We start from the raw sequence: 72,089 nt of genomic DNA on the forward strand, positions 1-72,089 counted from the left end.
ATGAGCCCTAGGGGCCACCTAAACCATATACTAAGAAAGTGGTATAAGAGATACCAATCGAAAAGGAAATAGGCCTAGGGCCTTGGGAATCGCTGGAGCTGATCGGGACTAGCAGTGACTAAGTCGGGAAAGGCCAGCGGGACTCGGGTGCAGTGTTTAAAGTGCACGCACTCACCAATGCAATGTCTATGGTGCGTAAAAGTTATAAAGTTAGTTAGAAAGGAACCTTCCGAGTGACCTAGAGGAGTGAAACTTATGACACAGACACTAGAGGTGTGTACCAGTGTGGGAACACCGGCGTTGCTGAGTTACCTCACCCACAGGACGCGTGTGCATAAGGTCGAAGTAGTGTCGGGTTTCGTCACGCTGGTCGATGGTGCTTGGAGCTGAAGAGGCTGCAGGCGGCTCGATGTGAAGAGTTCCGGTGGATCCAAAGGTGGATCTGAAGTTGTGAAGACCTGAAAGCAGAGGGGACAATGTTCAAAGTGACTAGCCAGTGACTACCGTGGAACCAGGATGGAACCAGGTAATGTTGTGTGCAAACAGGCATTGAGGTGTAGCTTCTCTCTGCAGCCACGTGGACACGAAGAGGTCGAGGACGTCCAGGAGTCAATCACGCGCTGTCTCACGCAGGCTTCTCGCTGTTGGCGGTGTCGGCAACTTGATTGCAGCAAACAGGCCTTGGCTAATGCAAGGCACGCAGGAATAGAAAAAGGCTTATCACTCGGACCAGCAAGGTCAGAGCGGGTGCTCCTTTTTACAGGAGCGAGGGCAAGTCTGGAGCAACTAGACCCGCAGTGTAGTTCATAGATTTCGTCGCCAAGATGGCCGCTGACCACGTGGCTAGTGGCCGGGATGGCACGTCGAGTGGCACAATGCAAAAGGGCCCCACGCAGATCGTGGAGATGCTGGGGTGCTGATCTTCGATGCAAGGGCTGCTCGGTGGTAGGGGTTCTCAGTCCCCAAAGCACAACGTCAAGGATGCCTCGGATGCTGCGCAGTCAGCTTTTCGGGGGTCTTCCAAGAGGTCTGGTTCCACGTCTCTCGGTGCCTCCACGGGTTCCTTCTTTGCAGGGACTGTGGATCGGGCTGTGAGAAGTCTGGAAGTCTGAGTCTTGTCAGGCTCTGGGCTCAGGCTCCAGCGGGAGGCGGCGGCAAAGCAGATGTCGAGTTGCTGGTTGGTACCTGTGTTCACAGGGTGGCCACTCCTAGGCCACAAGGGAGATACTCTTCAGTCTTCTGAGCAGCAGAATGTCGAAGTCCAGTCGTCTTCTTAGTTGCAAGTTGATTTCAGGATGATCCGAGGTGCTATGGCACTGCTCCCACTCTTTTTCCCAATCTGAGGGGTGGATCGCCTGCTAGGTCCCTCCTCTGGGTGGGACCAGGAAGGGGGGCGGTTACACCCCCTTTCCTTTGTCCAGCTCCTCGCCAGGCCTGGGTCTGGAAAGTCCCACGACCAGTTTGGACTGGCTTATGCACGAGGACACCTTGTGTGCCCCGGGCATGTCCCAATCTATTCAGCCCTGTCCTACCCAATACACAAAATCCTGTCTGGGGTGGTGCTCGCACCTCCCAAGGCAGGAAACCCTTTGTCCAAGCCCTCCTCGCTAGAAGGACTCCCAGCAGCAGGAGGTCAGACATGTGTCTGTGGTGGCAGCATCCATTTTGTGATGCTGAGGCTCTGGTTAACTTTAACCAGGGTTAAGGCTAGGTACATGTCGTGTCCCTCTAGAAGGGTGGAATGCTATCCCCGTCAACAGAACTGTCGAGGGGATAGTATTCCAAATCGTATGACACATTACTCGACATGTTTTGATAAAGCCAAACCAAAGTTAGCAAATAACCACGAGGATTATAATGCACTTAAGAGTATATGGTATGGCAATATCCCGGAACAGCTAAGGGAGTTGTTCCCGACAGCTGCAGACAGGCTCAGCTCATGCTAGAGCACCATCTCACATGAAACCATGCACTCTGCCCCCAGGATTGCAGGGGCCTTCCATAGGAATGGCTTATAGGTTAACATGTGTCCAGTTAAGGTTAGATATAGGGATACTATATCTAAGCAAGAGGTGATTACACCAACTAACCCCAGCTGAGTGATCAGCCAGTTGTGTCAAAATATGGAGGCCAGGCCAGAGGTGGCACAATACATGCTGCAGCCCCTGGTAGGCCTTGGCTACACCTATGCCCTGGGTACCTATGGTACACTGTTACAGGGGCCTATAAGGTGAATCAGTTCCAATTGTGTATGCACCTAAGGTACATGGAGTCCATTTTAAGGAGAGAGCAATTAGCCTGGGGCCCTGAATAGCAGGATCCCAGGCCAACTATGTCAAAAACCAGCTAAACACCAGGCAAAACGTTTGGGGGTAACCATAGTCAGATATCCACCTTCCTACAATAATGAGGAAAGTGTCTGACCCTCCAGCCTCCAAATATTCGAGGCACATTCAGAAGGGGGCCAACAGGACCCAGTCTCAGCTAACCCCGGGGGAGGGGCGACCTCGGGCCTCACTCGGCCTACCGCCCTCCTCCCCAGGGGGTTACCTTGGGTTCTTCGGCCCTCCGGCGAAGTGTCCACATGGGGGGAAAGGAGCTTCGGACCTGTGAGCCACGGGGGCAGTTCTGGAGCCCCGGTGCTGGGGCGAAGCTGGACCAGCGTTTGGGGCGGCAAGTGGAGGGGGCTCTCAGGCTCAGCGGCCCCCTCCGTAGTGAAGTGCAGCTCTCTTCGGCCGCCGGGCCGTGTCAGCGGGGCCCGCGGTGACGGCCAATGAGGGAGCAGTGTGGGCCGGGCCGCAGGACCAATCGCGGCACAGGGAGAAGGGGGCGCGGCCAATGACGAGGCCGAACGCCCTCGTCACGTGATGGAGGCAGCGACTTGGCTTCAGGCCTAACGAGGCCTGACTGGACTACGCGGCGGCTTTCCTCAGGCTCCGGGGGCCACCGCGGGACCTCCTCTTAGTCGGGTGGGGCCCGGCCACACTGCGGCGGCCCTCTTCTGGTACCGGGGGCCACCGAGGGGTATCACAGCGCTTCCGTGGGCTGCGGCGGTGATTTGGTGCGCTGAGCGACAGCGCCTGAGGGGCAGTCTCGGCTGGGCAGAAGGAGGGGGCCACTGGCGCCTTCAGGCCCGGCGCGACAGCGGCAGACAGCGACAGGCTATCACAGCGCTCGGGGACAGCAGGTGAGCGCTTGGGGGCAAATGCAGCGCCTCGCTGACAAGATGATTCCTGAGGGGGAGAAGCGCTTTAGAATACCAGTGCCTCACAGGGGGCTTCAGCGCTAGAGTCTCGAGGGCACAGTTAGCTCAAGGCAGGCAGGATGGGAGCAAATTGTAGCGCTTGGCCCACAGTTCAGTCAGGGGGAGACAGGTAGGCCCAGTTGTAGGCAGGGGATGCGCAGGGCAGCACAGTCCAGTACCTGGTCCCAGGAAGCAGGTTTCTTGGCGCTTGGATGGTTCTGCGCCCTTAGTTGCTTGTTTCTGGAAGTGGAAGGGGGGGGGTGATGAGTTGAAGGCTAGAAGAATTTCTCCTCAGTCACTGCAGATGGGCCCTGGGGTTCCCTACCACTGGGCCAGATCAGGGGGCTAGCTTTGGACGCCTCACCCAGCTTAAGAGGCAGCACCTTAATCCTGTCACTACCAGTAGCATAGGTTCCTCACTAGGCCCTCCCGCCTAAAACTCCTGCGTGGGTTCCCCAGGTCAGTGATGCCCTCCCTTGCTTATATATGCCCAGGTCAGGTGACCACTCTCTAAGGCGGGAAAAGTCAGGTCCGCCTTTCTTCTGGAAGGTTCCAGGAGCTTCCCCACTCTAACTATGGACAGGGGCTGGGTGGCTGGTGTTGCAACATTGTATAGGGTGCTACACTAAAAAGACCATGCTGCAGTAGCAGGGGCCAGTGGCAGCCATGTTGGAAGTAGAGAGCACCTGCACCCTAACACAGATTAGCTATGAAAAGGTGCCCGAAGACCTAAGGGCCAACAAAAAGAAGGTGGGAAAAATGAGGCAAGGGCAAAAAAATCACGGGGAAAGACTACCCTAAGGCTGACAGGTCTAACATGCGTCCCCCCCAGCTGAAAGTGGGGAGAGCTACCCAACCTCTAGGGAGTTCTCGTCACTAAGGCGGAAAAACCGGAAGAGACCGTCAGCATTGGTGTGGTCAGCTCCGGGCCGATGTTCCACCCTAAAGTCCATCCCCTGTAGGGAAATCGACCACCTTAGCAACTTTGGGTTTTCGCCTCTCATCTGCATGAGCCAGCGAAGGGGACGGTGGTCGGTTTGAACCAGGAAGTGAGAGCCAAAAAGGTATGGCCTCAACTTCTTCAAAGCCCAGACCACAGCGAAGGCTTCTCGCTCGATGGTACTCCATCGCCGTTCCCGAGGGAGGAGTCTCCTGGAGATGAAGGCCACAGGTTGGTCTTGGCCATCATCATTGAGTTGCGATAGCACGGCACCTACGCCATGCTCTGAGGCATCTGTCTGCACGATGAATTCTTTTTGGAAGTCCGGAGTGGCCAGCACCGGAGCGGTACACATCGCGCACTTCAGTGTTTCAAATTCCTCCTGGCAAGCAGCCGTCCAGATGACCTGTCGTGGCTGCTTTTTGGACGTCAACTCGGTCAAGGGGGCCACGATGGTGTCATATCCCTTGATGAATCTGCGGTAATAGCCAGTGAGGCCGAGGAAAGCTTGGACCTCAGTCTGAGTTTTGGGCGGCTCCCAGGCCATGATGGTCTCAATTTTGGCCTGGAGGGGTTGCACCTTACCTCCGCCCACCAAGTGTCCCAGGTACACGACAGAGCCCTGTCCAATCTGGCACTTGCTAGCTTTGATAGTCAAGCCGGCACGTTGTAACGCCCGCAGCACCTCCTGGAGATGTTGCAGATGGTCCTCCCAGGTGCTACTGAAGACAGCTATGTCATCCAGGTAAGCTGCTGAGAACGACTCCAGGCCAGATAATACCTGGTTCACCAACCGCTGGAAAGTGGCCGGAGCATTCTTGAGCCCGAAGGGCATCACTCGAAATTGGAAGTGACCCTCGGGGGTGGAGAACGCTGTCTTCTCCTTCGCTCCATCGGCCATGGCAATCTGCCAGTACCCCGATGTCAAGTCGATGGTGCTGAGGTACTTGGCTGCTCCCAGCCAGTCAATCAGCTCGTCTGCCCGTGGTATCGGGTGAGCATCTGTCTTGGTGACAGAATTCAACCCCCGATAATCCACACAGAACTGAAGTTCTGGTGTGGTGCCCGGTGGAGCTGCTTTCGGCACCAACACAACCGGACTAGCCCACGGGCTGCTGGAGGGTTCGATCACACCCAGCTCCAGCATCTTGATCACCTCACCCTGGATGCTGTTCCTCACTTTCTCGGACAGCCGGTAAGACTTGTTTTTCACTGGCGGACTGTCCCCTGTGTCCACATCATGGGTACACAGATGTGTGACTCCAGGCGTGAGGGAGAACAATGAGGCTTGCTGCGCCAATACCTGGCGGCAGTCCCTCTTTTGTTCTGGGGTCAAGGATAGGGAGAGGACAACTCCCTCCACTGAACCATCCTTCTCCTGAGCCGCTAGAAGGTCAGGAAGAGGCTCACTTTTCTCCTCCTCGCTCCCATCCGTCACCATGAGGAGAGCAAGCTCTGATCGCTCATGATGAGGCTTCAGGCGGTTGACGTGGAGCACCCGGTGTGGTTGTCGGGGGGGTCTTCAAGTCCACGACGTAGGTGGTCTGGCCTCGACGCTCCACAATCTCATACGGACCAGTCCACCGGTCCTGGAGGGCACTAAGCGCCCCAGGCTCCATGACCCACACCTTCTGTCCAGTGTCCAACTCCACCGTCCGAGCGTATTGGTCATACCACTCCTTCATGACGGCTTGGCTAGTCTCCAGATTGTCTGAGGCTTCCTTCCACAGCTTGGCCATCTGGCTGCGGAATGCCAGCATGTAGCTGACAACATCACAGGGAAGTTTCTTCGAAGTCTTCTCCCAACCCTCCTTGACCAGGCTGAGGGGTCCCCTAACGGGATGGCCATAGAGCAATTCAAAGGGGCTGAACCCGACTCCCTTCTGGGGTACCTCGTGGTACGAGAACAGCAAGCAAGGGAGGAGGATGTCCCATTTCCACCTCAGGTCTTCTGGCAGACTCCGGATCATCCCCTTCAAGGTCTTGTTGAAGCGCTCTACGAGCCCGTTAGTCTGGGGGTGGTAAGGAGTGGAGAACCGATAGGTCACTCCGCATTCCTTCCACATGGCCTGCATGTAGGTCGACATGAAATTTGTGCCCCTGTCCGACACCACGACCTTGGGGAATCCCACTTGGGTAAATATCCCCATCAGGGCCCGCGCCACCACAGGTGCAGTAACGGTCCTCAGAGGGATGGCCTCCGGGTACCGAGTGGCGTGGTCCATTAACACCAGATTGAACCGATGTCCCGCAGAGGTCGGAGGGTCCAACGGCCCAACGATGTCAATACCGACCCGCTTAAAAGGGGTCCCGACCACTGGGAGTGGTTCAAATGGGGCCTTCAATTTGGTCCCAGTCTTGCCACTGGCCTGGCAAGTCTTGCAGGTCTTGCAATAGGTGTCAGAGGCAACTCTCATCCTAGGCCAATAAAAATGTGGGACTAGCCTCGCAAAGGTCTTGACCTGGCCCAGGTGTCCGGCTAGAGGTATCTCATGCGCCAGTTCCATCAAAAAGGCCCGGTAACACTGGGGGACCACTAAGGCCCTCGAGGACCCATGCACCGGAACCCTTGGTTCACTGTACAGGAGGCCATCCTTCCAATACACGTGATAGTTGCCGGTCTCCTTGTTCATCGCTTGGGCTTCGGCCTGTCGCCGCATGCCTTCAAGCGTGGGGCACTCCTTCTGCGCCCAACAGAATTCCTCCAGGGTAGGACCTCCTTCCACATGCCACTCGGCAAGGGTCGGCAAGTCCCCCACGGGAACGACATCCACCTCCACGGACTCCGGGGTTACCTCCGCGGGCTCCTCATCCATCACACGGGGTGTGTCCTCCACAACACTCTCCTCTGGACCGACAGTGGGTTGGGCCGTTGTTTCAGGCTCCAACCCGGGTTGAGCTTCTTGCCGAGCAGCTGTGGTGACTACGCAAGTCCACCCTGGTAATCCCAGCATCTCAGTGTCGGCCTTAAACTTCACTTCCTTCCAGGCGGTATGTTCGAGGTCATTACCGAGCAGACAGTCCACAGGTAAGGCAGGGCTGATCGCAACTCTCAACGGGCCTGACACTCCTCCCCATTCAAAGGGAACTTGAGCCACGGGATAGTAGCTCATTCTGCCGTCAGCCAACACGGCCGGATGATACACATCAGGAACAACCTGCTCAGGGGACACCAGCCGCCTCACTACAGTGGTCATACTGGCTCCTGTGTCCCTCAGAGCGTCCACCTCCTCCCCATTGACCTTCACCCTCTGCTGGTACTTAGCAGTATTCGATGGTAAGGGCGTCACTGGGACCATCTCTCTATCCCCAAGTGAAACCAGGGTCAGGCCTGTCCACTCCCCTTCCCTATCTAGGGGCAGCTCCAACCCAAGCGCTACGCTAGCCACCCCGGGACTCTTGCCACCAGTGGGGGCTGGGGGTCGTTTGCGACACTGGGGATCTCCCTTGTAGTGTCCGACCTCTCCGCACTCATAGCACCGGACCACTTTTGGCTGCTGACTCTTGTCAGGGTAAGTGGGTTTTGGGGAACAGTTCTGAGGTGGGGTACCTACTCCTTTCACAAACTGTCTAGTTTGTGGGCCTCGTGAGAACTCCGTTCTTTTATCTCCACCCTCTTTCTTCTGAGGGGCGCCCTGACCGCCTTTCGGGCCATCTCCCCCGGGGCCCTTGTGTGACACCCGGGTGCTGACCCAAATATCCGCCTCCTCCGCGAGCTCACGGGAATCAGTAAGCTTGGGGTCCACCAAATGCTGGCGCAACTCCGGAAAACACTTATCCAAGAGGTGCTCTCTCAAAAAAGGTTATACAGACCCTCAAAATCACGCACCTCGCTGCCACGCACCCAACTATCCAGAGCCTTTCGGGCATATTCAAAAACATCCACCCAATTCTGCGTGGACAGCTTATGGCTGCCACGAAACCTCTGGCGATACCTTTCAGGGGTGAGGCCAAAATGTTTGCTAAGTGCCTCCTTCATGGGGAATACCTAAACTGGTCTGCCTTCTCCAATTACAGGAGTGAGTCCCTGACATCAGGAGGTATATAGCGGTACAAATCACCTCCCCAGTGTTTCTCAGGCACCCCATGGGCAGTCAAGGCCACTTCATACGCCTCCAACCACCTGGCAATGTCATCCCCCTTGGTGTAGCTCGCTATCACCTCCTTGGGTAACCAGAATCTGGGCTCCTGATGAGCTCCTGGTACGCTGCCACCATTAGGACTTCCTGGCGCACTCAACTGCAATGCTTGCAGCTCCATTTCCTTGAGCTGCAGCTTGTGCGCCAGCTTCCTTTCCTCCAATGCTAATTTCTCTCTCTCCAAAGCAAACTGCTTATCTTCCCTTTCTCTCTCTAAAGCCAGATTCTTATCTTCCCTTTCTCTCTCCCTCTCGTGCTCTAACTTGGCAAGCTCCCACTTCAATCGTCTCTCCTCCCTCCTGACCTCGTACTCCTGCGGTGACACACTCTCCCTAGATACACTGCTTCCTGACCCGGAACGTCTTCCTGGCAATATATTGTCTGACATGTCAATATTGAGCAGGCCTGGGTCTTCCTGAGTGTCTGCCTCCCCGTGTGTGACCTGTTCCCCATCCTCTTCTTCCTCTGGGTGGGCCCTTACCCATGCCCTCAAGGCGGTACGGAGCTCTTCTTTTACAGCTCTCGTCCCCACAGGCACTCCCATCCCCTGACAAAACTCCCTTAACTGCACTACAGTGTACCTATCAAGGTCAGCCAGCTGGAACTCCATTCTGTCAGGTGAGGACCTAGATAACCTGGAAGAAAAATTCTAAGATGTGGGCAACAATGCTGGTTCAACACATTTTGCTGCAGGCTAGACAGTGGTGGGCATTTGGGTTTGCTTGAAGCACGACAGGTGTCCAATTAATTGCAGTACACTCTGTCCCACTGGAGGGTGTTAGGTAGCTACAGGTCCTCCTGGATCCCACCGCTCGCCAACAATGTAAGAACTGGGACCACCAGTTCTCCGGGGGGTAGCATGGCTCGAGCAGGAAGGCAGCCAGGGGCTTGCGTGTAAAGCAGCCAGTTAACACTCACATCCAATGAAACACACAGTTGCGCAATAATGGAGACCACACCAGTAGTTGTATTTGAAAGAAATCAAGATCTTTTACATAGGCTTTCAAATAGAGGGATGCATTAGTAATTCATTAGTATTTCAGATAAGCATTTCATTAAGACATTTCATGAATCACGTTCAGATTGCATTTCCTGTAAATGGGTGAACATTTCATTAAGCATTTCAGTAAGACTTTTCATTAAAATAATAACCAGCTCATCTAAGCAATGAAACATTAACTAACCCCGCCTGTCGCATCAGACTCTTTGGCAGGCAAAGGGGTATTTGTATAAACCTGGAGGATCCTACAAGAAGCGACTATAGTGTTGCGTTTAAGTAACACATCAAACCTCTCATGGACACTTTTCCTAGAAAGTAATAAAACATTCCAGCAAGTACTTATCAGTCTAACAAGGAACTTCAAAGAACACAGCCTTTAGTCATCAACCACAAGCCTTTCTTCTTGTGAATACAGATCGGTTTGCGACCCAGATCAGATCATCAGAATATTATGGAAGTCCACCTCTGCAAGAAAATTCAGTACAGTGAAGTGACTCTCCCTCTCATTAACAGGCTGGTAAATATGGTACACTTTAAACATATCAGGCTTGTAAATACGGCTCACTTTGAACATATCAGGCTTGTAAATATGGTGCACTACGATATAATGAGGAAAGTGTCTGACCCTCCAGCCTCCAAATATTCGAGGCACATTCAGAAGGGGGCCAACAGGACCCAGTCTCAGCTAACCCCGGGGGAGGGGCGACCTCGGGCCTACCGCCCTCCTCCCCAGGGGGTTACCTTGTGTTCTTCGGCCCTCCGGGGCCCTTGCAAAGTGTCCGCTTGGGGGGAAAGGAGCTCCGGCCCTGTGCGCCGCGGGGGCAGTTGTGGAGCCCCGGTGCCGGGGCGAAGCTGGACCAGCGTTTGGGCGGCAAGTGGAGGGGGCTCTCAGGCTCAGCGGCCCCCTCCGTAGTGAAGTGCAGCTCTCTTCGGCCGCCGGGCCGTGTCAGCGGGGCCCGCGGTGACGGCCAATGAGGGAGCAGTGTGGGCCGGGCCGCGGGACCAATCGCGGCACAGGGAGACGGGGGCGCGGCCAATGACGAGGCCGAACGCCCTCGTCACGTGATGGAGGCAGCGACTTGGCTTCAGGCCTAACGAGGCCTGACTGGACTACGCGGCGGCCTTCCTCAGGCTCCGGGGGCTGCCGCGGGACCTCCTCTCAGTCGGGTGGGGCCCGGCCACACTGCGGCGGCCCTCTTCTGGTACCGAGGGCCACCGAGGGGTATCACAGCGCTTCCGTGGGCTGCGGCGGTGATTTGGTGCGCTGAGCGACAGCGCCTGAGGGGCAGTCTCGGCTGGGCAGAAGGAGGGGGCCACTGGCGCCTCCAGGCCCGGCGGGACAGCGGCAGACAGCGACAGGCTATCGCAGCGCTCGGGGACAGCAGGTGAGCGCTTGGGGGCAAATGCAGCGCCTCGCTGACAAGATGATTCCTGAGGGGGAGAAGCGCTTTAGAATACCAGTGCCTCACAGGGGGCTTCAGCGCTAGAGTCTCAAGGGCACAGTTAGCTCAAGGCAGGCAGGATGGGAGCAAATTGTAGCGCTTGGCCAAAAGTTCAGTCAGGGGGAGACAGGTAGGCCCAGTTGTAGGCAGGGGATGCGCAGGGCAGCACAGTCCAGTACCTGGTCCCAGGAAGCAGGTTTCTTGGCGCTTGGATGGTTCTGCGCCCTTAGTTGCTTGTTTCTTGAAGTGGAAGGGGGGGGGGGTGATGAGTTGAAGGCTTGAAGAATTTCTCCTCAGTCACTGCAGATGGGCCCTGGGGTTCCCTACCACTGGGCCAGATCAGGGGGCTAGCTTTGGACACCTCACCCAGCTTAAGAGGCAGCACCTTAATCCTGTCACTGCCAGTAGCATAGGTTCCTCACTAGGCCCTCCTGCCTAAAACTCCTGTGTGGGTTTCCCAGGTCAGTGATGCCCCAACTGACTAGAAAAAGTTCCCTCCCTTGCTTATATATGCCCAGGTCAGGTGACCACTCTCTAAGGCGGGAACAGTCAGGTCCGCCTTTCTTCTGGAAGGTTCCAGGAGCTTCCCCACTCTAACTATGGACAGGGGCTGGGTGGCTGGTGTTGCAACATTGTATGGGGACCCAGCCTGCTCCTGGCAACTAGGGTGCTACACTAAAAAGACCTCGCTGCAGTAGCAGGGGCCAGTGGCAGCCATGCTGGAAGTAGAGAGCACCTGCACCCTAACACAGATTAGCTATGAAAAGGTCCCCGAAGACCTAAGGGCCAACAAAAAGAAGGTGGGAAAAATGAGGCAAGGGCAAAAAAATCACGGGGAAAGACCACCCTAAGGCTGACAGGTCTAACAGATCTGATGTCATCAGCGCAGTCTCCGTACCATGGAATGGGTGGAACCCAAATTGAGTATCATCGAGTAGATGGTGTTCCTCTATGAAAGCAGATAGTTGTAAATTCATTGCTTTTTCGGCCACTTTGGCCAGGAATGGAAGGCTTGCAATTTGCCGGTAGTTTTTCAATTCATCCTTATCAAGGTGAGGCTTCTTTAGTAATGGTTTGAGGAGATTTTTTTTTAGGGCGTCTGGATAAATACCTGATCTGAACATGGTGTTGCAGATTAGAGTAATGGCAGATATAAGCACATCGATAATAGGTGGAAGAATTTTAAAAGGACAAGGATCAAGTGCAGATCCTGTTTTGATCGTGGTGATGATTTCCGCAGTTTGAGCGTTGGTGATATCTGTAAAATGAGTAAACTTGGGTGCAGAGTAAGTCGAGGTATGGGTAATAGAGGGGGTATTAGTATTATTTGAGAAAGCCGAGAAGATGTCATTGACCTTCGTGAAAAAGAAGGTAGCCAGGGCATCGCAAAGAGATTGAGAGGGAGGTGGGTTCAGATCAGGGGAGTAACCAGCTAGCTGCTTGGTGGTATCGTAAAGTTCCTTAGAGGAGTTTTTTGCTAGCTCTATCCGTTCACTAAAGTACTTTTTCTTAGCCTCACTGATCATGGTTTTATATTTGACCAACGTCTCCATGTAGCGAATTCTGTTGTCTTCGCTATAGGCCTTCCGCCAATGCCTCTCCTTGTTCCTGCAGAGTTGTTTCTGGGTTCTTAGTTCTTCAGTGAACCAAGGTGCCGAGGGGGCGAGTCTGTTTCTGGTCGCCTGTTTAGTGGGAACCAGTGAATTAGCGGCAGTACCCAGCCAGTCGTGGAATTGCTTGGTGGCAATGTTGGGGTCTGCGGAAAAAATGGGGTTGGAATTACCAAGTAGCGTTTTCAGGCTAGGACTATCTATGTCATTCCAGGCTTTAAACGGTTGACGGGAATTGGCGAATACTTTAGCGGTGAGTGTTTCCTGGATGATGATGGAGCCCAAGATGGAGTAATGATCTGACCAAGTGAAAGGGAGGATTTGATTTATGTGGATATCCTCCAGATTGGAGAAGATGCCATCCAGTGTATGGCCACCGTCATGCGTAGGACAGTTAACCAGAAGGGGAAGACCAAATGTCTTCATATCCGAGATAAGAGATAAAGTATCCCTATCCTCTAGTTTGTCTAGGTGAAAATTAAAATCACCCAAAACTGTAAAAGAGTCTTCCAGAGCCAGGGATTCCAGGATAGAACTCAAATCCGTGATAAAGTCTGATCGTGGTCGTGATCCAAGTGGTCTGTATACAAGGATCCCTTTGAAGTTGTTGGAAGGGGATAGCATGATTGCGAGGGTGGCAGTAATTCTCACATTAAGTGAGTCACGGGCGATAATCGCTAGTCCGCCCCCTTTTTTATGCTGTCTATCGTGTCTATAGATTGTGAAACCTCTTGGGACTGCAATCACTAGGTCTGGGTCGGATGAATTGTCCATCCAAGTTTCGGTCATGAATAATATATCTAAATTCCTATCCTCTATCAAGTCTGCTATATCCTGTCGGTGTTTACCGAGCGAGCGTACATTAGAAAGTGCTATTGATATGCTGGTATGTGTATTTTTGTTAGCACTGGAGGGTGATTTAATGGCGAGGGGGATAGAAACCATACAATGAGCACAGAACTGTGTGAAAAGACCGGGAAGGGATATTGGGTCAAGCTTTCGACAATCGCAGTGATTGTGAGGACGCATCTCGAGCAGCTTAATATTAGAGTAGTGTAGACAAGTCGCTGGGTTAAGGGGACATGGGGTGGTGGCCCTGGGCCCGGTCCAGGTGGGGACGGGCGCAGACGGGCTTGCCTTTGGCGCGCCGCCGGCGCGCCCGCTGCGCCCGCCCGCATGGGGAGGGTTAATGTTTTTGTACATGTAAGGGGCGGGTTTAGAGGAGGGTGGGAGGCGTCCAACAACTGGACCGCAACCCTTCCTCCCAGCAAGATGGTGTCTGAAATGGGTGCAGTTACGGTGGCAGCACCTTAAATCGGCTGCGCCGTGCACAACAAAGGAATTGGCGGCTTCGGAGCGACGCTAGTCTCGCGCCGAAGTGCAAAGAGGTAGCGTTTAAAATAGAGCTGTTAAAATATATACAGATTTTAAAATACACGTACTTCGTATTTCAAGAGCGTGCAGTAAGGCAGTGAACAGAAAAGAGCTGAGAGCCCCCGGCTTCCGCCTCAGGGGAGAATATGGCAAATATCACAGCTATAGTATGTGATGCCCCTTAAATATATTGGGAGGGCGGGAGGCGTCCAACAACTGGACCGCAACCCTTCCTCCCAGCAAGATGGTGTCTGAAATGGGTGCAGTTACGGTGGCAGCGCCTTAAATCGGCTGCGCCGTGCACAACAAAGGAATTGGCGGCTTCGGAGCGACGCTGGTATCGCGACGCCGGAGGCGACCCCTGTTTCTTTTGCTGCTTCCCCTGATTTTTATTCTTCCAATTCTGTTTTGGAAAATTTGGATGGTTGTCTTTAGTAGACTTTGCTATCTGAGTCTGCGGTTGAGTTGCCGTTTTAGCAAAAAGCTTAACACCCAAACTATTGCGGCCAATGGTCTTATAAGCCTCCGCAATAATTCATGGTAACGCTCGGGGTTTGTCGAGGTCTTGGACAAGGCGCAAAGCATTCGACACCTGAAAGATAACCGCATCTCCCTTTACATTACAAAAGATGAGATCAGCAACTACGTCAAAAACTCCAACGAGCCTCATTCTCAACTCGACAGCCGCCTCCGCACTGTGCTCATCCGGAACATGCTTGATCACAGAGGGCAAGATATTCATAGACAGCGCGCAGAAATACTTCGCATATTCTGCTGCAAATACTTTACCCCAAATCTCACAATCTGTTAACTCTGGCAATAAGTCTTTCTGCAAACTAATTGTGAGAATCCTGTGTTTTTCCACAGGAGTGGTATTAGGAAACACTGCTTCCAGTTGGTCAAATTTCTCAGCATGACAATAAGGCATATCGTACTTAGTTTGAGGGTGCTTGCCCATTACCGAATTAACCGAATTAACCATGAATGGACTAATCTACATCCCGGCCGGTCCAACTTGTTCCGCTGCAAGAAACATATTGAACCAAAGCCCTATGTACCCCAACAAAAGAGGTATAAAGTTGACACAAGTCGTCAATCAGGGCATTGAGATAACGTGGATATGGTGTGAACCCGGCTAAGACTGGCCAAGTTGCCCCAGGAATTGACAAGCGACCTAACCGAACCGGAGTTACGGTGTGGGGGAGGGTGCCATACAACCAAACACGATGCTGCCATGGTGAAATTGGAATCTCTTGTGTCCTATATGGAGTATAGTTCACAGGAATCGCAGTGTGAGTGTATGTATGAAATGTATCCTCATCTGCATTTATTGCAGGAAACGTGACCCAAGAGTAGAAAAGCTCAAAGGAGAACGCCGAATATGCACTCACCACAAAGATAACAGACATACCATCGTCTGGTACTCCAAGCTGCGTCAGATGACGCCGGAGCGCTGTCCAACTATGCTGAGCTATGTCAATATCACCCATGAGGACATAGAGAAGAAAAACTATTTATATAAATTGCAGTACAACAAAGGGTAGTATTCAAAATGTGAACCTTTTCATAAATCTCATGCTTGAATTAACCTATAACACATTCATATAGGTAGGTTAATCCGTCACGCATGTTAACAGGAAAAGGTGTTGAGGGTATTGTGGACAGATACGAGCACTAATCATGACTTTGGGCGCCATGTTGCGGGAATTCTGCTCATGCACAGAACTATGCGCAGGAAACCAGGACCTCAGTGTATTGGGGTGTACCAAAAATCCACCTCAGTGCCCAGAACCCCTATCCGACTAGCAACAGTGTCTCATTCATTCTCCGTACTACAGCGAAGCTACCAATGAACAAGCGACTTTGGGACCTCTCAGGAATAGTGGGAATCAAGAACACTCTTTTGTTTTTATTCTCATAAATGTCCACAACGTGAGCAATCAGAGACACGGTATAGTTTAAAATGTTTATTTCAACTACGTGCTCTAAGATGCAGTATATTTGCTAAAATAAGTAAAAAGATGCATAAAATCAATACAATCAACATTGTTACAATTCCATAAAATACAGAGGGAGAAATCGTATTATAATGATAGTGGAACCAGGTCTATAGCGCCTTGTGTACCACCCTCCCCTTGCTAGGAGCTAGGTATTATAATAATAGAAGATCTCTAGGTTAAAACCGGGAACCCCATACCTCCAAAGTCAGGTGAAGTGAATCGCATCCCAGATCAGCAGAGCTCTTTGTTGATTGAAAGGTTTTTCCCAAGTGCTAGACTCATGCATGCAGTGCAATATTAAAAGCACCTGAGTTTCAGAAATGAGCAGCTGTGTTCGTGTTGTGTTTAGAGCGTGGGCCGATCAACCTGCATCAACAGCATACATTGTTATTTTAACCTTGAACACTTTGTGCAGACTTGAGGTGGCAGTGTGAGTCTGGAGATGTGAAAAACAGATCGTTCTCATGTGAAGGAAAAGCAAGCAGTTTGTCTTTATAAAAACAGAGATGTAGTGTCGTGTGCAAAAGCAGCAAAATGGCGTTTTCGCAAATAACTCACTTATGCTAATATAGTAATGTGTGCAGGCAGAATCATATTCATCCCTACACTTTTACAGGTAGCATGAACAGGAACACTTGGATGTTTTTCTTTGCAACTCTTCATCGCCAAATAAAAACCACCAGTGCTTCTTTTCTTTTATTTCACATTGTGCTAGTCTCCCAGTGGATTTCCTGTTATATCACGTTTTTTTTTCTATGTGTACCAAAGTGAACAATCACTGGGAACAGACACTTTCAATATACTACTAATCTTTGGTTTTCTTCATTTCTTCTAGTCGAGTCTTCATTCATCTGGTATTTGAATAACCCACATAATTATATACTTGTTCCTGTAATTTCTTCATCTCACAATAACTGGACTGTTCTGCTCCTGTCTATGTCCTCAGATGAGTCAATATTATTTTTATTGTTCCTAAGTTCTTTTTGAATTCAATGCATCACTAGGATTATTTCTAAGTGAGTTAAATGAAGGTGTGTGTTCGCTGAGGCTATGTAGGATCAGAAATTGACAAAAGCTCGTCACACTTTTAGTGCAATTCTAAGGTTTACCCCAGGTGTGTTTGCAATTGACAAAATCACTTCTGACATTCATTGCAATGCCCATTTTTACTCTGTGTGTGTTAGTTGATTTATCCGTAGGTTCAATAACTGACAGAAGCTATTCACACATTCACTGCACCTGAAAGGATTTTTCTCTGTGAGCATTAACTGATGAATCCTTAATGCGAAAGATTTCCTAAAGGTACTTCTACACTCACTACAGTTGTACGGTATTTACAGAGTGTGTGCAAGCTGATGTCTACATAGGCTTGACAATTGACTACATTTCTTCACACATTCATTGCACTTGAAGGCTTTTCTTCTGCGTGTGTTCGCTGATGCCTGCTTAGGATTGATAATGGACTACAGCTTTTCAAGCATTCATGGCATTTAAAAGATTTGTTTCCCCTTTGTGAGCTCGCTGATGATTTCTTAATGTTGAAGAGTAAGTAAAACTACTGCCACATTCATTGCAATGGTATGGATTTTCCCCTGTGTGTATTCGCTGATGTCTATGGAGGTTTGATTGTACCCTAAAACTACTGCCACATTCATTGCAATGGTATGGATTTTCCCCTGTGTGTATTCGCTGATGTCTATGGAGGTTTGATTGTGACCTAAAACTACTTCCACATTCACTGCAATTGTATGGTTTTTCCCCAGTGTGTATTCGCTGATGTCTCTGGAGGCCTGTTAACTGACTGAAGCTCTTTACACATTCACTGCACTGGTATGGTTTTTCCCCTGTGTGTATTCTCTGATGTGTGCGGAGACATGTAATTTGACTGAAGCTCTTCACACATTCACTGCAATGGTATGGTTTTTTCCCTGTGTGTGTTCGCTGATGTGTTTGGAGTTCTGCTAACGTACTGAAACTCTTCACATATTCACTGCAATGGTATGGTTTTCCCCATGTGTGTATTCTCTGATGTGTGTGGAGCTGTGAAATGTGATTGAAGCTCTTTACACATTCCTTACAATGGTATGATTTTTCCCCTGTATGGGTTCGCTGATGTAGTTGGAGTTCTTGTAACCGACAGAAGCTCTTCACACATTCACTGCAATGGTATGGTTTTTCCCCTGTGTGTATTCTATGATGTCTATGGAGGCTTGATAATTGACTGAAGCTCTTCACACATTCCTTGCAATGGTATGGTTTTTCCCCTGTGTGTGTTCGCTGATGTGTTTGGAGTTTTGCTATCGTACTGAAACTCTTCACACATTCACTGCAATGGTATGGTTTTTCCCCTGTGTGTGTTCGCTGATGTGTTTGGAGTTTTGCTAACGTACTGAAACTCTTCACACATTCGCTGCAATGGTATGGTTTTCCCCCTGTGTGTATTCTCTGATGTGTGCGGAGCTGTGAAATTTGATTGAAGCTCTTTACACATTCCTTGCAATGGTATGGTTTTTCCCCTGTGTGTATTCTCTGATGTCTATGGAGGCTTGATAATTGAGTTAAGCTCTTTACACATTCCTTGCAATGGTATGGCTTTTCCCCTGTGTGGGTTTGCTGATGTTTTTGGAGTTCTTGTAACCGAAAGAAGCTCTTCACACATTCACTGCAATGGTATGGTTTTTCCCCTGTGTGTATTCTCTGATGTGTGTGGAGGTTTGCAATTTGACTGAAGCTCTTCCCACATTCATTGCAATGGTATGGTTTTTCCCCTTTGTGTGTTCGCTGATGTGTTTGGAGATGTTTTAACCGACTGAAGCTCTGCACACATTCAGTGCAATTGTATGGTTTTTCCCCTGTTTGTATTCGCTGATGCTGTTTTAGGGTTTCTAATTGGCTAAAGTTGTTGACATATTCAGTGCAATTGCACGATTTTTCTCCTGACCGTGTTTCCTGAAGGGTCAGCATAGTTAATAAACCACTTGTGTTATTTTCACATTCCCTGTATGTGTGTGATATTTCCGATTTAACAATAAAATACAAGACTCACTAAATACCTGCCACATTCAAAATATCAGTAAAGCTTCCTTGTGGGTGATTGCATCTTTAGATTGGATAATGGCTTTGCATGTTTGCGGGTAAAGCTTAATCTTCCTTCCGGTAGGTGCAAATTGGGACAATACTCTGTACTTCAGAGAGCAGATCTCCGCTTTCCTTTAGCCTTCAGTTGTTAGGCTCCACTTTGTTGTGCTTTTCCCTGGTGCCTGTGGTTTGGCTAGAAAGAGTTCACAATACACCTAGAGCACTGAATGCTGGTCTGGTGCCAGTTTAGATAGCGAAGCACTGCTCTACCCATATCATGATGGTGAAGCGACTCGTAATGTGTACAGCTACTCCAAAGAGTGTCCCGGGGCAAAGCACAGGTCAGAAAAGAAAGTAAATCCAGATGTTTCAAACATGGACAAAAAGCCAAGTTTTCAACCTTTTTTAAAACATTATCATGTTACTAACAGCTCAAAGCTGAAGAGGGAGTTTGTTCCAAGCTGTGGATCCCAAATAGACACGAGACCTTCCTCCAACTCTCATACCGGCCTCATGATCAAAGCTGGTGTTGGACGCTTGTTTATACAGCAGGTGGTTTGTCAGTTTTGTTGCCTTAATTTTGTAGAGGTCATTTCTTTGTCTTGGGGTGTCGAGGTGCAGAGCTCAGACTCGGACACTCACTGAATTGCCTTTGACTGCTTCTTCCTGGATCTGTCCTCTGTCTCTGATTGCACTGATGTTTTTGGAGCTCCTTATTTTTGACAATTTTTGCAGGTTTGATGTGTTATCTTCATTATTCAAAATCAATCCGTGCATTTAAGGCTTATTTTCTGTTGGATGTAAAGAAATGTAATATTACTAAATGCAAATGTAATACAATGTGAATACACAATATTTAACCAGCTGGATAAGACATCTCTTCTCTACCATATTTGAAATTTAGTAAGGAACATTTTACCATACATGGATATTTCATTAAAACTGTGGTTGAACATGTCACATTGTATTTACTTCTGAAAAGGCGGTGATTTACCATTGTTCAGAGTAAATTACTAAGCAAAGGGCAGCTACAGAGCACTCATGTGCTACAGGTACAGTTTTGGGTAGATATACATGGACAAGATTTCATTTAAACAGAACAGATTGTGGAAAAAGAGAGGAATCCGTAAGCGCTGCCGTTAATTCAGTTTCAGGAAGTATCTACCTTAGGTAACTCTTCAGGAAGTGTATAACAAAGGTAACTCTTCAGGAAGTGTATAACAAAGGTAACTCTTTATGAACTGTATAACAAAGGTAACTCTTCAGGAAGTATATATGACAAAGGTAACTCCGGACATCTTTTTCCACAATGCTTTCCTGTTCACACTGGATCAGCTCAAATGCCAACTGCCGCCTTTACCTTGCTTGTTACTAAAGACAGGGGTCCCTGTTTACACAGGGTGGTCACTCCTTGACCACAAGGGAGATGTCTTCAGTCTTCTAGTCGGTATAGAATGTCGAAGGTCCAAGAGTTTCATTTCAGAGTTTCGTTCCAGGATAATCTAAAGTCCTGGGGACACAGCACCTATCTTTATACTAACAAAATGGGCTGGATTACCCACTAGGTCCCTCCTATGGGTGCACCTGAGAAGGGGGTGGTTACACCCCTTACCCTTTGTCCAGTATCGTGACAGAGCAGGGCTGGAGTGCCCCAGCAACTGGTTTGAACCGGGCTATGCATGGAGCATCTTGTGTGCCCCAGGCAGTGTCTGGAAAAGCATTGTTCCATTCAACCCACACTGCCCCAATACACTACAGGCTGTCTGGAGAGGTCCTAGCACCTCCCTCGACAGGAAACCCATTGTCCAGGCCTCCCTTGCTGAAGTTTCGTCCAGCAGCAGGAGGTCAGACTCGTGTCTGTGGCAGCAGCATCCATTTTGTGATGCTGAAGCTCTGTTTAACTCTAACCGGGTAAAGCAGTAACATACATGTCTTTTCCCTCTAGAAGGGTGGAATGCTACCCCGCCGCCGGAATTGGTGGGAGAGGGTAGTATTCCAAAGTGTTTGACACCTTACACCACATGTTTTGATAAAGCCACACGAAAGTTAGCATTTAACTGCGAGGATTATAATGCACTTAAGAGTATATGGTATGGCTATATCATAGAACAGCTATAAGGACATGGTTCTGAAAGCTGCAGAGGGGCTCAGCTCATGCTAGGGCACCCTCTCACATAAAACCAAGCACTCTGCCTTGAGGATTGTCGAGGCCTACCATGGGAGTGACTTATAGGTGCATATATGTCTATATATAAAGGTAGATATAGGTATACTATATCTAAGTAAGGGGTGATTACACCACCTTACTCAAGCTGAGTGATCAACCTGTGGTGTCAGTTTGGATGGCCAGCTAGGGGTGGCATAATACATGCTTCAGCCCATGGTAGGCCTTGGATGCACCTATGCCCTGGGTACCTATGGTACACTACACAGGGGCTCACAGAGGTGACCCAATACCCAATCTGGTATGTACCTAAAGTACACGGAGTCCATTTTATAGGCAGAGCAGATAGCCTGGGGCCCTGAATAGCAGGATCCCAGGCCAACTAAGTAGAAAACCAGAAAAACACAAGGCAAAAAGTTGGGGTAACCATATAGTTAGATATCCACCTTCCTACACCCAGTGTCTTCTCAGTGTTGGAAATTATCAATTTTATTAACAGCACAATATTAACCCACCACTGCTGTGGCTTGCAGTCATAAGGCCATTATGAACGGACTATGTTGTGTGCCAGAATGCCTGTGAATAGTTTAGCAAGAATGTTTGGGAGGGAGATTGGTCTCATGATGAGCAGGCCTAGGGGTTTTGCCAGGGCCTGTGAATAACTGTTATTACTGTTTCTCTCTTGGTGTAAGTGGGCTTGTCTGTGTCCTCAGCTCTTTCAACAATGTTTGAAAACAAAACTAATCAGATGATAGCTGCCAGGTGTACATGTTTTGCATGTGTAGAATCACACACTAGTAACTGTACTGCATGCATGATTCACCTTGTCAGTTTGTGAGCAAGTGAGCATTCACAGACCCCAATCTGACTATTTCTGACACTGGAAACAGTTAGAGTTTCACTTCAACAAAATGCTGGAGTAACTCTCTTTCCAGGGTAGAAAGAGAAATAGATCACCCTCTAAACGTGGTGGCGAGTAGTGCTATACGGTTCATAGCACCATTTATCTGGGGAAAACTGGGGAAATGGTACAATGCACTGGGAAAATGGCATGTGATGACAATGTGACCTATCACAACAGAAAGTAGCAGTGGGCCTATCAATCAGTTGGCTCAAATATGTGTCTGGAATCTGGAGGTAGACTTAAACTACTTCAAAAATGAGCATCTTTCCTATGTGGAAAAATACCCATCAGTTGTCGATCCTGGGCGCCCTGTTCATCATTTGGGTTTCCTTCACACCGGGAAGGTAGGTTTCAAGCCAATATTAATGATGGAAATGGAAACCTTTTGTTGTTCTCATATGTCAGGGTGTGGATTGAGGAATGGCAAGAAAATCCCCCAGGAGCAACCGGGAACGTCAACGACACCAGCCTCGTAATTAACCTAAGCTCCCATGTATTGACTCAACTTGAAGAACAGGTGCTTAACAGAGGCCTGGGCTTGGTAGCAACAAATAGAGGAGATCCTTTTCTCACACAAATAGAGATGGGAAGATTCTTTAGAAAGGTTCGACTACACTTTCTCTTTTCGAAGACTAATGGAGATACTCAGGATCTGTGTGAAGAGGTGAATACATGCCTAAAAAGACCGTCAAAATTTAATCCTACCACGATAGGGCTGCCTGCAAAAGTCCTCAGTAGTTTAAGTCTACCTCCAGATTCCAGACACATATTTGAGCTAACTGATTGATAGACCCACTGCTACTTTCTGTTGTGATAGTTTGTAATAAGGGGTTGTAGTATTGTGGGGTCTTTAAACATCCCCTTGGGCCCTCCCCTCTCTTTTGTGTTATGACAATGTGACCTGACATTTCCACTAAACCTGCTTTTACACTTTTTTTGAGCTGGCTGTGTTCAGTTTATCAAGGCCCAGGGTTTAGTTTCAAGTCAAGAGATAGTGCAGGATTAGACTAATTATAATGTCATAGATACCAACAAATGCCTTTAACACGTATGCCTTTACCCTGCAATGCCTAAACACGTATGCCTTTACCACGTAACACCTTTACCATGCATATGCCTTGACCATGCATAATGAAGGATTTACAAAAATGGCCCTGCCAGTAAAGGGTGGGTGCCCTTGAGCCCATCCAGGAAGCCCATCCAGGAAGCCCACATTATCAATGTTGAGGGCCCCCAAAGTCCCCATGACGCCAGCGGGAGCCAGTATTGTTCCTACCTGTAGGGAGCAGCTTAAAATCCTGTGCTCTATGGGCAGGAACAATTTTTTCATGTGTTTCTCTGCCCGCTTTATAAGCTGTGCATTGTGGGGAGTGTAAGTTATAGTTAGCCCAGGTAGCTATAACTGCTCAGTTTCTACGGTTTTGAGTATGTAAAATGTGAACCTAAGTAAACGTCTCTGTAACCTTTGTTTTTTTCGGTGTATTTCTAAGGTTTTTGATGCTATTTCCTACCTATAACGTCTCTGTAAACTATGTTTTTTTTCAGTGAAAATATCTCTCTCTTTCTCTCTCTCTCTCTCTCTGTCTCTCTCTCTCTCTATATATATGTATAGATATATATATATATATATATATATACATATATATATATATATATATATATATATATATTCACTGAAAAAACCAAAGGTTTTACACACGTTATAGTTAGGAAGTAGCATTTACAAAACCTATGAAATTCACTGAAAAAACCATAGGTTTGACACATGTTATAGTTAACTGGATATTTTACTCATATAAAACCAATGAAATTCCCCCGTTATAGTTACTTCAGCTAACTATAACACACGCGCCCGCAATGCACTGCTGATGACGTCACATATTACATCACTCATGCTTTGAACATTGTAGTTTCTATTTTTAAATGTGTGTATCAAAGGTTATATTACGCTGAGAGGAGGTCTACCACTATTTTACAAGGATGATGTCATCAGTGATTTCATCAGTGATGTTATTTCAGATATCATCAGTGATGTCATGAGTGATGTCACTGACCATGTCATGAGTGATATAATATGTGACGTCATCAGCAGTGCATTGCGGGCGCGCGAGTTATAGTTAGCTAAAGTAACTATAACGGGGGAATTTCATTGGTTTTATATGAGTAAAATGTCCAGTTAACTATAACATGTGTCAAACCTATGGTTTTTTCAGTGGATTTCATAGGTTTTGTAAATGCTACTTCCTAACTATAACGTGTGTAAAACCTTTGGTTTTTTCAGTGAATTTCATAGGTTTTTTGAATGCTACTTCCTAACTATAACGTGTTTAAAACCTATGGATTTTTCAGTGAATATATATATATATATATATATAAAATTTCTATGGCAAAAAGAAACCCCTCATGTTGTTCCTTTTCAAATTAAATGTATTAAGTGTTACCACTTTATTCCAATCAAGATGACTTCAGGTGTGCCATACTTTTGTCATAAGTAAGACTGTTAGCGTTCTAGTTGTTCTTTAGAACACTCTGGGACATTCTGTCATTGGGCTATAGTTGGGCTACATCTGGCTGATATTTGGGCTACATTTGGGCTCTTTTGTCTCTGGTGGCTATCTTGGGAGACTGTATATCAGAATAATTTTAATGAAATATAAGAGGATTTGAGAAGTCACTCAAAATGTGACCTAATTTTTCTTTCTTCAGCACTAATCATAATTTCTATGGCAAAATGAACCCCCTCATTTTGTTCCTTTGCAAATTAAATGTTTTAAGTGTTAACACTTTATTCCAATCAAGATGACTTCAGGTGTGCCATACTTTTGTCATAAGTAAGACTGTTAGCACTCTAGTTGTTCTTTAGAACACTCTGGGACATTCTGTCATTGGGCTATTGTTGGGCTACATCTGGCTGATATTTGGGCTACATTTGTTTTTTTTTGTCTCTGGGGGCCATCTTCGGGCTACATTTGGGCTCTAACATATATATAGCCCAATGTAGCCCAATATATATTTTTTCAAAGTTAATTTTCTCAGCAACTACTGAACAGATTTACACCATTCAAAGAAAAGCGTAATCTGCGAGCCGGACTCTACCTTTCTACCAAATTTCTTATAAATCCATTCAGCCGTTCGAGCTGTAGCCGTGTCTAAACGTCCTATGGAAAATAACATGGGGAAAACACGTTTTGGGACCCCCCTTTTATCTCAGCCCCCACTTGACGAATCCCCCCCAAACTTTCAGGGAAGGAGCGGAGCGGAGCAGGCCATCTTCTTTGAGAAATTCGTCCACCGGCGCCAAAGTTATTCTCATTAGAATGTTGCAGATTTCCTATGGAAACTAGGTCCTAACTACTGTCATTGGGCTATAGTTGGGCTACATCTGGCTGATATTTGGGCTACATTTGGGCTCTTTTGTCTCTGGTGGCCATCTTGGGAGACTTCATATCAGAATTTTTTTTTATGAAATATAAGAGGATTTGAGAAGTCACTCAAAATGTGCCCTAATTTTTCTTTCTTCAGCACTAATCATAATTTCTATGGCAAAATGAACCCCCTCATTTTGTTCCTTTGCAAATTAAATGTTTTAAGTGTTAACACTTTATTCCAATCAAGATGACTTCAGGTGTGCCATACTTTTGTCAAAAGTAAGACTGTTAGCGCTCTAGTTGTTCTTTAGAACACTCTGGGACATTCTGTCATTGGGCTATAGTTGGGCTACATCTGGCTGATATTTGGGCTACATTTGTTTTTTTTTGTCTCTGGTGGCCATCTTTGGGCTACATTGGGCTACATTGGGCTACATTTGGGCTCTAACATATATATAGCCCAATGTAGCCCAATATATATTTTTTCAAAGTTAATTTTCTCAGCAACTACTGAACAGAGTTACACCATTCAAAGAAAAGCGTAATCTGCGAGCCGGACTCTACCTTTCTACCAAATTTCTTATAAATCCATTCAGCCGTTCGAGCTGTAGCCGTGTCTAAACGTCCTATGGACAATAACATGGGGAAAACACGTTTTGGGACCCCCCTTTTATCTCAGCCCCCACTTGACGAATCCCCCCCAAACTTTCAGGGAAGGAGCGGAGCGGAGCAGGCCATCTTCTTTGAGAAATTCGCAAAGATTCGTCCACCGGCGCCAAAGTTATTCTCAATAGAATGTTGCGGATTTCCTATGGAAACTAGGTCCTAACTATAACTACCTACTGGCGACCGCCAGTAGGTAATATATATATATATATATAGAGAGAAACAGATATATATATATATATTCACTAAAAAAACATAGATTTGACACATGTTATAGTTAACTGGACATTTTACTCATATAAAACCAATGAAATTCCCCGTTATAGTTACTTCAGCTAACTATAGCTCGCGCGCCCGCAATGCACTGCTGATGATGTCACATAGTACTTCACTCATGCTTTGAACATTTTAGTTTCTCTTTTTGAATGTGTGTATCAAAGGTTATATTACGCTGAGAGGAAGTCTACCACTCTTTCAGAAAGATGATATCATCAGTGATATCATCAGTGATGTCATTCCAGATATCATCAGTGATGTCATAAGTGATGTCACTGACCATGTCATGAGTGATGTAATATGTAACATCATCAGCAGTGCATTGCGGGCGCGCGAGTTATAGTTAGCTGAAGTAACTATAACAGGGGAATTTCATTGGTTTTATATGAGTAAAATGTCCAGTTAACTATAACATGTGTCAAACCTATGTTTTTTTTGTGAATTTCATAGGTTTTGTAAATGCTACTTCCTAACTATAACATGTGTAAAACCTTTGGTTTTTTCAGTGAATTTCATAGGTTTTTTGAATACTACTTCCTAACTATAACAGGTTTAAAACCTATGGTTTTTTCAGTGAATTTCATAGGTTTTTTGAATGCTACTTCCTAACTATAACAGGTTTAAAACCTGTGGTTTTTTCAGTGAATTTCATAGGTTTTTTAAATGCTAATTTTGAACTATATCGTGAATGCAACCTATAGTTTTGTCAATGAATATGTGCAAATATTTTTTTTCAGAAAGAAACAGTTTTCTTGACTGTCAGAGTTGTATAGGGACTCCTTGTATAGCGCTAGTGGATTAAAAAGTCTCTACTTTGCCTTATTTTGAACATATTGAAATTTGTCAGCAAATGGAGATTGCCTTTGTAAAATTTTGTGCGCGACCGGGTGCGCGCACCCTCCTATATATTTCGGGAAAACATTGCAATTCCAACTCATCGAGTTTCTTCATAGACCCCTCAAAGAAGTTATAGTAGGTCAAAGAGACTGTACCTAGCCTTCTTTTTTATTATTGTGAAACTTTTCAGTAAATGGAGCCGAACGTCTTTTTAAACTTCGTGCGTGACCGGATGCACACACCCCGGTATTTTTCAAAGACATAAAACGTTTTATACTTTAACAATTTTGTGCTTGGATCCCCCTCAGAAGATATACAAAATCAGGATGTGTTTAGGTTTACTCCTTTTCACGTTTTGAAACTTCAGTAAATTAGACAGCTACTTCCAAATGACGTACGTGACCAGATACTGTCACCGCGTACACGTCCTGATGCGCGCATGTGAAGTCATGTGACTTGAAAACAACATTTGCAATAGCTTCTTAGTAGTTTCTGTTCTGGAATTTTCACAGATCCCACCCACTTCCCTCCCTCAGCACGTACACTTCCTAATGCGTGTATGTGAAGTCATGTGACTCGAAAACAACACTTCCAATTGGTTCTGAGTAGTTTCTATTCTGGAATTTTTACGGACCACTCCAACCAGTTCCCTCACTATCTTTTGTACTCTGAAGAGAGAACAACGTTTTACATCTTTCCGAAGACTTCGGTGAAATGGCTGCCGCACAGAATTCATCTTCCGAATCTGAGGAAAATTATCGACTACCTTTTAAAAAAAGGAAGGAATCTGTCATCTGGCAATTTTTCACTTATCCTAAGGATCAAAAAAAAGTGAATGCGCCCAAAGTTACTTGCACACTATGTGAAGCAGTTCTTTCAAGAGGAAATCCGTCGAAAAAGTATTCCTTTTCCATACATACCATGATGAGGCATGTGAGACAAGTGCACCCTGTGCAATTTGCACAGGCATCGACAAGAGCTCTGGCCACGCAACTACCATCAGTGGTGGCCAGCACATCTTCTGGTGGACGACCTCTTTCTCCATCCAGTGCAGAGATGGACTTGAGACCATATTTGTCAAAGGTGCATATGAAATGCAACGAGTGTGGAGAACTTCTTCTGTACGGAGAACAGAGCCTCATTCTTATTAAAATGAAAATTGATAATCATCAATGCTCCGACAGAAGATAATTTTTTTCATTTCAATTTGATCCTGTGTCACAGTTTTACACTTAAAAATTTCGGTGCAAATTTTAAAAATCAAAAACAATATAACACTTGATAAAAAAAAAAAAGTTCTTTTCAGAACTAACTCATTGTACCAAAAATAGCTCTATTCACAAGCTGAAGTATCGACGCTTTTTTTCGGGACAATTATGCAAAAAAGCGACGATACTTTGGGCATATTATGAAGGAGACGTAATACATTATCGTCGGTTTCATCGACAGGACACTGCCGATAAAACGACGATAATAGCCTTCATAATATGATCTATGAATTGCAACCGAAACCTACGTTAGTTGTCTTTACATCTAACATTAGATTCGATTGCAATTCATAGAGCATATTATCAACGCCGTTATTGCCGCTATATCTGCACTTTTCTGCCGATAAAAGCGGCTTTAATGTTTTACCTATCCTTGAAAATATTCTGCTGCACCTTTTTGAAAACGGCATTACATCGCCTGCCGTAAGACCACTTTGCATATCTTGCGCACAGTAACTTAATGACATGCAAAGTGGGCGTAGGTCAAAGCACATGCAAAATGTGGTTGGAGGGGAAAGCACCCTATCACGTAAAGAGGCGTTGCGAGAGAAAGAGGTGGAATAAACTTGTTTATCGCAGGACTGTTAAATCCTGCTCTAATCAAACATTCGGCATCGCTAACATAAGAGTGTAGAAAATAAAACTAAATCCACCCCGTCCCCTATTTACAAGGCACACATTACTGTGTGAAAACAACGTTTGTTTTCACGCGATAATGTTAAGTACCGCGGCTGTTACAGCATTTACTATCACACATGTGTTCCCATTGATATTAAAGCACTAACACCGTGGAAAATTCCGCCCATAGCGTCGAAATTTATAACGCCGAGCAGCGGCGATTTTTATCGCTTAGGAGCCTTGCTATTATGAAAGTTTATGTCCTAAGTCTATGATTCTGAAACTATGCACCGCGGCTCCCCTGTGCGCCGTAATGAGGTGCCAGGGGCGCCGCGCACACTCTAGAGTGACTAACCGTCCATAAATTCCACAGACATCCATACCCTGTTATCTGCAATTGTGGCCATCTGAAGGAGCTGCGCTGCTCCCCTCTGAGAAGCCTCACTCCCACTGCTGCAGCGGCCTCGCACTCTTCCAGGAACACAGGAGCAGCCCCTCCCGCCCATTGAAGTTCTGTGTCGGTCTCATTGCCACTTACTGAATGAAAATAAGCACTGAAGGATATTCAAGTATGTAGCACTCCTCCTGCTACAGCATACAGAATGAATTGTGTTAGGTATAAAAAAGTGAAACACCCACGCTACAATGATATAGAACACTTCCTTTAAAGAAGCCTGTGAATAAGTTTAAAAGATCAGGTTAACCCTCTTTTACTCTCTCATCATTCTTGAACATAAGTATTTACAATACTATATTGAACAATGCCATGGTTGCTGCTTTTTTATTTTAAGAATCTAGCAATCATTCACAAAGCCAATAGTCATGGCTTCTTTTTCCTGACAAAAAACTTGCAATATTACATATCTACATAGAATGACAGAAAAAACATAACACTAGCACCATGGTGCAAAAACGGCACAGATGCGTGACGCATCTGTGCCGGAAAGGTGGTGCATTGCTGGAGTTGCATCGCAAGTGTGACACAGCTCCAGCAAGGCTCGACGGTACCCCATCTTGACAATGCTGTGTCAAGACCTACGCCTGCTTGAAGCACATGCAGGGTTTTGAAGCAGCATTGGCCTGAAAGTGACTGAGTGAAATCTCATAGATTTCACTCAGCCACTTTCATGAGGCGTTCCTGCACAGGAACGTCCCCTCCTGCACAGGAACGCTTCCTTATGGTGCAGGGCTTTACAACGTGACGCATCTCCTAGATGCATCACGTTGTAAATATGGCGCATTGTTTGCACCGCCATTGCGTCATATAAAGTGACAGAATTGTGGCGCAAAGACACGCAAGGGCATCATAAATCTGCCCCTATGTGTTTTAAACTGCCCTCTAAATTACAACCAACACTCTCTTTGAAGAGACCCCCTAGTTTTTTTAACACCTCTTATCTCCTCCCATGCTCATGACAGAGCCGCTCCGTCATGAGCATCGGCTGAGCTGTCCTCATGACGGAGCGGTTCCGTCATGGCCCTGCCGCTGTGCTTGCATGGCACTAATTTTGCGCCTGCACAGCGTGTTCTATTGAGTGAGAGGGGCCATGATCGAACCGCTCTGTCATGAGAACAGCTCAACCGCGGCTCGTGAAGGAGTGGCTCCATCATGAGCATACGAGCGCCACTCAGCCCCCCGCCCCCCTAGCGCTGCGGTGGAATTGCCACAAAGGAGTTAAAGTCCTGGAAACAACACCATTTAACATTTATTATCATTTACCACCAATGTTTTCATATATCAGTGTTGCTGAACTCACTCAGTGAAATGTCGCTGATTTCATTAAATCACTTTTAAGGCACTCCTTATGAGAATGCACCCAATCCTGTGTGGAAGTGCTTATATAAAACATGACACTGGTATAACCAGGATACACAAAGAAATGACACAGTGATAGAAAAGTTTCTTTATTTTTTATACTTACCTAAGAAATAGTAACAAAGTTAAAGTAAATTTCTTTTAAAAACATAGTATCTGTGGAAGAAAAGTAAAAATAAGATTATAATGTACAATTCATAAAACAAAAAAAAGTAGGAGTGAATGAAACAGAAAGTAAAAAAAAAAAGACTAAGGGACAGAGAGAGAGAGACAGAGACAGAATGTCTAGTATATAAATCAATAAGTAACATAATTAATTGAAAGAGATAATAGCACTGAAGGAATGAGTGTCTAAACGAAAGTAAAGTGAGAGAGAAAATAAAAGTATGATCAGTGTTAGTACACGAAGTAAACAGTCTCTTAAAGAAACACAGTAAGAGTGCAGAAATATCTTAAGGAGATGAATAAAATAAAGGAAAAACAGTAAGAGAAACAGAGTGAAAAAGGGTGAGTAACAGAAGGTAAACGGAGTACAAATAGACAAGCACTCCAAGACACATATAAATAGAAATAAAGTAGGGTAAGAGAAGTAAAGTATGGGCCTTATTTATGAAGGCCTTGCACCGCCCATGCGTCACTTTTAACATGGTAAAAATTGGTGCATCGGTGGCGCAAGGCTTTCATAAATGAGGCCCTTTACATTTAAGTGTAAGAATTGAGCATAATTAATGAAAGCAGAGTAAGGGAACAAATATTAGATACACTAAGACAAACAAATTAAGATTCTAGAAACAAAGGTGATGCAAGGTCAATAAAGGTGAGTCACCATGAGACAACAGTAGAAACAAACTGAAGAGCTAGATCGACTGAATAAGATAGTGACAGAAAAGATGTTACAGAAACAGGAGAAAAAATTAAACAACACAAAATGTGAATGAGTTAAACGGAATAAGTGTGACTAAACAGTACTGAGAAAGGAAGGAGATCAAAACAATAAGGATAAGAGAGAGGCAGACAAAACTCTCGGATGTTATTAGTTGTACTTACCTTATAAATGTAATATCTGTGGAAGACAGTAAAAAAATATGTTATAATACATATTTCTAAATCCAATGTAACAAAATAACTTAAACAACATATTACATGGTTTATTTTTGCTGTCCTCAGAATACACTGATTTTCACTATAAACAGTGATTTCAATATTAATCATCATGTAACAGAGGGGGAAAAACACAATCAAAATGATTGTGTTTAAAAAACCCATAAAAGATCTCCATACATAATATAAATACCTGAAAAAAACATGTCTTAAATGTTTTTCACTAATTCGCAATTTCTTGAGTAAGCACAGTACATCTTCCACAGTTACAAACTAATTAAACTATACCACCTATTTTTAAATACATCTCAACAAAGCCCCGTGCAAGTATCTTCTTTAAAAATCTATCTTAAGTACACATTTTCTTCTCTCATACCTTTCCACGTGGCCAAATAGTATAAGTTAACTCGTTATCTTTTAAATACCTCTCAAAAAACTTGTGTCCATATATGTTCTAAAATAATTATCTGAAGTACTCATTTTCTTGTCTCATATTTTTCCGCGTGGCCAAATAGTATGAGTTAAGTAGTTATTTTCTGAAATTTCTTAATCTTGGTCTTATCTATTCTTTTCTGAATCTTTCCAGTTAAAAATTGTAACGTGTTCTGTACCATCAAACATTAAGTGAACTTGTACCTGATGCTATCACTATGCCAAATACAAATTTCATTTCTAGATTTGCACACCCTCAGTCACATGATATTTCTAAACAACAGAGTTTCATATCTTTACAGTATTAATCTTCCTACACCAAGTCATTTTACTGAAATTTGGGTTGCTAAAATAGCAGATAAGAATTAGTTAAGTCAAAAGGCAAACGTTTCTTAAAAGGCAATTGACTATCATTGCAAAGCGTCCAGCCTGTTGGACACTTCAAATAAGCTGTGTAATGTCCTGATGATGTTGAAGGCCCTTCATGAAAAATAATGGCTACAGTTACAAATGTTCTTCTAGAAATAGATACTTGAGAAGCCACAAAATTTTTAATTAAAGTTGACAATTTACTCCCATCAGCTCTGCATCGTTGAAACATTAAAATTACATATTGTCCATTTCTGTAGATAGATAAAGTTGATAACATTTCAGACTTACATTGAGAACAGACCATGTTCTGATGCGCATCTTTAACTAGTTTATTAAAAGACACTTCTTTACAGTCTGGTAATGTTAAATATATAAATCTTTCACTGTGTATATCAGTAGTACTTGAAAATGAGCAATTATCACACTTATGTTCCCATTTATAAGAAAGGCCAAAACGACTATCAATATCTACACCTTCATCTTCCAAAACTGTAAACATATACATAATAAATTCCTGACAATCTTGCTGAATATTCTGAGAAAATTGATTTAGTCCTGCACATATGTCTAAAACATTCCTTAGTTCTGAAACACTTGCTACTTCACTATCACCACTGCTACATTTTTCAAATACAGAATTTAATGAACAACAAAATGTTTGCTCCGTATTTTGTACCATCTGTTGCTTAACATTTTTTAGAAAAAAAAACAACATTAAATACTACATTTGCATAGCAGTTGACACCAGACCTGTTTTCAAACTTAAATCCAACAATCTCTTCAATACTAACCTTTGTCTTACGCCTACCAACGACAGCTACATCTTTTTTTCTTCGTTTCTCGACTACTTCGGTACATTTTTCCTCATTTCTCCTTTTCTGACCAACCATACGCCTTTCAATTAAAGGATATTGAGGTAAACTTGGAGCATATTCTCTTCCTAACCTATTATACTCCTTCACACAATTTAAATCTGCACTAATCTTTGTCTCATCTAAATCAATTAGATAAAGTCCACATAAAGTTCTAACTCAAGATAAAGCAACATACGCCATACCCTCTTTGAATACAGTGCTTCCAATATTTACCAAAGCACAATCTACACTTAAACCTTGAGATTTGTGAATAGTCACTGCATATGCCAAACAAATTGGAAATTGCTTCCGACGGACATATAAGTCTTTCACAAGCAAAAAACGAGTTGAACAGCGACTAATTTGTTGAACTTCCGCAATTCCATCAAATTTTATTCTTAAAAATTCAATCTCATCTCTATTTGAGTAATTGACAAAACCAACAACATTACCCATTGCTCCATTTACCAATCCTCTTTCTATATGTAAATTTCTCCGTAAAATTATCCGACAATTTAAACATACATACAGATTTTTCTTTAAGCCAGCAGTTTTAGATATAGATTTCTGAAGAGAATCCAATTTTAACTTCAACTTTTCAGACAAAACAATAGTAGTGGAGAAGTGTGGCTCACTGGTTAGAGGAGGCAGACCTGGAAGCAGAGGTCAGCCCGGGACCAGGGTTCAATTCCCGGCTCGGCGGGGTCTTGAGTCCTAAAATGTCCATGGACTCGACAATTCTCGCTCCGGTGCCTAATCGATTCACGGGTTCTCACTCTGCGACTCTGGGCAATAGCTTGCTTAATCTCCACAACGGCCCCTCGCGGCGGGATGCCTGTCTTTCACCTTGCGGATACCCTGCCGGGGTAATCTCACAGGGGAATACCAGGACGGGTTCCCTAAGCAAGCGCTTAGAAACCAGTGGTGATTTGCGCTATATAAATTCATGTACATTTACATTTACATTTACTACCTTCATGCTCTATTCTATCTTTAGCTTCCAGTTTCTTAATTTCTTGATTTTCTAAGTTCAACATTTTCACATTAAAAACTGAACATTCTTTGAGAGTTGGCATCAAGCATATGACTGACTTATCTGCTACCTCTTTACTATAGATTTTCTCAGGTACATTATCTTCATTAGGAAACAGTTTGGAAAGTAATCGTGTTCGTAGAGTGTCTTTTGCATCTTCGGTTAGTTTTCCAATCCTTATATCTTGAAGAATATTTCCATATTTAGTATCCTTTGCCTGTCGCATATTTTGCATCAGTTCAGTATATTTGAAATGTGACCATATATTAACATTTCCAATACTGCCCAGGCACTTTCTGGTGTCCTCATGCGTAACAGTTTCAAATACAGGTTGTCCTTTCACAGGAGTTAGCTGCAGTAGATCTCCAAAAACTATGACATGTTTACCTCCAAATAACACATCATACTCTGTCTTAAGTATCTGTTGCATTCTTAAATGCACAAAAGCAAGCATTAAATTGGATACCATGCTTACCTCATAAATAATAAGAAGTTTCATTTTTTTAAAGACTGTAGAAACTTCAAAACAAGCTTCTCCAGATAGCTTGTGATATTGTAATTTATTTTCATGTTCAACTGGCAGCATCAGTAAACGATGTAAAGTAATACCTTTAATATTATGTGCTGCCAATCCAGTTGGAGCAGTAACAATACACGACAGTGTTGACTGAGTTCTTTGCTGTAGATATGTAGTAATTCCTTTAATTAGGAAACTTTTACCAGTTCCAGCTTCTCCACTTACATATAGTCGAATAGGTTCAAATGACATACATGAGCAATCTTTTTTCTCATGACGAAAGCCATGCTCAATGTGCTCTGTCACTTCATCATATATCTGTCTTTGCTCAAGATTAAATTGCTTCTTCAATTCTTCTAAGTTTATTACTTACTCTTGACCTTGCTGCATTGCTCTTTCCACCTCATCCATGGCAGTGGCTGCTACATTTTGAATAATTGGTTGTCCCAGTGGATCTTGACTTAATGAAGCCGAACTTTGTCTACCTTGTGAACTATCTCTAGCAATCTCTGCTGCAATTGTTGCTTCTTGCTCTATTTCATCATTCAACATTTGGAGATAATTACTAAAAACAGGACATTCGATACTACTTTTAGATGTGTTGAATGAATCTTCATAACTATCAAAGTCACCAAGTAGTTCCTCTTCTGTACGCAATGGTTTAAAGAGTTGCAAAAGAGCTAAATAGTAAAATTCTCTTTTGTCAGGTGTATCGCAACTCAGTTTTCGATGATTAATCAAGTGTCCTTTTCTTTGTTTCACCAGACATCCTTCATGTCCAATTACAGCGTGTACACCTTTATCAATATTCTCTGTAATATTCCTTTTAAAAGTGTAGTTTTGAAGTATTTCATACAGACAAATATTTTCAAGCAGAGTACTTCTATTTGGATAGTATGTATCCAACATATTTGTTTTCAAAATGTCTGTACTGTTTGGTTCTTTCTGGGCTAAATATTCAATTTCTTGCACAGGTTTCAGAACACGGTTTCGTGTTTCTGCAAGACCCAAACTCACCCAGAGGATAGTCCTTGATTTTGCATAAAGACTTGCTGATGATAACCGATCACAACATTCATATGCTCCAATTTCTCGATGAGACAACATCTTCAAACTGTACGTATACAATTTCTTGCTTAGGCTCTTTTCATGAAAAATGTCTTCCCACATCTCCTTCAGTTCCGTCTTTTTAGATTTCATGATGTAAGGCGTTACATATCGAGCCACAGCAATAGAGTTGTCTGCAACATATTGTATGTCCATGTTAGCATTCCACATGGACAAAATGACTGGGTTATAGTCATTTATATATTTGGATTCTTCACCTCTTCTTAAATTGTACGTATTTTTAGGTGACCTTCTTCTGATGTTATGTCGCAAAGATGACATCAAATTGTTGTCTCTTCCTTTTGAAAGTACCGGTCGTGCAAATCCAAAACGACATTTGGTGTAGAATTTACTCTTTGATTTGAATTTTTGCCGACAATATTTTCCACAACGATGACTTTGAAAGCGTAACACTTTTCCTCTTAAGTCCTTATCAGTTGTACTATTAGGTATGTCACAAGTGGCATACTGTTCAATAAAAGACAGTACAGTCTCATCCGAGTCTGTTCCAAATTTAGGAGCATCCATGATCCATAACAGCATATGAATATGAGGAGCACCTCTTGCTTGATATTCTTTTCTCCAAAAGAAATCCAGTACTTCACCAAGAGGCGGATTTTTCTTGTTTGTAATAAAAGCCATCATAGCTTCAAATCTATGATTAAAATATCTGCAAACATTAACCGGATCTAACGAACACAGTTCTCCAGGTGTCTTGTAGTTTATATTTTCTATGTTTGCATTCGCCTCCCGAAGAAATTCAAGTAAATCTTCCCAAGCATACTCTGCACAGCTTAGAGTTAAAAACCATGTAGGTGCTCCTAAATTTCTAAGCATGCACTTCAAATCTTCATGACGACGGTACCAATACTCATTAGTACCACGCTGACAAGCCATTAAATTAATTAGGTGTGAATCCAAAACACTATCTTTCTGTTGCACTTTATCCATAAATTCCTTTGCTGAAATATTTTGCAGATGCACTCAACTTTTTAAGATATGGTTTACTGCATAAGACAGACCAGATAAGTCACTCTCAAACAGAAGATGAAACAAATATGGAATGCATTGGCGAAACCTCGGATCTTCTGCATATAATCTTGTTGTCCGGTACTCAGATGCAGGAATCTGCATAGGTCGATCATCATATCGTGTACCTTCACCTGTAGGGAATAACTGTGGAAAACAACGACCTTCCAAACTTTCTTCCCATACACTAATAGGATTTCCTTTTGCTTTTTTCATCTGAAATAATTCAATAGCATTCCCTATTGCTTCTTTGGAATGCAGTGGATGAACACTGTAATGCTCATAAATTTCTTCACTTCTGGATAAGTCAACTTTTTCAATTTGTCCAATAGACAAATCATTGTCCTCTTCTTCACTTACTTCTTCTTCTTCTTCGTATACATCTTTATAGTACTTATTATTTTGGACTAAATACAATGTTGCCTTTTTGACTTTTCTAACATCCACTAAATATTGCCAGATTTTCTTACTCTTTGTAGGTACACCATTAACTAGAATAACTAGAGGTTCCTCTTCTACATTTTCAACACCAATTGTTTCCATATTTTTTTTAAATCAAGTGGCAAATATACAACTCCACCCTTTAATCCTCTTTTTAAATCTGAAGGATTTAATTTGCCAGTCTTAGGCTCCATACGAACAATAGCCTGAAAAGGATGTACACATTGAATCAGAATAGTCTCATAAGTATTTAAATCCATCAGTTCCGATGGAATATTTATCAACTCAAGATTATTATGGACAGCTCTAGCAGGCATTCTATTTTCATTTAATTTATTATAACAATATTTACAAATACGTTGCTCAAAACCCAAATCAAAATAGTTTTCCACCAACAAATAAGTTGCGAAATCTTTCCATTGACTATTACTTTCATCTTCACTTTTTAAATATAAATCAACTAACCTAGTTTGACTTTTGTAATGAATGCGTCGACAACACACACAAGGAAAATTTGGTTTCTCACCTGCAATGACCTTAAACTTTGTTATTTCCTGTTCAAAATTTTCAATATTAAAATTTCCAACATTTTCTAACACATATCTTTCTATAATTATATCAGTTTCTGCATTATCTTCCTCTGGACCAAAATAACTTACCTCAATTTCTCCACAAATCTTCTTAACATCTAATTCACATGCATGCAAAAGAGCACTATTTAACTGTTTAAGTTTAAGTACTGGACTTTTTGCATAATACAACTTTCTCAGTAATTTTCTCATTTTGGTATGATGTACTGCTAACATCCTGAAGTGATGAAACACACTCTGGCATATTTTTTTAGAAATACAAGCCAGAGAATGGCCTTGCAGACCTATTTTTTCTCGCACTCTGCAATGATCTAATTCTTGCAACATTACAAATTTGTTTTTAAGACTTTCCTTAGTGTACTTACGTAAGAAATTGCGAAAGAAATCAATTGAATCCTGTCGTACACTACAAATGCTACTACAATTCCAACTGTAAACAGGAACATTAGGACGTCCCTCTAAAACTTCTCCAGCCATCACCTCTTCTGCATTTCTAACCACAATTTTCTCTTTCTCAATTGCACAACCATCCTTCACCTCATATGCTCGACCACTGGTGTCAACTGCATGCAACAAATCGTTACTTTGAAAGTAACTCTCTTCATTAAAAAATGGCTCAGAAGTTGAAGTATGCATCCACTTCCCAGAAAACACTTTACAAAAATTACTTCTATTTATGTGTCTCTTCCATTTACTTTTAGCTTTTAAAACTCGGATTGCCTTATTTAGTGTATTTATTCTATTAAGTACTAAAATAAATAATTTTCTTTTTGTCTCAAACGCGCGCTGAACAACACCCTCTATATGTTCTTTCTTCTTATAAAAAGCAGATATTCTTTTACAAACTTTCTCCTTTTTTAATAAATTCGAAAATACTCTGTTATAAAACATACGCTTCCTGATTTCCGTAAACTGATTCGTACGAGTTTTGCTGTATCTATTTTCCTCTCTGCTGATTCCAGAAACATTTTTATGTTTTGTTCCATTTGTCCTTCTACATACTGATAACTGTTTTTCCTTTTGAACGTTATTGTTAATAGTTTTCCTTTGACATAATCTTCTTAAAAAAGCTTTGGTTTTCTTACCAGGAGTACTCTTCTTTTTATCCGTCCTTTCTTGTTTTGATAAATCTTGTATTTCTTTCCTCTTCAAATGGTATGTCCGCTTATAGAGCTTTCTTTTTTCACTTCTGGTCGGCATACTAATTTATGTTTGTGATGAAAATGACAATCTGTAAAACACAAACATAACAAATATTATAGTTGGCTACTAGCATATAACATACAAATTAAAACCACAGATTAATTTTCTAAGTAGAATAAAGACAAAGAAACAGTCTCTGAACAGAGTAGGAAATCCTGTAGTGAATGTTGGTTCTAAATTTATGACAGTCCATAGCTGTCTTAACATTATAGACGTATTTTCTGATTCTATTTTTTAAAGCATACAAACAGTACACTGTTTTTCAAGAACTGTCGGTCATCCTAGTGCTTTAATCGTTTTTACTATATTCTCTTATACACTTCATGAGAACATGTCTTGTCACTCTCATAAAGCAGATCAACGACGAATAGGACAAGAAAACTGTCTTGAAGAATACTTTACTATCAAAAATAATTTTATTCATTTAAAAGTTCATAATCTAAAAGAACTTCAAGCATAATATCATCAGGTACTTCATCCAATTCATAGTCCTCATCCTCCAAATACTCCTCTTCTCCTTCCACTATCTCTAAATATGCACTGTCCAATGAAATGTCCATAAAGTCCTCATTTTCATTGTTTTTATCCTCCTCAAACACTGCTTCTAATAAGTCCTCCATCAGATCATTAATAATTTCAAAATGAATTTCTTTTGGTTCAGAATAATTCTGCATCTCTATTAGTTTTCGTTCTTCTGTATCCTTTTAAAAAAATATAAAGACTAAATTATATCTTTTTCATAAATATATAACTTAAAAGTACCTTTACTAATTTTTAAACTACATATATTTTTATACTTTCTAACTCATTAACTACATATATAAGATAGCACCTTCCTCTTGTTTTGAAAAGAAATTGACACTATAACCCTAGACATTAACACTGTTCCTTTTTTTTTACATGAAATAATTACTGCTGTAAAAAGACATTTTACTGTAAAATTTGTTTTTAGATTTTCTAGATATCACAACTATTAATAAACTTTATAATTAATTTTTAGGGATCCATTTTCTGAGTTCACCACTACAAAGTGCTATTCAAACTATATACAGTCTGAAGGGAAGGCTCACATTGTACAAACCATAGCATTCACTTAACAGATTACTACTTCCTACAGAGACAGTTGTTTTTTTGTTCAACAGCATACTCAGCATGTGAATTTCATTGCATGTACAAAATTTCATGCTAACCATGAAGAACCACATCATAATAAAGCTCTGCAAATATATGTAAAACAATGCATACAGATAGTACAGTCACAGAAATGCAGGAAAGATGCCCATCACACCAAGAGCCATATCATAATACCCCTCTGTAAAGGAAGAAAAAAGACTGCCAAAGATAATACAGCATGAGTTTCAAAAATAATCAACACTTAGCAAGAATTATTCCATGGAAACTGCAAAGAATTATAGATAATGATAGATAAACCAGAACTCCATCAGAAAGAAGACATGCACCAGGCCCATAAAAAGTTAATATCACTTGTCAGTTGAAAAAATATCTCAAAATACATATCTAGTACAAGCAGATACAGACATGGCAAAAATAGAAGATAAAATCATGCTCCAAACCGAAACTTTGCAAATATTTTAAAAAATCTTGTTTATTATTTTAATGTGCACCCAAAAAAATTGCCTTTCAAAAATACCAACTCACCTGAAAAAAGTGAATATAATTCGTGGAATTCTGTGATATGGAAGGCAGGTTGTTGCTTTTCAGCACCAAACACTATAAAAAAGAGAAATAATCAAATTTAATTAACATATTACAGACATATTTATTACACAACATAGAGCCATTGTAGCAAAGAACACGCCTAACAGATAAATTCCCTAAGATTCTCTACCATTAGATATCCTAATGCCTAACTAAGTTCAATAATTGTTTATTGATTACATGACATAAATAAATATGAAATAAAATATCCAATATAGAGTAGGAAATAGATACAGGACAGGAGAGATACAGACTACAGAAAAGAGAGAGACAGTAGCAGAAAGAGGAACATACAGAGACAGACTAGCATTCAAATCACAAATAGATAGACAAAAAAATAACACCACCACTGAAAAGTCAAGAAAGAAAGGGAAGATACAATAAAGAAAAAGATGACCATGCAGACGGAGTCACAGAGTAAAAATAACAGACAGAGAACAAAGAAGACAAAAACAGAAGGTACAGAGACAGAGAGGACAGCAGGCAAACACTACAATAGGGTGAGAGAGAGCAGAAGTAACACAGAGATGGACAAACAAAGCAGAAGACAGAGAAAGATAGAGAGAAGAAGAGTGAATAAGAAGAAAACAGATATACACCACCATACAGACAATGTAGGAGGAAGAATGAGAACACGACACAGATAAACATACAAAAGGAGCACGAGAAGAAGAGAGATATCACAAGGGACAGTGAAGGTAAGAGTGCTTTTAGGCCAGAAAATAAAACAATCACAGAAATGAATAAATATAATGAAAAACACAACCAAGACAGAGAGAGCAAGGAAAACAAAAAGAATAGGACACAAAGCTTCTCATTTATGAAAGCCATGCGCCAGAGATACATCACTTTTTCCCATGTTAAAAGTGACGCACCACCGGCGCAAGGCCTTCATAATTAAAGGCCCATGTGAGGGAGAACAACAACTGCATAGAGAGAAAATGTATGAGAGACAGGAACGGTAAAAATCAAAGGATAGGCAACATGGAGAAAAACTGCACAGTAGACAGAGATACAGCCAGACACACTAACATATATGAAGTAAGCAGCACAAAAACAGTATGTTCAGAAAACGAAAACAGCAATACAGATATATGTATACTGACTCCACTAACTTAGTGCAAGAACGTATCTGTTACAAGAACTCTGCATAATCTTAACTCACAACTCTTTCTTTCCCTTTAGCCCCAACACTTTCCCCTCTGAACTCACACCCACCATTGCAGCTCTCGGCCACAAACCACACTGTAAATTTTGCCCTCTAAATTTTGACATGTAAGTATGGTAGAACACGTAACATCATACCTATAGGAACTAAGTACTAATACCTTTGACACAGATTAATAGCTGCACAAGTTAACTAAAAAGTCTGCCTACGCCAGGCCTCAAAAGTGCAGCCCGATAGACAGCAAGCCTACCTTTAAGAAACTGCCTGTGCTGAAACCCGAACAGACCCGGCCAACTTAAAGCCCTGAAACTATCTCAATTTTCTCCTCTCTCTTTAAACCTTTACATTTCATTTTCAAACCACGTTTGCTTTCCATGACACACGTTTTTTTTCAATATTCCACATTCAACGCCTACACACTTTTCCCTTTTTAGTATCTGAAGCCGCAACTGCAACATGGCTAATGCACGAATTAATTAGTCTACCTTTCGCGTTTTTTCAGTGTTCAAATTCTTTGAATTTCTTCACATAAATAGATACCAGCGGCTCAGTACCTCCTACAGTCATAAAACCAAGTCGCTCCCTTTCACTTACAAATGCCTTTGAGACGGCAAAAAAATGTCCGGCAGATTTACAATCCCCTTACGCCACTTTAGCATCACTTTTAACATGGGACAAGTGAAGCAAAACTGCCGCACGGAGCATGTTAATCTGCCCCTAAATCTTTATAGAAATCAGTGTACTCAAACATGTAATTAGTCGTTCACATGCAGGCACTTTTAATTACATGACCTATTTAAGTAGAAGCGCTATAATGTTGCATATCTTTTCAAAGATACACCAGTGCCTGCTATAATGCCGACTTTTTCCTTATTCTTCAACAGTGGCTATGTTTTTTTTTCATGTAATGAAAATTACTATGAGTTTTTAAACAGCAAAGCTTACGCGGTAATAGTCACTCTGCATGTGCTTCCCTATAAAAATGTAGTTTATCTACCCCCGCATGGGAACCTTGATGTTTCCATCTGGCCGCAAATTTCGGCCTTGAATCACAAGACATGAACTACAGCCTTATTGTCACAAAAACAAGTTACCCTACCATCTGTTCGCAAACATATCTCTTTCACTTAGCTAATATTCACAAAGAAGTGCATTCCTTATGAAATAGTGACCTTCCTTTACAATTTGCTGAGGTGACTCCCATAATCTTTAACGCATCCTCCACTTCAAGACAGCCCTATTTTTTTTATAACTACTAAGCAATGGTTTAGTGACTTCTCTTGCAGAAATAATTTGAACTCATTCTGCTACTCTGCACTCCATAGTCGGCGACCTATTTGTCTGGACTTCCTGTTGTACTACCACTGCTGCGACTTTTGTGTTCCTATTTTGTTTATTACAAAATGGATTTCCCTCCTGTCTTCGCAAACGAGCCAGAACACTTAGAACTATTTCGCCAGAAGATGCTTGAGTACTATGGCATCCTACCACTCTTGACTTTGAGTGCGTCATATCGATTATCATTTCGATTTTCCTATTTCACCTGTGTGCAGCCTGTATTTCATTGCCTGAGCTGTGATTTCATGTGGGCCCTGGACTTATGTCTCTGCAACTTGGTATCTCCTAAAGTGAATTACAATCATCTAATGAATCCGTTAATTGATCATGAACAGCTTTGTTCCAACGGAGGGATTATGGCCTTTGCAGCGATACAAGGAGTTCTGGGTCATTGGAATATATTCGCAGCGGCGCAAGATTTTTTGGCACACAGCTACATAGAAAAGACACCGAGCTGCCCTCTGATGGTACTAGAGGCTCCGGTAATTAAAGACCATGTATGTTCTTTTCCTCTTTTCAATTGGATGGCTGACATGTTTTCGGATGATAACAGTGACTTCCTTTTAGAAGCGGTTGCTGCTTATTTCGCTTACTCAGTTATTGGATGACTCTTATGCAAGCCATTGACGTCTACATTTTGTTTTGCCTCCCTATCTTTTTCACGTTTTCTTGGATTTTTTTTTTACATCAACAGACCTATTGGCTTTACTAACAGTGGACATTACAATTTCCTGCTGGTCAGATTTTCGTGTTTTATGTGGACTACATTTTTTTTCCTCAGCTACTCGATTTCGAACGTAACTTTTTATTGAACTCTAATTTCAACAATTCAGTTGCATATCTTATCTTATCTTATTTCAAACGTACTCGGAGCAAAACAGGGTAATATATGCTACATGTGCCCTAATTAATGTGTAACGGTAGCATGAGTTTTTTATAAGTGTAAACGCCATTTCTCCTTTCAACTGCTTATTTGCGCCTCACACACCTCTGCTGCTTTAGTTTTCCATGTACTTAATTTTTTTATTAATTCATAAGAGAAAAATATGTTCTTTCACTAATATTTGCATTACTTTTTGTGCTGTATTTCAGATGGAATACTGAAACCTTCAAAAGATATGTCAATATAGTAGCTCTTCTCAACACTAATTTTCGAACGTTCCAACAGATAGCATACATGCACCTCCATCCAACTTGTCGCTTTTGGCACGTTTTTTTTTCCTCACACAATAGCATAACACAAAGTTGATAGTGCTTCGCATGCAGAGACCTGATTGTTAATGAGCTGATGTCTAACCACTAGCATTTCCATGTATCGTTGCTAAACTGAAAGGCAAGACACCTTCTTACATTTAATAAAATATAATGTACTTCCTCATAACGGTGTAGAATTAATTTTGCTAAACCATATTCATTTTACATCAACTATAACGTTTGTATTCTATGTACTAGTGACTATGCCGATTACTTTGTTTCTTACAATATCTGTACTCGTATTAGATAAGAAACTTGCCTTGAAAACACTGCATTTCTGAATAAACATTTCAAATATACACGTTCTCTCTTTTAATCCATATTCTGAACTGAAATAATTGTATACTGACAGAGTATTCATGTGTTCCACGTAACCTCAGCTCTACTAAGTTCATGTTTTCTTTTGTCGACCAGACGTACTCATACTAGAACCCTCAGGCCTATGACGGCCCGTCAAGCCTTTCTTAGCGAGTCGCGGACCATGCAAACAATCGTACCTCTGTAAGAAAATAATTTATTACTGTTACCAAACACCGCCGCAGTTCCGCTTCACTCAGTGTTAATCACTGCTCCCCCACTTCTACAGACCAGACACTATGTCGTATTTCACTCCTTATCACCCTTTCATCTGCACTATAACAAACACTTCTCCGCCAGCCACCAGAGAACAGAGTGCAGATGCAGAAGCACTAAGAAGTCAAATACGACATACCCTCTGCTCTGTGGAGCCAACCGAGCAGTAATTGTGAAAGTAGACATTCACTAGCGCTTCAAAAAAGCATCTCAATTATATAAATAGTTTTTTGAAAACCTGCCAAGTACTTTGATGCGACTATCTGTGTGTGCCTCCACAGCAAACTTCCTCAGCCCGGACTGAAGGCAGACACAGACAGACACACACACACACAGTAAGATAACACAGGGCAATGGAGACAGAAAGCAGAAGGGAGATAAAGATGGAGTCAAACGGCAGGAGGGAGAGAGATATTTGTATACTCGGTCTGCTACCTCAATGTATGAAGGCATGTACTGCACGAACCTGTATACAACCTCATAATCACAAATTTTATTTTATTTTACTCAGCCCCCTCCCCCTCTCACCCCACCCCCACCAGTGCAGCCCGCGGCCACAAACCACACTGTAATTCTGTCGTCTGACAGAAAGTTTATGAATACCTTAAACATTAGCACTTTTTGACGACAGTTTCACATGTGTACTACAGGAACCTGTGTACAACCTCATAGTCACAACTTTTCATCAACTTGTTGAACTCTGCTTTCAGGGTCGGAATGAAAGGCCAAATCGAGATAGCAAGCCTCCCTACTCGCTGTGAAACAGTGACAATGTACAGAATTCCAGCCAACATCCTGCAGCAAGCTTCATTATTTAAAAGCAAATAGCTACAGTTAGCTAATAGTGTGAATGTTGGTACGATAGCTGTCACAGGAATTCCATTCATAATGCAAGCTAAATTCGGAGTCTCCACATTACACGTGTCGTGCAATTAAACATTCTTGCATACGAGTGAATGATCAGGTGTGGAAGTGCACTCCTGCCCTTTTAAGTAAACCTCTTAGCCATCCCTCAGACATCTGTATGAGAAGGGCAGAGACCAAACTTCATGGAGAAAAGCGGTACCAAGTGGTTCATATCTACCCAGGGCATAGTGTTTCATACTTGAACTAAACTTAAACAGAGGAAAATGCTATGTTATTAAACCATGGATGAGCCACACAGCTGAATTAGATTCGGCTACAGAAAATGGTAATGGTTCTAATATTTTTATATGCAATAGAGAATATGAGGCATCCTTCATGGACATGAACTGTTGTTTTTCAGTTAAATTAAACGGAAAAAACACTGACAATATATTAATGTAGTCCCAAGGCACTTTCCCAGATTTTAAAGTTTGTAAGGTCCATGCAAACTGCGTGATGGACCGCAATTGATTTTGACCAATTAACAAAACAGAAACATCATCTTGCAAGATATCCACAACAGATGAAACAATATTATCCAAGGTGTAAATCCCGGAAGAGAGTGTGTTAATGCTATTATTAATGACAGCAAGCACTTTTTCCAAATTAGCTTGGTCAATTGCTCATAAACGGGAAGCAGCCTCAACCTGCGACAGTTTCCAAACTTCATTGTAAATAGCACATATATATATCTTTTAGATCTTCCACTCACAGGACCCTTAACAAAATCAGTTAAATCAACATTGTCGGTCAACAAAGATAAATGATGTTTAACAGACGAAAGGGTGGAATGTTTCAGCCAATTTTGACATAATTTCCCCACTGACTAGGTGGTAACTGAATGGGAAGTTTCAAAAAGGGATCAGTTCTGTCCTGTGTGAGGCCAGGGGCTAAACCCAGAAAGCCATGTTGACAAGTATCAGAACTTGTTGGCCACAACAGCCAACCCACAGGATCCAGTGACGAAATTCTAAAGGAGGAGTTAGAAATTAAAGATTGTAATTCATCAAGGGACCTATCGGTATGATTGTTCCAATTAGGGTAAGCATGCAGATTAGGAATTTTAGGGGTATTCATGTGTTTTGAAGTGGCCAAACCAAGACAAGTTGTTTGTGAGATCGTACTATTTAAAAACAACATGTGGCCTGGAATAAGACATGCTTGGTGTAAAGCTTCAGTGCCCTGCACTTGCCAGGGTCTAGAACCCCAAACAGATTTAGGATCTATGGTATCTTTCCATAGCTCGTAGCCACCCACTGCTAACTGATCCATAAAGGATTTGGAATGCAACAATTGTGTGTGAGTAAGTCTCACTTTCGAATTTGATTTGTAATTTAATTTAAAATAAAATGAGCTCGGGTTAGACCGATCAAAGTCAGTAAAATATGTGAATTTATTCAAAAGGGTATTTGAGCTGCCTTCTGTGGGAGTAGGACAATGTTCCAATTGGGTGTAATTAACCACATTTCCAGATTTATTAGCCTTATGCAGAAAGTGATGGCCATAGTGTTGGTAACAGAACAAGTCGGCGTAGTTTGTGGAGTCTAAATATAAATCCTCAGCATCAAAGGCAGCATAATATTTCAAATCAGAAAAGAGAGCTTCAATGGCTAGGACATTCCAATCATCAGAACGTATGTTTTGTTTCACAACATCCCCCATTGAAACACGAAGTACATTAGGAACATTAACCACCTCTGTGGGTCCATGAATTTGAAATTTTACAGCATCTCATATAATCCCATCTAGCACAGGCTAGGCTGTGATGTTGACAAAAGTATGGTCTCTTTTCATGATGTGTGATAAGGAGTGTGGGGCCAAAGTCCCATCAATTAATATGATTTTTGATCGTTCAGTTATATAGTGTCCATTTACCAGACGACAAAATACCATCACAAATCCAACTGACATAAACAAAAAAATGGAGTTGAGAACCAACCAGATGTAAGTCCAAGGGGGAACCAAAAAATGTCTTTTAAAACAAGTAACAAAAATAGAAAACCTCAATGGTACACTTGATGTTATAGAGTCAGAGTCAAAGGAAAAACATGACTGGTCACCTGGACTTGTCTACACACCAGGCAAAGACACATCCGTGGGATATGTATACTCAGTATCTTCATTTGGATCGCCAGCTGGCGGATTTTATAATGGATTAGTGACTGTGGACATCTCTATAGCAAGGTCAGGCTTGTTGGTGTCAGCCAAGGCCAAAACAGAATTTCTCAGCATTGCTGGACAAGAGACAGCAGGAGTCATACTAAGAAGAATCGGCCACTCGTTGTAGTTTGAAATTGTCAATGGAGTCGTACCTGTTTCCCTGGAAGTGAGTGCATGATAAGAGGGGCTGAACTCCTTCTTGTTCTAATCTCCACCTTCTCACGGACCAGGTCACCGACTCGGGATAGCCAGCTAACTACCGGAATCTGTAGATCAGCTCCAGCTCCAGATGTGGAGGGCAAGTGTTCCTTTGCAAGACTGTCTCGAGTCTCTTGTAGGTTCTGTAACACAGCAGAATGATTATCTACGTCAAAAGTTACGGCTGTCGCCGCCATGTCTAGACCATCAAGGTCCGGGAAAAACATTTTTATACCAAAGAGCATTTCGTATGGGGTCTGCCCACCCAGAGATCTTCTAGGAAGATTATTTAGTGCACGTAGTACCTAAGACCCTAGCTGTCAAAGATTGCTTTAAGTAACAGTTCATTCGCTTCACAACAGAATTGCCCTCAGGCCAGTATGGAGACAAAAATTTCACCTGCACCCCCAAAGACCCCATGGCTACCTTGTACGCCTTAGAGGTGAACGCTGAACCCTGATCAGAATGCAAGGTGCCACATGCAAAAATTCCCACAAAGACATGCAAATCCCTGATGGCAGTTCAAGCATCAGCACTCCTTTGTGGCCAAACGCAGAGAAAACGTGTGCATGAATCCACTGCAACTAAGATATACTTATACGCAGTATCAGCAGAAAAACGTCAGCAGTGATCTAAATAAACACAACCAAGTGGTCTATTAGATATGTACAGCTGAGTTTGTGGCGGCCGTGCAGCAGTTGAAGGTTTAATCTGCTGATATACTTAACAAGAAAGGACATATTTACAAGTTTATTTATACAATCCATGCCACCAGTAACGCTGCTGTAAGATAGAGACATACGCTGAAACGTCGGCATGAACCGAGGCTATGCCTTTGTGAGAGACTGTTATCAAGGGTAGCCTGCGGTCCGCGTCGGGAATCATCCTGTCACCAACGTTGTTAATTCTCACATAGGGAACTTTATCAGGACTTAAATGACAAGAGTATTTAGAAGGGAAACCTTTAGGGTAATTATCGCCGATCTCTGTAGCAGCTATAGCTGCCAAGATGTCATCATCATTCTTACTGTTGGACCTTGTAACTGCTGCTACTACATATGTTGCTACTGCGGTCTTTGCTGCTTCATCAACAAGACTGTTGCCAACAGCGTGTACTCCTACACGCTGGTGACCAAGAGTATGAATTACATTTACGAGAAGCAGACGTTCTTTATTTCTGCGACTCAAACCCATTTCATCTTGTGCTTAATTGTGCCCCCTTTGGAATCACGATAGTCATTCTGAGTCCAAAAGAATACATTTTTATTGAAGGACTGAACACAGTAATAAGAGTCACTCACAATTAAAGTAGTCACACGAGGGTCTGCAAACTCCAATGCAAGCACTAGAGCACAGTTTGAGAAAGGTGTGTCAGGGAAGCTTTGTTTTTTATAGTCTATTATGGAAAAATTCCAATCACACAATGGTTCATTTTTTTGTTTTAATGAAGGTGTTACTATATTCGTGATAGTACGTAGGAGAACAGCCAACACTTGTTTCACCCCTTACATGGCCATCCGGCCTGGGGCTTCCTCAGGGTGTTACGAATCAGGTTGAAGAAGTATATCTGGTCGTTCTTTTCTGTGGATAAATAGGGATTCCCTGATTTTGGTGTAATGCCGGTACGAGTCATCTCGTGCAATTGGAATTTTTCCATAATAGACTATAAAAAACAAAGCTTGCCCTGACACACCTTTCTCAAACTTTGCTATAATAGGGGGTTAGGGGTTTCCCCATGCCGAGGGCAAGCTTGACAGAAAAGAGGGACCATTGCTCAATAAACAGCTAGTAAGGGGTTGGGACATTTTACCCCTCATTCTCACTGACCCAAGCACTAGAGCACGTAGCTCTGCCAACTGGGCGGTACAGTCACCTAATGTCTGCGTGTGCACGACATCTGACTTGAATTCTCCATTCACCATGGTACCAGCCACGATTGCGCAGGCCACTGAATAAGAATGCTTAGATCCTATTGCCGGTTGCGCCGAACTGTCAGTGTTAATGATACAATGGTAATCCTCAAGCGTGCGCATGAACATAGGAGCAGGATGAACAAACTCATACTGTAAGAACTCCTGAGTTTGCAATGAAGGGGCAAAGATAAATGTGACATCCGGAGATGTCAACGAAGTTGCCCATTGTATCCAATTAGGATATAAAACTTTAGAATTTGGTACACTGGCTTTCATCACTGCTTCAAATGCAGTATAAGGTGTAACAACCAACATGTGTTTTCCTTGTGACTGCGCTATCTCTTTTAGAATCGCCATCTGTACAGCTGTCAAGACTTTCTCGACAGAAGAAAATCGCTTTTCAGCCGAAGCGTACAAGTGTGACTTGTAAGCGATAAGCACTGTGTCTCCTTCATTAAACGTCAAGTACGTGAAACCCATGGCACCAGGCACAATTCTTATTACCAGGTTAGTGTGGTTATCATGAGTCAATAAGTACTTAGATTCAAGAAGATCAGACTGCAAAAATTGCAGAATAGCTGCATGTCCCGGCAGCCAGCATGACTTGGTAAAAGTTGGTTGTATCAAAGCATATGGAGGTTTGATACGCTGGGCATAATTGGGAATATAAGTACGCCCAAAATTCAAAAATCCCAGCAAGGATTGTAGTTTTTTCAGAGTTTTAGGAGACTGTGAGAAGTTGGCCTGATAGGTGATGTTTCCAATTCTGGAACCACCGATTATCAGACCAAACAATCCCTTATGGTGTCTGGTTGTAAGTCAACCTTATTAGACAAGCTATCCTAGGGGTAGCATGGACTAAGCAGCCTAAAGGCTTAACTTAAGAGGTCGTGTTAAGCGAGCTGTTTTACCACATACAATCCTGTAATATCAAATGAAAGGACACCACACAAGTATATATTATAAAAATATATGTGTTTATTACTAAAAACAATCCCCAGTATTCTTTATGAATAAAGGGGCACAAGCGTTAAATCAAAAGCACTGTTTAAACATACAAAGTTGCACGATTATGGATGAGGGCGGGGGCCACTCAAACCATATACTAAACAAGTGGTATAAGAGATACCAATCGAACAGTGGTTAGGCCTAGGGCCTAGGGAATCGCTGGGAGCAGTCAGGACAAGCAATGCTGAAGTCGGGAATGGCCCACGGGATTCGGGTGCAGTGCGGAAAGCGCACGCGTGCACCAATGTTAACCAATGGTGCGTAAAAGTTGTAAAGTTAAAGTTTAAGGACACTTCCGCTGAACCTAGAGGAACAAAACTTAAGACACAGACCCTAGAGATGTGTACCAGTGTGGGAACACCGGCGGAGCAAAGTTACCTCACCCACAGGAAGCGGGTGCACAGGGTCGAAGTTGAGTCCGGTTTCGTCACGCAGGCTCTTGGTGCTTGAAGCTGAAAGGGCTGCAGGCGGGGTGAAAGAGAAGTGTCCGGTGGAGTCCAAGGGTGGACTCAAGTCGAAAAGTACCTGAAAGCAGAGGGGACAGAGTCTGGGTCACTCAGCAGTGACCAGGGTGGAACCAGGACGAAACCAGGCAATGTCGGGCGCAATCAGGTGGTCGTCGAGGCGCTTCTCTCCACTGTCACGTGGGCTCTGGGGCATCTGCGACGTCCAGGAGCAGGTCACGATCTGTCCCACACAGGCTCTCGCCGTCGGCGCTGTCGGCTTCAAGATTGGAGCAAACAACACTTGGCAAAAGCAATCCACGCGGAACCGGGAGATTGCTTCTCACTCGAACCAGGAAGGTCAGAGTGGGGGCTCCTTTTCAGGGGAGCTGGTGTAGATCTCGAGCAACCAGATTCACAAGTCGTATTTGTAGTTTCGTCGGCACAGGGACCACTAGCCGGCTGGCAAGTGACCGGGCCAATGCGTTGAGCCAAATGGAGCAGAAGGGCCCCACGCAGCACTCGTCGAATGTGGAGGGCTGAACTTCGTTGCAAGAGTGGCTCAGGGTTGGGGATTCTCAAACCCCGGTGTACAGCTTCGCGGGTCACTCGTGGGCTGCACGGTCAGCGTCTCGTGGTCTATTCAAGATGGCGTGCCCCACGCTTCCGGTCGCCTCCACGGGTCTCAGCTCTGCAGGGACTGTGGATCGGGCTGTAGGAAGGCAGGCAAGCTTGATCTCGTCGATCTCAGTCGCTCGAGTTCCGGCGAGAACTGCGACAAAGTAGACGTCGAGGGCTGGATGGTGCCTGTTTACACAGGGTGGTCACTCCTTGACCACAAGGGAGATTCTTCGGGCTTCCACGTTGAGTAGGAGGTCCAAGGGTCCAGAGTTTCGTTTCTTATGTTTCGTCAGGAAATCTAAAGTGCATTGGCACTGCTCCCACTCTTATTCGAATCTGGGGGGCGTGATTACCTGCTAGGTCCCCTCCTATGGGTGGGACCCAGGAAGGGGGTGGATACACCCCTTTCCTTTGATCCAGGCCGCCCTGGCACGAGGGCTGGAGTGCCCCAGAACCGGTTTGGCCGGATTATGCAAGGGGCAGCCTTGTGCGCCCCAAGCAGTGTCTGGTTTCTTTCAGACCTCCCTGCTACAATCCACTATCTCCTGTCTGGAGGGTGGTAAAACCCCCCCTGCGACAGGAAACCCTTTGTCCAGGCCCCATTTGGCAGAGTTTCGGTCAGCTGCAGGGGTCCAGACCCGTGTCTGTGGCAGAGGCATCCATTTTGTGGATCTAAGGCCCTTTTTGAAATTAACCGCATTTAAGTAAAGTAACATGTCTTACCCCTCTAGAGGGGTGGAATGCTATCCCCGTCGCCAGAACTGGTGAGGGGATAGTATTCCAAATCGTATGACACCTTACACGACATGTTTTGATAAAGCCAAACCAAAGATGCTATATAACTGCGAGGGTAATAAGGCACTTAAGAGTATATGGTATGGCGTTATCCTGAAACAGCTTAGGGAGTTGTTCCCGACAGCTGCAGACAGGCTCGGCTCATGCTAGAGCTCCATCTCACATGAAACCACGCACTCTGCCTCCAGGATTGATGAGGCCTTCCATAGCAGTGGCTCACAGGTTAATATGTGTCCAGATATAGGTTTAGATATAGGTATACTATATCTAAGCAAGGGGTGATTACACCACCTTACCCCAGCTGAGTGATCAGCCAGTTGTGTCAATTTAAGAACCAGCCAGGGGTGGCAAAAGATATGCTGCAGCCCCTGGTAGGCCTTGGTGGCCCCTATGCCCTGGGCACCTATAGTGCATTATACAGGGGCTGACAAGGAGTCCATTTCCAATTGTGGTATGTACCTAGGGTACATGGAATCCATTTTACAGAGAGAGCAGATGGCCTGGGGCCCTGATTAGCAGGGAACCAGGTCAACTAAGTCAAAAACCAGCTAAACACAAGGCAAAAAATCGGGGGTAACCATAGTCAGGTAGCCACCTTCCTACAGAGACCATAAACATGCACATTTCTCCAGGCAGTGAGGTGCAAGACCTCTACCTTCATTGTTGAGCCCAGGAACAACACTGGGCTCAACAGTGAACTCCGCAATGTCTGACTTTGCAAAGATAAATTTATAACTGAAGTCCGGAAACATAACTATGATGCGGTCAATGCGACACAGATGCGGCCATAATTCGTCGTCCATTAGATAAATATCATCAATGTACGAGTACCCATTAGGATCAATGCCATCTAACAAAGAGACAACACGTGCGGCAAAGACACCTGGGCTGTTTTATAGCCTATGGCCAATCTTTTAAATTGTTTTTGTTTGCCGCCACAAGTGAACACTGTCCATTGACAACTAACGGAGGACAGGTTATGACTAAAAAAGCCATTTGAAATGTCTTGTGTGATCTTAAATCTTTTTCACATCAGACTGTTAACGAGAGCTGAACTGTGGGTGTTCTGTACCGCACATGTACGACAACATGAATTTAAATGTCGATAATCCAAAACCAGAAAACACAAGAATATGTCTACACCCAATTAATTTCCAAAAACTTATATCAGATCATAGGAGAAACACAAACTTATTGAGTTTGACCCGGTATATTTATTTATACTTGTCTATTTCGAAAAACAATTTCATTCTTCTTTTGTAAGTTTCGCAAAAAAGGAAAAAACTGTACATTCAATACATTTAAATTCCAGCATCTAACTATTTACAAACAAAATATTTACAATTCATATACACAATTATCATACATTCCACAAAAAATTCACTATACAAACACAAACAATTGAAATGTTCAAAAAAGTTAATCTGAATTAATAAAGAATGAAGAGACAACGTCAAAAGGAAGGAGCACGTCCTAAAATAAGGATGACTTTTACAACCAGCCAGAGCTAGTTCAAATGCTTAGTGATATTGATTGCTCCCTCAGATGTGCCGACGCATTTCTAGTCCGAGGAAACCAGTTCCCAGACTATCATCAGGGCTTTGTCACTTTTCTGTGTAAAATGCAGAAACACAATAAAGTTTTAATTATCTAGCTTGAAGCCTCTATTCTTTCTGGTATTGCACTAAACAATCTAAAATATGTACCTGTGTGTAAATATTCACATTAATAATAATAATAATGTTGATGTAATTCAAAATGTGAACCTTTTCATGAATCTCATGCTTGAATTAACCTATAACACATTTGTATAGGTAGGTTCATCCGTCACGCCTGTTAACCGGAAAAGGTGTTGAGGGTATTGTGGACAGATACAAGCACTAATCAAGACTTTGGGCGCCATGTTGCGGGAATTCTGCTCATGCACAGAACTATGCGCAGGAAACCAGGACCTCAGTGTATTGTGGTGTACCAAAAATCCACCTCAGTGCCCAGAACCCCTATCCGACTAGCAACAGTGTCTCATTCATTCTCCGTACTACAGCAAAGCTACCAATGAACAAGCGACTTTGGTACCTCTCAGGAATAGTGGGAATCAAGAACACTCTTTTGATTTTACTCTCATAAATGTCCACAATGTGAGTAATCAGAGTCAATGTATAGTTTAAAATGTTTATTTCAACTACGTGCTCTAAGATGCAGTATCTTTGCTAACATAAGTAAAAAGATGCATAAAATCAATACAATCAACATTGTTACAATTCCATAAAATACAAAGGGAGAAATCATATTATAATGATAGTGGAACCAGGTCTATAGCGCCTTGTGTACCACCCTCCCCTTGCTAGGAGCTAGGTATTATAATAATAGAAGTTCTCTAGGTTAAAACCGGGAACCCCATACCTCCAAAGTCAGGTGAAGTGAATCACATCCCAGATCAGCACAGCTCTTTGTCGATTGAAAGGTTTTTTCCAAGTGCTAGTCTCATGCATGCAGTGCAATATTAAAAGCACCTGAGTTTCAAAAATGAGCAGCTCTGTTTGTGTTGTGTCTAGAGCGTGGACCGATCAACCTGCATCAACAGCATACATTGTTATTTTAACATTGAACACTTTGTGCAGACTTGAGGGCGCAGTGTGAGTCTAGAGATGTGAAAAACAGACCGTTCTCATGTGAAGGAAAAGCAAGCTGTTTGTCTTTATAAAAACAGAGACATGTAGTGTCATGTGCAAAAACAGCAAAATGGCGTTTGAGCAACTAACTCACTTATGCTAATATAGCAATGTGTGCAGGCAGAATCGTATTCATCCCTACACTTTTACAAGTAGCATGAACAGGAACTCTTGGATGTTTTTCTTTGTAACTCTTCACCGCCAAATAAAAACCGCCAGTGTTTCTTTTCTTTTATTCCACATTGTGCTAGTCTCCCAGTGGATTTCCTGTTATATCACATTGTTTTTTTCAATATGTACCAAAGTGAACAATCACTGGGAACAGACACTTTTATTATTCTACAAATCTTTGGTTTTCTTCTTTTCATCTAGTCGAGTCTTTATTCATCAGGTATTTGAATATCCCACATAATTATACATATTTTTCCTGTAATTCCTTCATCTCACAATAACTGCACTCTTCTGTTCCTGTCAATGTCCTCAGATGAGTCTAAATTATTGCTATTGTTATTAAGTTCTTTCTGAATTCACTGCATCTCTAGTATTATTTATAATGAAGGTGTGTGTTCGCTGAGGCTCTGTAGGATCGGAAATTGACAAAAGCTCGTCACACTTTTAGTGCAATTGTACGGTTTACCCCAGGTGTGTTCACAATTGACAAAATCACTTCTGACATTCATTGCAATGCCCATTTTTACTCTGTGTATGTTAGTTGATGTATTCGTAGGTTTTATAACTGACAGAAGATATTCACACATTCACTGCACCTGAAAGGATTTTTCTCTGTGAGCATTAACTGATGAATCCTTAATGCAAAAGATTTCCTAAAGGTACTTCTACACTCACTACAGTTGTATGGTATTTACAGAGTGAGAGCAAGCTGATGTCTACATAGGCTTGATAATTGACTACATTTCTTCACACATTCATTGCACTTGAATGCTTTTCTTCTGCGTTTGTTTGCTGATGCCTGTTTAGGATTGATAATGGACTTCAGCTTTTCAAGCATTCATGGCATTTAAAAGATTTGTTTCCCCTTTGTGAGCTCGCTGATGATTTCTTAATGCTGAAGAGTAAGTAAAACTACTGCCACATTCACTGCAATTGTATGGTTTTTCCCCTGTGTGTATTCGCTGATGTGTCCGGAGGTTTGATTGTACGCTAAAACTACTCCCACATTCATTGCAATGGTAGGGTTTTTCCCCTGTGTGTTTTCTCTGATGTGTGTGGAGGTTTGATTGTGACCTAAAACTACTTCCACATTCACTGCAATTGTATGGTTTTTCCCCAGTGTGTATTCGTTGATGTCTCCGGAGGTCTGTTAACTGACTGAAGCTCTTTACACATTCACTGCACTGGTATGGTTTTTCCCCTGTGTGTATTCTCTGATGTGTGTGGAGCTGTGAAATGTGATTGAAGCTCTTTACACATTCCTTGCAATGGTATGGTTTTTCCCCTGTGTGGGTTCGCTGATGTATTTGGAGTTCTTGTAACCGACAGAAGCTCTTCACACATTCACTGCAATGGTATGGTTTTTCCCCTGTGTGTGTTCGCTGATGTGTGTGGAGGTTTGATAATTGACTGAAGCTCTTCACACATTCCTTGCAATGGTATGGTTTTTCCCCTGTGTGGGTTCGCTGATGTATTTGGAGTTCTTGTAACCGACAGAAGCTCTTCACACATTCACTGCAATGGTATGGTTTTTCCCCTGTGTGTGTTCGCTGATGTGTTTGGAGTTTTGCTAACGTACTGAAACTCTTCACACATTCACTGCAATGGTATGGTTTTTCCCCTGTGTGTATTCTCTGATGTCTGCGGAGGTGTGATAATTGACTGAAGCTCTTCACACATTCCTTGCAATGGTATGGTTTTTCCCCTGTTTGTGTTCGCTGATGTGTTTGGAGTTTTGCTAACGTACTGAAACTCTTCACACATTCACTGCAATAGTATGGTTTTCCCCCTGTGTGTAATCTCTGATGTGTGTGGAGCTGTGAAATGTGATTGAAGCTCTTTACACATTCCTTACAATGGTATGGTTTTTCCCCTGTGTGTATTCTATGATGTCTATGGAGGCTTGATAATTGACTGAAGCTCTTCACACATTCACTGCAATGGTATGGTTTTTCCCCTGTGTGTGTTCGCTGATGTGTTTGGAGGTCTGTTAACCGACAGAAGCTCTTCACACATTCACTGCAATGGTATGGTTTTTCCCCTATGTGTATTTTCTGATGTGTGTAGAGGTTTGATATTTGACTTAAGCTCTTTACACATTCCTTGCAATGGTATGGTTTTTCCCCTGTGTGGGTTCGCTGATGTCTTTGGAGTTCTTGTAACCGACAGAAGCTCTTTACACATTCACTGCAATGGTATGGTTTTTCCCCTATGTGTATTTTCTGATGTGTGTAGAGGTTTGCTATTTGACTGAAGCTCTTTTTACATTTGTTGCAATGGTATGGTTTTTCCCCTGTGTGTATTCTCTGATGTGTGTGGAGGTTTGAAATTTGACTGAAGCTCTTTACACATTCCTTGCAATGGTATGGTTTTTCCCCTGTGTGTGTTCGCTGATGTGTTTGGAGGTCTGTTAACCGACTGAAGCTCTTTATACATTCATTGCAATGGTATGGTTTTTCCCCTGTTTGTATTCGCTGATGCTCTTTTATGGTTTCTAATTGGCTAAAGTTCTTGACATATTCAGTGGAATTGCACGATTTTTCTCCTGACCGTGTTTCCTGAAGGGTCAGCATAGTTAATAAACCAGTGTAGTATCCTGGTTTGGATGCCATGTGCCTTTTCCATTAACCTGTCTTGCTACTCAGCCCTCTCTTCCAACTGTCATCCATCCACCAGGCACACCACACATTCCATATTACCTCACATACTCAACATTCTACCATTCACCCAGGTAGGCTGAGTAGCAAGACAGGTTAATGGAAAAGGCACATGGCATCCAAACCAGGATACTACAACCACTTGTGTTATTTTCACATTCCCTGTATGTGTGTGATATTGTGGACGCTTGATTTCCGATTTAACAATAAAATACAAGACTCACTAAATACCTGCCACATTCATAATATCAGTAAGGCTTCCTTGTGGGTGATTGCATCTTTAGAATGGATAATGGCTTCGCATGCTTGCGGGTAAAGCTTAATCTTTGTTCCGGTAGGTGTAAATTGGGACAATACTCTGTACTTCAGAGAGCAGATCTCCGCTTTCCTTTAGCCTTCAGTTGTTAGGCTCCACTTCGTTGTGCTTTTCCCTGGTGCCTGTGGTTTGGCTAGAAAGAGTTTGCAATACACCTAGAGCACTGAATGCTGGTCTGTTACCAGTTTTGATAGCGAAGCACTGCTCTAGCCATATCATGATGTTGAAGCGACTCGTAATGTGTACAGCTACTCCAAAGAGTGTCCCGGGGCAAAGCACAGGTCAGAAAAGAAAGTAAATCCGGTTGTTTCAAACTTGGACAAAAAGCCAAGTTTCCAACATTTTTTAAACATTATCACGTTACTAACAGCTCAAAGCTGAAGAGGGAGTTTGTTCCAAGCTATGGATCCCAAATAGACACTAGACCTTCCTCCAACTCTCATACCGGCCTCATGATCAAAGCTGATCTGCAGGTGGTTTATCAGTTTTGGTGTCTTGGTTTTGTTGAGGTCATTTCTTCGTCTTCGGGTGTCGAGGTGCAGAGCTCAGACTCGTATTCACTGAATTGCCTTTGACTGCTTCTTCCTGGATCTGTCCTCTGCCTCTGATTTCACTGATGTTTTTGGAGCTCCTTATTTTTGATAATTTTTGCAGGTTTGATGTGTTATCTTCATTATTCATAATCAATCCATGCATTTAAGACTTATTTTCTGTTGGATGTAAAGAAATGCAATATTACTAAATGCAAACGTAAAGAATGTGAATACACAATATTTAACCAGCTGTAGAAGACATCTCTTCTCTACCATATTTGAAATTTAGTAAGGAACATTTTACCATACATGGATATTTCATTAAAACTGTGGTTGAACATGTCACATTGTATTTACTTCTGAAAAGGCAGTGATTTACCATTATTCACTGAGTAACTTACTAAAGAAAGGGCAGTCACGGAGCACTCGTGCTACAGGTACAGTTTTAGGTAGATGTACATGGACAAGATTTCAATTAAACAGAACAGATTGTGGAAAAAGAGAGGAATCAGGAAGCGCTGCCGTTAATTCAGTTTCAGGAAGTATCTACCAAAGGTGGCTCTTTAGGAAGTGTATAACAAAGGTAACTCTGCAGGAAATATTTAACCAAGGTAACTCTTCAGGAAGTATATAACAAAGGTAACTCTTTAGGAAGTGTATAACAAAGGTAACTCTTCAGGAAGTATACATGACAAAGTTAGCTCTTTAGGAAGTACATATGACAAAGGTAACTCCAGACACCTTTTTCCACAATGCTTTCCTGTTCATACTGGATCAGCTCAAATGTCAACTCCCGCCTTTACCTGGCAGCTTATTAAGTGTCTTTCTATAAGTGCGACGGTCCTCATGATCGCCGTACTCGCGGTTGCGGTCCGACTGCCACCATCCAGGCAGACTGTCCGCTGTATTATGAGTGTGGTGGTGGGACCGCCCCCCCCGCCAGGATCAAGGATCCTGCTGTGGAGGCGGTCTGCAAACACCCCGAATATGTTGGCAGTGCCGATGCCGACATCGCCGATCATATTACGGTCTGCATATCCACCGTCCTTTTCCCTGGCGGGGACCCCGCCATGAAAAGGATAAAGGACATGCAAGTAAGGGGGCCCTCACAGGGCCCCGGACGATTCTGCTCCTGGGGTTGCATGCGGGGGGCACATGTTGTGCCACCCCATGGAATTGCGCCCTTGTTCCTGCACAGTGTGGCATGCATGACATGGTGCAGGAACGTGCTGCAGGCACTCTTAAGGTGGTTATATGCTGTTTAGGTTCTCCAATGAGCCTAATACAGCCGCCGCGAGACTGCTGCTTCACCGCCCACCCACCCTGGATTTAGGTCATAATCCGGCGGCGGGCTCTCAATGGGCTTGGCAGTCTGCCTGGTACCGCCGCTGTGGTAGTCCCATTGGAAGACCGCCACACTCGTAATAAGCCCCTAAGTCCCCTTCAACACATTTACAGCCCTCCTGGCTCAAGCATTTCTGGATCCTAGTAACCTAGAAGACTGGAGCATTATCCTGAGTTGAGGTGGATTTTCTATCAGCGTAATATATATCCATCTCCCTTAAACTAGTGCCTGATTCTGAACTGAATGACAACTTACAAAAGTGAAGATTTATGAGTTCTGGCGCATCTCTGCAAATCAGCAGGGATGCCCCAGAACTGATGCGTCACGCAATTCCCTCCTTGCTGCACCACAGATGCGCCGCATTTAGAATGCGGCGCACCATGGTGCAAGGAAGGGCAGATGTGTGACGCATCTTGTGGTGTACGGGCGGCGCATTGCTGGAGTAGCGTCGCAAGTGCGACGCAACTCCTGCAATGTACAGAGGCCACCCATACATAACGTGGTGCGTCATTCCTTACGCCTGCTTCAAGCAGGCGTAAGGATTTGACGCAGCAGCCTCGTAAAACTGACTCAGTGAAATCTTGTAGATTTCACTGCGTCAGTTTTACGGGGCTTTCCTACGAGGGAACGCCCACCCTGCGACAGAACGCCCACATGAAACCTGACGCAGGTTCCATGTGTCGCAGGGCTTTACAACGTGACGCATCTGCCTAGATGCGTCACGTTGTAAATAGGTTGCAGGGATGCACCACGTTTCTGTGCCGTTGCGTGACGCAACGGCGGCGTAAACGTGGCGCAAGTCTGACATAAATCTGCCCCTAAGACTTTAGTTCTTCCTAAACTAGTTAAAGTTAAGATCATGTTGTATTTCAATCAGCAGCTCCTTCCAGGGTTTTTTGTAAAACAGAATGAGGGGTTATTATAATGGGCCCGACTTTATGTTGCGCACACAGATTTGGCAAACAAACATTAAATCATGTAATTTATTATTCAACGATATCAGTCATTTAATCCTTATAGAGAATCCATCACAACCAATAATTTAACTGAAATATCAAGCATCAAAAAGATGTATGCATATTAATAATTGTTTTTGTTTTTCAACATTTACAAGATATTTGACTTATTGTTGTCTGTCTGAAGGCCAGGATGCTACTTTGTGACTCAACAGGGCTTTGGTAGAGCGGGAGGAGGTGTCTGATGTCCACAGGTGAAGTCTCATTTCTCCATTCCCATATTTCTTTTATCCAGGTTTACCTCATTCCATGTCCTTCAATGGCCCTGCGATAAGCCACCTCAAAACGACTTCATTCAAAGGACGATCAGCCGCACTCTCACTCTGTGTCCCACGAAGACGACACACCATTGTCCTAGCACTCACTACTGTTTTATTAATTCTATAATGCAGCAACACTCAACACACAATGCCTACGCGTTTCGACTCACGCCTTCAACCGAGCAACCCAGTGTGCAACAACCACAGTGTTTTTAAAACAAACATCACTAAACATTTAAGGTCTCCAACACGGCTGTCCTCTAATCATCTATAAACAGGTTGCGACACTTGGAATGAGTGTCGTCTCTCTGAGCAAAACCAATTTGATGTGTGAATGTCTTGAAGAATATATTCAAACTTCAAAAAATCATGATTTCCATCGTAATTTATTCCATGTTTCTTCACAGGAAATTGTATGTATCATGTAGCTGATTGCTAGTTTAACATCCTTAAATTTCCCAAGATTTTCAAAAAGACCATTGAGAGTTCACCCAATGCATTTCAGACTTTTACAGTCCTTCGTCAGGGGTAGTCTGAAAATAATGTAGAAAAAATATATGTAGGATCTTTTCAAGTGTCACATTGCACAAACACATTTACAGAATAAAATAAATCACATGCTGCAAAATCATTACTGATTCAAACATAATTGTATCAAAAACCATAGGTAAAATTACAAAAAACGAGTAGCATAAAACCAAGATATCAAGCACTATGAAGAGGAAGATAAGTTGATAGTCCCTAGAAATCCTGATCAGAAATAAACCATGAATGTATCACGTTTACCCGAGGTGTAAGAAACGAATATTAGAAAGTGCAAGTAGCTCGAGGTTGGAATGAAAAATGAAAACATGATAGGCAGTGTACGAAAATCGTAATTACCAAGTGAGATAATGTGTCAAAGTAAAGTGTGCCAAAAATAGTACCAAGTTAAAGAAAGAGCGTGAGCCCAGATAAATCAAGCCGGATATACCGTGTGGAGAAGTGCGGTCGGTTAAAAGAATGTGCTAGCGGCGAGTGGACCAAACTTACTTGAAGGTTCAGAAACGAACAGCATGTCAACGCCGTTCAGCTATCTTTGCACCAAAACGTGTGTTCGTGAAAAAGAAATAGTGAAGGGGGAAAGTGAACTAGAAATGTAAACATAGAAAGAGGACACATATGGTGGTGGCCATCTTGTAACGGTGTATTTGGAAGATGAAAGGCAAATAGTGAAACTGAATGGATTAATACTGCCCAGTAATGTACCAGTAAGTGAAAAAAGTATATAAAATGTAGACAGTATGTAAGAAACAGATATCAAGAAATACAGATAATTCATGACTTCATAGGTAACACAAAAATTCCATCCGATCATTTAAACCCAAAGGTTTTGACGATTGCAGAAATTTTATCCAGTAATTTTCCCTTTGCAAGATAAAGTTAGTATTGTCTCTGTCATCGCGCTTAGGCACCACTTCAACAGCAGCAAATCGTAATTGACTGATGTTGTGTCTAAGTTCTTTAAAGGGAGCTGCTACAGAAGATTGAAGGTTTTGAGTCCTGATGTTGCTTTTGTGTTCATTAATACGTGTCTTTAACTTGCAAGAAGTTTTCCCTGTGTAGATCAATCCACAAGGACATTTGATGATGTACACCAGATTTTCGGTATCACATGTGGCATTGAGTTTCAGCTTGATGTCGGTGCCTTTCATGGGGTGTTTCAAGATTGACCCTCTGATAAGGTTGTTACAATTTTGACAGTTAAAACAAGGTTGATTGCCTTTGTAGATGGTGGAGGTTACTTGTTTCGGTTTGGTGATAATTTCTTTTAGGTTGTGACCTCTTTTGTAGGCAAATAATGGTGGACCTTGAAAAATGTGCTTGAAATCAGGTTCAGTACCTAGGATTGACCAATGTTTGAGTATAGATGTCTTATATGATCTCGGATTGACTGAATATTTCGATACGACCACAGGTCTTTTGCTGGTGTCTCTGTTTTTAAAGGTCAATGCCTCCTGTTGACTCAATTTATCACAACGTTCTTTGGCATTTTTAAGAATGGTTTGCGGATAACCTCTTTGTTCAAACCGTCTGATCATAGTGGTTGCCTGTTCTTCAAACTTGGTAGTTTCAGATACTATTCGTTTGCTGTGGTAGGTGGTATTTCAAAGCCGTCTGGTGAAAAGATTTGTAATGCAGAGTGTTATTCTTATCAGTGGATTTTCTGTGTAGGTCAGTTTCCAGATGATAGTTTCTTGGTTGACCTCATGGGTGAATTGAATGCGATCATTAATATGATTCAGTTGTAGTAGTGCATTGTTCAAAGATTCATGGTCTCCTTGCCACAAGACAAAGATGTCATAAATGTACCTTAGGAAAATCCTGGCATGTGTCTTCCAAGAATTGAGGTTCAGTATATTGTTTTCTTCAAAATATTTCATGAAGGTATTGGCGTAGACCGGCGCGGCACAGTTGCCCATAGAAGTACCGGACAACTGTACAAAGTGCTGGCCCTCCCATTGGAAATAGCTTTGCTCTAATCATCTATTACACGTTTTGTGATATACTTCTCCAATTCCCCTTGTAATTCCTCATTTCGCCCACATTTTCACACAGAAATGTTGGCAGTTTTCAGTGTTTAAGTATATATATGCTCTGTATTTCCAGATATCATATTTACGTGGGGAAGATAACTGCTTTTACCGGCCCCATCCGCACTAAAGAGATTATACGTAATAAGGGTTACACGCTGGCTGACCTCCAGACTGCCCTTGGGCTTGTCTTTATGGCTGCTCCTCCTTCAAGACTCTGTGGTTCACAAGTAACCTTCCCCAACGGGCAGGGCTCTTAGCGCCTTAATATCTCGGTGGTATGGTGTACTTGCTTGCAGCACATACAGAAGATCACCATATCTAATTAAGTTGGCCAAACTTTATGACAAGGCCTAGAACACAAGCAAAGGTAATGCGCTGGGCAGCTTCCCCTACTAAGCTGTGTTCACATTCAGTCCTGTTAAGCAGTGCCATGCTCCCCAATGGAACTTCCTGCCACTGACGGGCTGATAATCATTTCCAACTCTAAAGCTGATGTATTTCACGTATAGAACAATATCCAATGAGTCTTTACTCTTTCATACAGCATCCCTCTCGCAAATAACATTTGTTCTCCAGCAAAGCTAGGTGACAGCAGTAGCCAGTGTGTCAGGGGCTCTAGTCCAAGAAAGAAATTCCCTCTTTGACCCATGTTAAACTGTGAAATACAGCAATAATTAGGAGTTCAGTGAGCCCTGGTGCCACTGCACCTGCTGCGCAAATGGAAGCTAAGCCTCTAGTTTGGAAGTAGGAATGGAGGAAAAACAATCCGTGTTTGGGATAAATGTGATTGTGAATACATAGAAAATTGCGGGTGTGCTAATGTCATTTAATGTGTTTTTTAATTTGTAAGGCAGGCTTGGGGAATACCTAATTAAAAGAGGCTTTCTATCTTCTACGGCAGAAAAGGGTGTACCTACAAAGAAATACACATACAAAGGTTTGCACAGGTCCACAAACACACACACAAAATATGAACACACAGATAAGAGTGGGCGTAGTTGGCGGAGTACCACTACACCGAATACTGTGGAATTGATCAAAAACTCAGTGAATTCTGCTCCGCAACTCCATTCCGTCTCACCACAATTAAGAAAACAGAATCCTCACATACCCTTGGGAAAACGACTAGTAACATTATTACATGCTAAAATGTATATAATCATCTCACAAAAGTGAAAATGAAAATACAGCAAGCAGTGAGAGAAGTGATGATTTTGGGGTCCTTCCTAACCTAGGGAGAGGACCAAGCAGAATCCTTGAACACAAACAGCACACGATGCTGAAATGATTTGGTGGTGGTCCCATCCTCCTAGGACCACCCCAAGCACAGGTATGGGCAAAAATACAATCCCAACCAAAAGGCCCTGCAAAGCATTATGGGACAAAATTCTAAAGTGCAGTGAATATTATAGTATCCAATATCAAAACCCTCCTCAGGGGGCAGGCTCTGAGGCTCAGCTGAGAGCTAATACAATAATATTTACTAAACTCTAGAATCTTGCCCCATAATGCCCCGCGTTCAGCAAGCAAGAGCATTTTTTTTCTGCTCTTGCTTGCTAGAAGTGGAACACAGTTTGCTGTGGCTTGGCCGGAGCGCTATAGCTCCCGCCAAGCCACAACAAACAGATATGTTCCAGGGGTGGGCACCCCGGGAAATAGCAGGAGTCTGGCCTGGGGTGCCCAGGGCCATTATTGGCTGCAAGTTCTTCATATTTTCCCCAGGGCTGCAGAGGGGCCATATGTCCCCTGCAATACATTTAACAAAAAAGAGGTGGCAGTCCCTGGGGTTGCAGGGGGGTCTGTGTGGGCCCCACACATCAATTAAAATTAGAGCCCTTGAGAGGTGGTCCCTGGGTCTCCGGGAAGACCACGCTGGCCCCCCCTTCCAAATTGACAAAAGGCCCAGGGAGGTGGCAGGGGTTCTGTGTGGCCCCCGCATTATTTAAAATTAAAGCCCTGAGAGGGTGGCAGCCCCCAGGGTGGAGGAAGGGGGGTCCGCACGACTCCCGCTTTGTGTAAAGAGAAAGCCCCAGGGAGGTGGCGGACACCGGGGCAGGTGGGGAGTCAAGGAGCCTCCAGGGAGGTAATGGTTCCTGGGCAGTGGGGGAGACTGTACAGGGCTCGACAAATCCATTCGCCCGCTTGTATTTGCGAGGGAGAATTGATTAGGACAAGCTATTTTTAGGTCCTACTCGCCTTTTCTGACGAGTAGGAAGACAAACTAACTTTTGTGCTCTGTCTTTGAAAACGGAGCAAAAGTGACAAGATAACAAGATTTAAAGGCATTTTTATTGCTCACAAAGGGAATGAGCAATAAAGATGCCTTTAAATCTTGTTACCTTGTCACTTTTGCTCTGTTTTCAGAGACAGAGGTCAAGAGGGTTACAGTTAGGTCGATGGGATTTTCCAAGGTACTAGACCTGCAGGACTAGTACAATTTTTCGGATTTTTCGAACCCTGCTGTGCGAGCCTCCCCAACTTTCATTTTTAAAGAAGCCCCGGGTAGGTGATGGCCCCTGGGGCAATATTCAGCTTCATATTCAGCTTCATGGGGTGTCCTGCTCCCAGGACACCCCCGCACCTCACGGCCACCAGCTGCTGCGTGTGCCCCCCTGCTCGACTCAGCCTCGCTGAGCCTGCCGCCTCTGCGTGTGCCCCCCTGCTTGACTCAGCCTCGCTGAGCCTGCCGCCTCTTCTCTGCTGACTGCCGCGCTATTTGTATTTCTTTATTCTCGTCACTGTTGCCACTTTACTGTAATTCTCTCCCCCTGAGCCTGTGTTGTCCTTTTGGGTATTCCTTGCATTAGTTTGTGTCCCCGTGTTCCCCTGTGCCCCCCGCCCCGCTCCCCGCTTCCCGCCGCCGTGCCAGCGGCCACGCCCCCTTTCCTTTGTCTACCCTCCCCGCTCCCCGCTTCCCAGCTCCTCCCTCCCTGACACTTGGCCATATATGGTGACCGTGCAGTGCGGGTGAATGTGACCTGCTCCCAGGACACCCCCGCACCGCACGGCCACCAGCTGCTGCGTGTGCCCCCCTGCTCGACTCAGCCTCGCTGAGCCTGCCGCCTCTGCGTGTGCCCCCCTGCTCGACTCAGCCTCGCTGAGCCTGCTGCCTCGTCTCTGCTGACTGCCGCGCTATTTGTATTTCTTTTTTCTCGCCACTGTTGCCACTTTACTGTAATTCTCTCCCCCTGAGCCTGTGTTGTCCTTTTGGGTATTCCTTGCATTAGTTTGTGTCCCCGTGTTCCCCTGTGCCCCCCCGCCCCGCTCCCCGCTTCCCGCCGCCGTGCCAGCGGCCATGCCCCCTTTCCTTTGTCTACCCTCCCCGCTCCCCGCCTCCCAGCTCCTCCCTCCCTGACACTTCGCCATATATGGCGACCGTGCAGACGCGCAGCGTATACGCGCAGCGGGCGCGCCAATTGTGTGCCGAAGGCGCGCCAAAGGTAAGCCCGTCTGCGCCCGTCCACGCCTGGACCGCGCCCAGCGCCGGAACCCCTGGCCCCCGCGGACCCCAGCACACCCGCCAGACGTACGACGCCGCCACCCTCATCGCACTCAACACCGGCCGAGTCCCGGGATGCTACCAAGCCACCCCGAGACGCACCCACGGACCCTTCAGCTGCCACTACTGCAAGTTCACCTGCATCCGGACCTGCAAGGCTCCCGCCCCCTCCAAGCCGAACACCAGCAGCAGCCAACTGAAGTGCATCCTGCTCAACACCCGCTCCGTCCACAGACACGCCGTCCAACTCTGGGACCTCCTCGACACCACATCCCCAGACGTCGCATTCCTCACGGAAACCTGGATGAACGCCTCCTCAGCGCCCGACGTCGCCATCGCCATCCCGGACGGACACAAGATCACCCGGAGGGACCGCGTCAAACAGATTGGAGGAGGCATCGCCATCGTCCACAAGAACACCATCCGCGTCACGACCAACAACGACAACACCATCACAGCCGCCGAACACCTGCACTTCCAGATCCACACCGACCCCAATACCACCCTCAGAGGCACCCTCATCTACAGACCCCCGGGACCACGCACACAATTCAGCGAAGACATCGCCGACTTCATCAGCTCGCACGCCCTCCCCTCCGCTAACTACATCCTCCTCGGGGACCTCAACTTCCACCTGGAGGACAACAACGACAGCAACACCACCTCTCTGCTCGACAACCTCGCCAACCTGGGACTCAAGCAGCTGGTGACCACCCCCACCCACCTCGCCGGACACACACTCGACGCCGTCTTCTCATCCAGCAAAGACATCGCCTTCAGCCACGCCACTGGGCTCCACTGGACGGACCACAGCTGCGTCCACTTCAGCTTCAGAAGAGCCACGATCCACCACCGCCAGCAACAGGTTGCACGAAGAAGCTGGAACAAGATCACTGCCGACCAGCTCGCCGCATCCCTGAGCCAGCACCCTCCCGCCAGCTCTGCGAACCCCAGCCAGGCAGCCGAGAACCTCTCGAAGTGGATCAGCAGCTGCGCAGACGACCTCGCCCCCCTGAGGACCCCGCCCAGCAGACTCGGCAGCAAGAAGGCCCCATGGTTCACCGACGAACTCAAGAGCTCCAAGAAGAACTGCCGAGTCCTCGAGAAAGCATGGAGAAGAGACCCTACACCAGACAACATGACCAACCTCAAGCTCGCCACCCGAAAGCACCATCAACTGATCCGCGCCACCAAGAAAACAGCATTCAAGGAGCGGCTGGACAACAACGCACACACCAGCAAAGAACTCTTCATCATCGTGAAAGAGCTCTCCAACCCCAACGCCGGAAACAACGACGTCACCCCATCGCAAGACCTCTGCAACTCCCTCGCCTCCTACTTCCACAACAAGATCGCGGACATACACAACAGCTTCAGCTCACAACCAACGCTCCCCACATCTGCACCATCACCCCCCACCACCACCCTCAACGCCTGGACCCCTATCAGCACCGAAGACACCATCCGCATGATGAACTCGATCCACTCCGGATCTCCGACCGACCCCTGCCCTCACCACGTCTTCAACAAAGCCGACGCCGTCATCGCACCCCACTTGCGGGACATCATCAACACCTCCTTCAACACCGCAACCTTCCCCGAGAGCTGGAAGCACGCCGAACTCAGCGCTCTACTAAAGAAACCTACGGCAGACCCCACCGACCTCAAGAATTACCGCCCCATCTCGCTCCTCCCGTTTCCAGCCAAAGTCATCGAGAAGACAGTCAACAAGCAGCTGGCCGCCTTCCTCGAGACGAACGGATCCCTCGACCCTTCACAGTCGGGCTTCAGGGCCAACCACAGCACCGAGACCGCCCTCATCGCCGCCACCGATGACATCCGAGCCCTGCTTGACAAAGGAGAAACAGTGGCCCTCATCCTCCTAGACCTCTCCGCAGCATTCGACACTGTCTGCCACCGCACCCTAGTGAAGCGCCTCAGCAACATCGGTATCCAGGAGAAGGCACTGGAGTGGACCATCTCCTTCCTCGCTGGAAGGACACAGAGAGTCCGCCTACCACGTTCAGATCAGAAGCCACCGAAGTCATCTGCGGCGTCCCTCAGGGCTCCTCGCTCAGCCCCACCCTCTTCAATGTCTACATGAGCCCCCTTGCGGCCATCGCACGCCAACACCACCTCAACATCATCTCCTACGCCGACGACACACAGCTGATCCTCTCCCTTACCAACGACCCCGCCACCGCCAGAGCCAACCTGCACGAAGGGATGAAAGACGTAGCCGAGTGGATGATGACCAGCCGCCTGAAACTGAACTCAGACAAGACGGAGGTCCTCATCCTGGGCCCCTCACTCTCCGCCTGGGACGACTCCTGGTGGCCCCCCGCCCTGGGCACCGCACGCAAACCGACAGACCACGCACGCAACCTGGGCTTCATCCTGGACTCCTCCCTCTCCATGACCAGACAAGTCAACGCCGTCTCCTCATCTTGTTTCAACATCCTGCGCATGCTACGCAAGATCTTCCGGTGGATCCCCACCGAGAGCAGGAAGACGGTCACCCAGGCCCTCGTCACCAGCCGTCTGGACTACGGCAACGCCCTCTACGCCGGAACAACCGCCAAGCTCCAGAAGAGACTCCAGCGAATCCAGAACGCCTCGGCGAGACTCATCCTCGACATCCCCAGACACGGCCACATCTCCAGACACCTGAGAGACCTGCACTGGCTCCCGGTCAACAAAAGAATCACCTTCCGTCTCCTCACCCACGCACACAAAGCCCTACACAACCAAGGCCCGGGCTACCTCAACAGCCGCCTCAACTTCTACGCTCCCACCCGCCATCTCCGATCGACCAGCCACGCCCTCGCCGCCGTCCCCCGCATCCGAAGAGCCACCACAGGAGGAAGGTCCTTCTCCTACCTGGCCGCCAAGACCTGGAACGCCCTCCCGACCCGCCTCCGCCTGACCCAAGACCACCTCGCCTTCAGGAAGCAGCTCAAGACCTGGCTGTTCGAGCAGTAGCAGACCCCCCCATGCGCCTTGAGACCCTCCGGATGAGTAGTGCGCGATATAAATGTCTTGATTGATTGATTGATTGATGGAGGGACCTGTGTGCCCCTCACTCTATTATTTTTAGAAATGCCCTCAGGACCTGGCCACCTGGGCCCAACACAGGAGACCACGCTTGGTTTAACAACAAAAAATTTGGCAGGGTCCACGGATCCTGCTGAAATAAAAAAAATTTAATGCTTTTTTGATCATGTGAGGTCCTTGTGGGACTCCCTCAAAGAGACCCAGTGGGGTCAGGGTGTTTCTACCCGACACCATTTTCTTTTTTTAAATGTTTTTTCTGTGACTTGATTCAAGCAGAGCCACAAGATGGCTTCCAACACTACCTGGTTTGAAGTGTTGGTAGCCAATCAGATCACAGCACGAGATTGGGAGGTGTTGGGGGTCCTCCGTGTCCCAAGGTATTTCTTTAAATAACTCTGCAACTACTGTACAGATTTAAAGAAATCACAAAAAGGCACTTCCCAGAATCAATATCCGTTTTCCTGCCAAATC

At 44.2% G+C, this 72,089-nt stretch overlaps 1 protein-coding gene across 1 annotated transcript; it reads right to left on the reverse strand.

The window, feature by feature from the left end:
- Positions 1-16,682: 16,682 nt before the first annotated feature.
- LOC144805672 (uncharacterized) lies at positions 16,683-58,974 on the reverse strand. Its single transcript, XM_078672183.1, has 2 exons — positions 57,257-58,974; positions 16,683-18,630 (listed from the first exon to the last, which is right to left on the reverse strand). The coding sequence occupies exons 1-2, from the start codon at positions 58,972-58,974 to the stop codon at positions 17,223-17,225; spliced, it is 3,126 nt and encodes a 1,041-aa protein (XP_078528309.1). The 3' UTR covers positions 16,683-17,222.
- Positions 58,975-72,089: the final 13,115 nt, after the last annotated feature.

Source organism: Lissotriton helveticus (assembly GCF_964261635.1).
Source record: "Lissotriton helveticus chromosome 1_1 unlocalized genomic scaffold, aLisHel1.1 SUPER_1_unloc_18, whole genome shotgun sequence".
NCBI classification, from domain to species: domain Eukaryota; kingdom Metazoa; phylum Chordata; class Amphibia; order Caudata; family Salamandridae; genus Lissotriton; species Lissotriton helveticus.

Bases quoted from the DNA above. Each gene is read 5' to 3' on its own strand.
- LOC144805672 (XM_078672183.1), bottom strand. From the start codon at position 58,974: ATGGCATCCAAACCAGGATACTACACTGGTTTATTAACTATGCTGACC. The intron at 18,631-57,256 runs ATTAAGAAATCA...CCAATTAGAAAC, and splicing joins AGTTTTACTTACTCTTCAGC to CCTAAAACAGCATCAGCGAA.